Source organism: Phaenicophaeus curvirostris, chromosome 33, assembly GCF_032191515.1.
Source record: "Phaenicophaeus curvirostris isolate KB17595 chromosome 33, BPBGC_Pcur_1.0, whole genome shotgun sequence".
NCBI classification, from domain to species: Eukaryota; Metazoa; Chordata; class Aves; order Cuculiformes; family Cuculidae; genus Phaenicophaeus; species Phaenicophaeus curvirostris.
Window position 1 is genome coordinate 2,728,266 of NC_091424.1, and position 67,299 is coordinate 2,795,564.

The window sequence follows — 67,299 nt, forward strand, 5'->3', positions numbered from 1 at the left end:
CTGGGGGTACTAGAAGAGTCCTAGAAGGCCCTAAGTGAGTCCTAGGGGGCTCTAGAAGGCTCCTGGTGGTCCTAGAAGGGTCCTAGAAGGCCCTAAAGTGGTCCTGGGGGCTCTAGACGGACCCTGGCGGCCCTAGAATTGTCCTAGAAGGCCCTAAAGGGGTCCCAGGGGGCTCTAGAGGGTTCCTTGTGGTCCTAGAAGGGTCCTAGAAGGCCCTAAGGGGGTCCCAGCGGGCTCTAGAGGGTTCCTGGGGCTCCTAGAAGGGTTCTAGAAGGCTCAAAGGGTAACCAGGGGGCTCTAGAAGGTCCCTGGGGGCCCTAGAAGGGTACTAGAAGGCACTAAAGAGGACCCAGGGTGCTCTGGAGGGTTCCCCAGGGTCTTACCATGGCCCTAGAAAGCCCTAAGGGGGTCCCAGGGGGCTCTTGAGGGTTCCCTGTGTCCTAGAAGGGTCCTAGAAGGCCCTAAGGGGGTCCCAGGGGGCTCTAGAGGGTCCCTGGGGGCGCTAGAATTGTCCTAGAAGGCCCTAAGGGGGTCTCAGGGGGCTCTAGAGGGTTCCTCGTGGTCCTAGAAGGGTCCTAGTAGGCCCTAAATTAGTCCCAGGGGGCTCTAGAGGGTTCCTCGTGGTACTAGAATCGTCCTAGAAGGCTCTAAGTGGTCCCACGACGCTCTAGATGGTTCCCCAGGGTCTTACAATGATCCTAGAAGGCCCTATGTGAGTCCCAAGGGGTTCTAGATGGTTTCTTGTGGTCCTAGAAGGGTCCTTGAAGTTCTTCAGGGGGTCCCAGTGGGCTCTAGAGAGTTCCTCGTGGTCCTAGAAGGGTGCTAGAAGGCCCTAAGGGGGTCCCAGAGGGATCTAGAGGGTTATTGGGGGGTCTAGAAGGGTCCTAGAAGGACCTAAGGGGGTCCCAGATGGCTCTAGAGGGTTCTTGGTGGTCCTAGAAGGGTCCTAGAAGGCGCAAAGAGGGTCCCAGAGGGCTCTAGAGGGTTCCTGGGGCTCCTAGAAGGGTTCTAGAAGGCTCTAAAGGGAACCAGGGGGCTCTAGAAAGTCCCTTGGTCCCTAGAAGTGTACTAGAAGGCCCTAAGGAGGACGCAGGGTGCTCTAGAGGGTTCCCCAGGGTCTTAAAATGAACCTAGAATGCCCTAAGTGGGTCCCAGGGGGCTCTAGATGGTTTCTCGTGGTCCTAGAAGAGTCCTAGAAGGCCTTAAGCAAGTCCCAGGGGGCTCTAGAGAGTTCCTCGTGGTCCTAGAAGGGTCCTAGAAGGCCCTAAGTGGGTCCCAGAGGGCTCTAGAGGGTTCCTGGTGACCCTAGAACGGTCCTAGAAGGACCTAAGGAGGTCCCAGGGGGCTCTAGAGGATTTCTCGTGGTCCTAGAAGGGTCCTAGTAGGCCCTAAGGAGTCCCAGGGGGCTCTAGAGTGTCCCTGGGGGCACTAGAAGGGTCCTAGAAGGCGCCAAGAGGGTCCCAGAGGGCTATAGAGGGCTCCTGGTGGTCCTAGAAGGGTCTTAGAAAGCCCTAAGGGGGTCCCAGGGGGCTCTAGAGGGTCCCTGGGGGCCCTAGAAGGGTCCTAGAATGCCCTAAGTGGGTCCCAGGTGGCTCTAGAGGGTTCCTCGTGGTCCTAGAAGGGTCCTAGAAGGCTCTAAAGACTCCCAGGGAGCTCTAGAGGGTCTCTGGGGGCACTAGAAGTGTCCTAGAATGTGCAAAAAGGTGTCCCAGAGGGCTATAGAGGGCTCCTGGTGGTCCTAGAAGGGTCTTAGAAGGCCCTAAGTGGGTCCCAGGGGGCTCTAGAGGGTCCCTGGGGGCCCTAGAAGGGTCCTAGAATGCCCTAAAATGGTCCCGGGGGCTCTAGAGGGTTCCTCGTGGTCCTAGAAGGGTCCTAGAAAGCCCTAGAAGGGTCCCAGGGGACTCTGGAGGGTTCCTGGTGATTCTAAAAGGGTCCAAGAAAGCCCTAGAAGGGTCCCAGAGGGCTCTAGAGGGTACCCGTGGGTCCTAGGAGGGTCCTAGGAGGCCCTAAAAGGGTCCCAGGTGGCTCTAGAGGGTCCCTGGGGGTACTAGAAGAGTCCTAGAAGGCCCTAAGTGGGTCCTAGGGGGCTCTAGAGGGCTCCTGGTGGTCCTAGAAGGGTCCTAGAAGGCCCTAAAGGGGTCCCAGGGGGCTCTATGTGTTTCCTGGGGCTCATAGAATGGACCTAGAAGGCTCTAAGCGGTCCCAGGGGGCTCTAGACGGTCTCTTGTGGACCAAGAAGTGTCCAAGAAGGCCCTTAAGTGGTCCCACATGTCTCTAGATGGTTACTCGTGGCCCTAGAAGACCCCTAGAAGGCCCTTAAGTCATCCCACGGGTCTCTAGATGGTTACTCGTGGTCCTAGAAGACCCCTAGATGGCCCTAAGTGGGTCCCAGGGGGCTCTAGAGGGATCCTGGTGGTCCTAGAAGGGTCCTAGAAGGCTGTATAGAGGACCCAGGGTGCTCTAGAGGGTTCCCCGGGGTCTTACCATGGTCCTAGAAGGCCCTAAGCGGGACCCAGGGGGCTCTAGATGGTTTCCTCGTGGTCCTAGAAGAGTCCTAGAAGGCCCTAAGAGTGTCACAGGGGGCTCTAGAGGGTTCCTGGTGGTCCGAGAAGGGTCCTAGAAGGCCCTAAGGGGGTCACAGGGGGCTCTAGAGGGTTCCTGGTGGTCCTAGAACGGTACTAGAAGGCCCTAAGGTGGTCCCAGGGGGTTCTAGAATATTCCTGGGGTCCTAGAAGGGTCCTAGAATGCTCTACGTTTTCCCAGGGGGCTCTAGATGGTTCCAGAGAGTCTTAAAATGGTCCTAGAAGGCCCTGAGTGGGTCCCAGGGGGCTCTAGAGGGTCCCTGCCTGCACTAGAAGGGCCCTAGAAGGCCCTAAGGGGGTCCCAGAGGGCTCTAGAGGGTTCCTCGCCGTCCTAGAAGGGTCCTAGAAGGCCCTAAGGGGGTCTCAGGAAGCTCTAGAGGGTTCCTGGGGCTCCTAGAAGGGTTCTAGAAGGCTCAAAGTGTAACCAGGGGGCTCTAGAAGGTCTCTGGGGGCCCTAGAAGGGTACTAGAAGGCACTAAAGAGGACCCAGGGTGCTCTGGAGGGTTCCCCGGGGTCTTACCATGGTCCTAGAAGGCCCTAAGGGGGTCCCAGGGGGCTCTAGAGGGTTACCCGATATCTTAAAATGGTCTTAGAAGGCCCTAAAGGGGTCCCAGGGGGCTCTACAGGGTTCCCCGGGGTCTTAAAATGGTCCTAGAAGGCCCTAAGTGGGTCCCAGGGGGCTCTGGAAGTTTTCTCGTGGTCCTAGAAGGGTCCTAGAAGGCCCTTAAGGGGTCCAAGGGATCTCTAGAGGGTTTCTGGTGACTCTAGACGTGTCCTAGAAAGCCCTAGAAGGGTCCCAGGGGGCTCTAGAGGGTACCCACAGGTCCTAGAAGGGTCCTAGAAGGCTCTAAGCGGTCCCAGGGGGCTCTAGAGGGTCCCTGGAGGACTTAGAAGTGTCCTAGAAGGCCCGAAGGGGGTCCCACGGGGCTCTAGATGGTTCCCGTGGGTCCTAGAAGGGTCCTAGATGGCCCTAAGTGTGTCCCAGGGGGCTCTAGAGGGTTCCTCATAGTCCTAGAAGGGTCCTAGTAGGCCCTAAGGCAGTCCCAGTGGGCTCTAGAGGGTCCCTGGGGTCCCTAGAAGGGTCCTAGAAGGCCCTAAAGGGGACCCAGGGGGCTCTAGAGGGTTCCCCAGGGTCTTACACTGGTCCTAGTTGGCCCTAAGGGGGTCCCAGGGGGCTCTAGATTGTTTCTCGTGGTCCTAGAAGGGTCCTAGAAGGCCCTAAGGGGGGCCAGTGGGCTCTAGAGGGTCCCTGGGGGTCCAAGAAGGGTTCTAGAAGGCCCTAAGGGGGTCCTAGGTGGCTCTAGAGGGTTCCTCGTGGTCATAGAAGGGTCCTAGAAGGTCCTAAGCGGGTCTCAGGGGGCTCTAGAGGGTTCCTCGTGGTCCTAGAAGGGTCCTAGAAGGCCCTAAGTGTGTCCCAGGGGGCTCTAGAGGGTCTCTGGTGTCCCTAGAAGCGTCCTAGAAGGCACTAAGTGGGTCCCAGGGGGCTCTAGAGGGTTCCTGGTGACTCTAAAAGTGTCCAAGAAAGCCCTAGAAGGGTCCCAGGGTGCTCTAGAGGGTTCCTGGTGATTGTAAAAGGGTCCTAGAAAGCCCTAGAAGGGTCCCAGAGGGCTCTAGAGGGTTCCCTGGGGGCTTACAATGATCCTAGAAGGCCCTACGGGAGTCCCAGGTGGCTCTAGAGGGTTTCTCGTGGTCCTAGAAGGGTCCTAGAAGGCCCTAAGTGGGTCCCAGTGGGTTCTAGAGGGTCCCTGGGGGGCCCTAGAAGGGTCCAAGAAGGCCCTAAAGAGGTCCCAGGGGGCTCTAGAGGGATTCTCGTGGTCCTAGATGGGTCCTAGAAGGCCTTAAGGGGTCCCAGGGGGCTCTAGATGGCTCCTCGTGGTCCTAGAAGGGTCTTAGAAGGCCGTAAAGGGGTCCCAGGGGGCTCTAGATATCTTTAGATTGGATCTGGGGGGCTCTAGAAGGGTCTGGGGGCTTTTAGAAGGGATGTAAGAAGCTCTAGAAGGGTTCAGGGTCTTTTTGAAGCTCTCTGGGGGGCTCTAGAAGGGTCTGGGTTCTTTTAGAATGGGCGTGAGAAGCTCTTGATGGGTCCAGGTGCCTTTAGAATGTCTCTGGGGGGCTCTAGATGGGTCTGGGGTCTTTTAAAAGGGTCATGAGAAGCTCTAGAAGGGTCCAGGGGCCTTTATAATGTCTCTGGGGGGCTCTAGAAGGGTCTGGGGTCTTTTAGAAGGGACGTGAGAAGCTCTAGAAGGGTCCAGGGGCCTTTAGAAGGTCTCTGGGGGGTCCAGAGTGATCTGGGGGCCTTTAGAATTGTCCAGATGGGCTCTAGAAGGGTCTTGGCACTTTTAGAAGGGACCCAGGGGGCTCTAGAAGGGTCCAGGGGCTTTTAGAAGGGACGTGAGAAGCTCTAGAAGTTAGGGGTTAGTGTTAGGGTTAGGGTCATTAGGGTTAGGGTTAGGATTTGGGTTAGGGTTAGGGGATATGGATAGGGGTATAGGGTTAGGGTTAGGGTTAGGTTCATTAGGGTTAGGGTTAGGGGTTAGAGTTAGGGGTTAGGGTTAGGGGTTAGGGGTTATGGTTAGGGTTAGGGTTTAGGGTTAGGGTTTAGGGTTAGGGTTAGGGTTAGGGGTTAGGGTTAGGGTTAGGGTTGGGTTAGGGTTAGTGTTAGGGTTAGGGTTAGGGTCATTAGGGTTAGGGTTAGGGGTTAGGGGTTAGAGTTAGGGGTTAGGGTTAGGGGTTAGGGGTTAGGGTTAGGGTTTGTGTTTAGGGTTAGGGTTAGGGTTAGGATTAGGGTCATTAGGGTTAGGGGTTAGGTTTAGGGTTAGGGTTAGGGGTTAGGTTTAGGGTTAGGGTCATTAGGGTTAGGGTTAGGGGTTAGGGTTAGGTTAGGATTAGATTAGGGTTAAGGTTAGGGTTACGGTCATAAGGGTTAGGGTTATGGTTAGGGGTATAGGGTTAGGGTTAGGGTCATTAGGGTTAGTGTTAGGGGTAAGAGTTAGGGGTTAGTGTTAGGGGTTAGGGTTTAGGGTTAGGGGTTAGGGTTAGGGTTGGGTTAGGGTTAGTGTTAGGGTCATTAGGGTTAGGGTTTAGGGGTTAGGTTTAGGGTTAGGGTCATTAGGGTTAGGGTTAGGGTCATTAGGGTTAGGGTTAGGTTTAGGGTTAGGTTTAGGGTTAGGGGTAAGGGTTAGGGTTAGGGTTTAGGGTTAGGGTTTAGGCTTAGGGTTAGGGGTTAGGGTTAGGCTTAGGGGTTACGGTTAGTGTTAGATTAGGGTTAAGGTTAGGGTTAGGGTCATAAGGGTTAGGGTTATGGTTAGGGTTATGGTTATGGTTAGGGGTTAGGGTGAGGGTTAGAGTTTAGGGTCATTAGGGTTAGGGTTAGGGGTTAAGGTTTATGGTTAGGGTTAGGGTCAGGGTTGGGTTAGGGTTAGGGTTAGGGTTAGGGTGTTAGGGATTAGGGTTAGGGGGATAGGGATTAGGGTTATGGTTATCCGGTTAGGGTCAGGGTTGGGGATAGGGGGTTAGGGTTAAGTGTTAGGGTTAGGGGATTAGTCCTTCTAGAGCCCCTCTAGACAAATCTAAAGGCCTCTAGACCCTTCTAGAGGCCCCCAGAGTCCTTCTAAAGGCCCCCAGACCTCTCTAAAGACCGCCAGAGCCCTTCTAAAGGCCCCCAGACCCTCCTAGAGCTCCACTGGACCCTTCTAAAAGCCCCCAGACCCTTCTAGAGCACCTGACGTCCATTCTAAAAGACCCCAGACCATTCTAGCACCCACCGGGGCCCTTCTAAAAGTGCCAAGACCTTTCTAGAGCCCTTCTGGACCATTCTAAAGGCCCCTAGACCATTCTAGACTCCCCAGAGCCCTTCTAAAGGCCCCTGGACCCTTCCAGAGCTTCTCACGTCCCTTCTAAAAGCCCCCAGACCCTTTGAGTGCCCCCCAGAGACCTTCTAAAGGACCCTGGACCCTTCTAGAGCTTCTCACGTCGCTTCTAAAAGACCCCAGACCCTTCTAGACCCCCCAGAGACGTTCTAAAGGCATCTAGACCCTTCTAAATCCTCCCAGACCCATTCTAATGGACCCTAGACCCTTCTAGAGGGCCCCAGAGTCCTTCTAAAAGACCCCAGATCCCACTAGAGCCCCCCAGAGACGTTCTAAAGGCCCCTGGACCCTTCTAGAGATTCTCACGTCCTTTCTAAAGGCCCCCAGACCCTTCTAGAGCCCCCCAGAGACGTTCTAAAGGCCCCTGGACCCTTCTAGAGCTTCTCACATCCCTTCTAGAAGCCTCCAGACCCTTCTAGAGCCGCCAGAGACCTTCTAAAGGACCCTGGACCCTTCTAGAGCATCTCACGTCCCTTCTAGAGGACCCCAGACCCTTCTAGAGGCCCTCAGCGACATTCTAAAGGCCCCTGGACCCATCTAGATCTTCTCACGTCCATTTGAAAAGACCCCAGACCCTTCTAGAGCACCCCAGACCCATTCTAAAGGACCCTAGACCCTTCTAGAGCCAATCTGGACAATTCTAAAAGCCCCCAGACCCTTCTAGAGCCCCCCAGGGAGATTCAAAAAGACCCTGAACCCTTCTAGAGCTTCTCACATCCATTCTAAAAGCGCCCAGACCCTTCTAGAGCCCCCCAGATCCATACTAAAGACCTCTAGAGCACCCTGGGACCCCTTTATGGCCTTCTAAGACCCTTCTAGGACCACGAGGAACCCTCTAGAGCCCTCTGAGAACCACTTAGGGCCTTCTAGAATCCTTCTAGGACCACCAGGAACCCTCTAGAGCCCCCTGGGATGCACTTACGGCCTTCTAGGACGCTTCTAGGACCTCGAGAAACAATCTAGAGCCCCCTGGGACCCCTTTAGGGCCTTCTAGGACCCTTCTAGGACCACGAGAAACCATCTAGAGCCCCATGGGACCCACTTAGAGCCTTCTAGGATCATTGTAAGACCCCTGGGAACCTTCTAGAGACCCCTGGGACCCCTTTAGTGCCTTCTAGGACCCTTCTAGGACCACCAGGAACCCTCTAGAGCCCCCTGGGACCACTTTAGGGCCTTCTAGGACCCTTTTAGGACAACGAGAAACAACCTAGAGACCCCTGGTACTCCCTTAGGGCCTTCTAGGACGATTGTAAGACCACGGGGAACACTCTAGAGCCCCCTGGGTCCCATTTAGTGCCTTCTAGGATACTTCTAGGCCTCCAGGGACCCTCTAAAGACCCCTGGGAGCCTTCTAAAACCACCAGGAACCCTCTAGAGCCCACTGGGACCCCTTAGGGCTTTGTAGAACCCTTCTAGGACCACGAGGAACCCTCTAGAGCCCCCTGGGACCACCTTAGGGCCTTCTAAGACCCTTCTAGGACCCACAGGCACCATCTAGAGCCCCCTGGGACCCCTTTAGGGCCTTCTAGGTCACTTCTAGGCCCTCTAGGTACCCTCTAGAGTCCCCTGGGACAGCTTAGAGCCTTCTAGGACCCTTCTAGGAGCACCAGGAGCCATCTAGAGCCCCCTGGGACCACTTTAGGGTCTTCTAGGACCCTTCTAGGACCACAGGGAAACCTCTAGAGCCCCCTGGGACCCTTCTAGGGCTTTCTAGGACACTTCTAGATTCACCAGGAACCCTCTAAAGCTCCCTTGGACCCCTTTAGGACTTTCTAGGACCCTTCTAGGACCACGAGAAACCTTCTAGAGCCCCCTGGGACCCACTTAGGGCCTTCTAGGACCATGGTAAGACCCCGGGGAACGCTCTAGAGCCCCCTGGGACCCCTTTAGGGCCTTCTAGGACTATTCTAGGGCGCCCGGAGACCCTCTAGAGCCCCCTGGAACCTCTTAGACCTTTCTAGGGCCCTTCTAGGAACCCCAGGAACCCTCTAGAGTTCACTGGGACCACTTTAGGGCCTTCTAGGTCCATTCTAAGACCACAAGAAACCATCCAGAGCCCTCTGGGAACCACTTAGGTCCTTCTAGGATCCTCCTAGGACCACGAGGAACCGTCTAGAGCTCCCTGGGCCCCATTTAGGGCCTCCTAGGACCCTTCTAGGACAACGAGAAACCCTCTAGAGCCCTCTGGGAACCACTTAGGGCCTTCTAGAATCCTTCTAGGACCACCAGGAACCCTCTAGAGCCCCCTGGGACCTCCTTAGGGCCTTCTAGGACCATTCTAGGGCCCCCAGGGACCTTCTAGAGCCCCCTGGGACACCCTTAGGGCCTTCTCGGACGCTTCTAAGACCACGAAGGACCCTCTAGAGCCCCCTGGGTCCCCTTTAGGGCCTTCTAGGACCCTTTTAGAACCACGAGGAACCCTCTAGAGCCCCCTGGGACCCATTTAGGGCCTTCTAAGACCCTTTTAGGACCACGAGGAACCATCTAGACCCCCTTGGGACCCCTTTAGGGCCTTCTAGGACCCTTCTAGGACCCACGGGAACCCTCTAGAGCCCTCTGGGACCATTCTAGGTCTTTCTAGGACCCTTCTAGTGTCACCAGGAACCCTCTAGAGCCTTCTGGGACCCTTCTAGAGCTTTATAGGAGACTTCTAGAGTCACCAGGAGCCCTCTAGAGCCCCCTGGGACCCACTTAGGGCCTCCTGGGACAATTCTAGGACATGAGGAACCCCCTAGAGCACCCTGAAACCAACTTAGGGCCTTCTAGGACACTTCTAGTGTCCCAGGGACCCTCTAGAGCCCCCTGGGACCCCATAGGGCCTTCTAGAACCCTTCTAAGACCACGAGAAACTCTCTAGAGGCACCTGGGACCTCCTTAGGGCCTTCTAGGACATTTCTAGGGCCCCCAGGGACCTTCTAGAGCCCTCTGGGACCCACTTAGGGCCTTCTCAGACGCTTCTAAGACCACAAAGAACCCTCTAGAGCCACCTGGGACCCCCTTAGAGCCTTCTAGGTACATTCTAGCACCACGAGGAACCCTCTAGAGCTCCCTAGGACCCCCTTAGAGCCTTCTATGACCCTTCTAGGACAACGAGAAACCATCTAGAGCCACCTGGGACCTCCTTAGGGCCTTCTGGGTTATTCTAGGAACACATGGAACCCTCTAGAGCCTCCTGGGACAACTTAGGGCCATGTAGGACCATTGTAAGATGCCGGGGAACCCTCTAGAGCCCCTTGGGACCGATTTAGTGCCTTCTAGGACCCTTCTAGTGCCCCCAGGGACCTTCTAGAGCACACTGGGACCCCCTTAGAGCCTTCTAGGACCCTTCTAGGAGCCCCAGGAACCCTCTAGAGCCCCCTGGGAACCCCTTGGGGCATTCTAGGACCATTCTAGGACCACGAGGAACCCTCTAGAGCCCCATGGGACCCATTAAAGGCCTTCTAGAACACTTCTAGAACTACAAGGAACCATCTAGAACCCCCTGGGAAATTTCTAGGATTTTCTAATACCCTTGTAGAGGCACCAGGAACCCTCTAGAGTCCCCTGGGACCCCCTTAGGGCCTTCTAGGACCCTTCTAGGACCACGAGAAACCCTCTAGAGACACCTGGGACCCCCGTAGGGCCTTCTAGGATCATTGTAAGTCCCTGGGAAACCCTCTAGAGACCCCTGGGACCTCCTTAGGGCCTTCTAGGACCCTTCTAGGACCCCCAGGGACCCTCTAGAGCCCACTGGGACCCCTTAGAGCCTTCTAGGACCCTTCTAAGACCACGAGGAACCCTGTAGAGCAACCTTGGACCCATTTAGTGCCTTCTAGAGCTCTTCTAGGACCACGAAGAATCCTCTGGAGTCCTCTGGGCACACTTAGGGCCTTCTAAGACCCTTCTAGGGCCACAAGGAACCCTCTAGAGCCCCCTGGGACCCCTTTAGGGACTTCTAGGACCCTTCTAGGACCATGAGAAACAATCTACAGCCCCCTGGGACCAGTTTAGGGCCTTCTAGGACCCTTCTAGGACCACGAGAAACCCTCTAGAGCCCCCTGGGACCCACTTAGGGCCTTCTAGGACCATGGTAAGACCCCGGGGAACACTCTAAAGCCCCCTGGAACCACTTTAGGGCCTTCTAGGGCCCTTCTAGGACCATGAGAAACAACCTAGAGCCCCCTAGTACCCCCTTAGGACCTTCTAGGACCATTGTAAGTCAGCGGCGAACACTCTAGAGCCCCCTGGGTCCCCTTTAGGGCCTTCTAGGACCCTTCTAGGGCCCCCAGGGACCCTCTAGAGCCCCCTGGGACCGCATGGATCCTTATAGGACTCTTCTAGGAGTACCAGGAACCCTCTAGAACCCCCTGGGACCATTTTAGGGCCTTCTAGGACCCTTCAAGGACCACAGGGAACCCTCTAGAGCCCCATTGGACCCTTCTAGGGCTTTCTAGGACACTTCTAGAGTAACCAGGAACCCTCTAGAACTCCCTCGGACCACTTTAGGACCGTCTAGGACCCTTCAAGGACCACGAGAAACCCTCTAGAGCCCCCTGGGACCCACTTAGACCCTTCTAGGTGCCTTCTAGGACCACGAGAAACCATGTAGAACCCCCTGGGACCCCCTTAGTGTCTTCTAGGACCATTCTAGGACCACGAGAAACCCTCTAGAGACCCCTGGGACCCCCTTAGGGCCTTATAGGACCCTTTTAGAAACACGAGGAACCCTCTAGAGCCCCCTGGGACCCATTTAGGGCCTTCTAAGACCCTTTTAAGACCACGAGGAACCATCTAGAGCCCCCTGGGACCCCTTTAGGGCCTTCTAGGACGCTTCTAGGACCCAAGGGAACCCTCTAGAGCCCTCTGGGACCATTCTAGGTCTTTCTAGGACCCGTCTAGTGTCACCATGTACCTTCTAGAGCCCCCTGGGACCCTTCTAGAGCTTTATAGAAGACTTCTAGAGTCACCAGGAGCCCTCTAGAGCCCCCTGGGACCCACTTAGGGCCTCCTAGGACACTTCTAGGACAACGAGGAACCCCCTAGAGCACCCTGAGACCCACTTAGGGCCTTCTAGGACACTTCTAGTGTCCCAGGGACCCTCTAGAGCCCCCTGGGACCACATAGGGCCTTCTAGAACCCTCCTAAGACCACGAGGAACTCTCTAGAGGCACCTGGGACCTTCTTAGGGCCTTCTAGGACCTTTCTAAGGCCCCCAGGGACCTTCTAGAGCCCCCTGGAACCCCCTTAGGGCCTTCTCAGATGCTTCTAAGACCTCGAAGAACCCTCTAGAGCTCTTTGGGACCCCCTTAGATCCTTCTAGGTACATTCTAGCACCACGAGGAACCCTCTAGAGCTCCCTAGGACCCCCTTAGTGCTTTCTATGACCCTTCTAGGACCACGAGAAACCATCTAGAGCCACCTGGGACCTCCTTAGGGCCTTCTGGGTTATTCTAGGAACACATGAAACCCTCTAGAGCCCCCTGGGACCCACTTAGGGCCTCCTAGGACCCTTCTAGGACAACGAGGAAACCCCTAGAGCCACCTGAGACCCACTTAAGGCCTTCTAGGACCCTTCTAGTGCCCCAAGGACCCTCTAGAGCCCCCTGGGACCCCTTAGGGCCTTCTCGGATGCATCTAAGACCACGAGGAACCCTCTAGAGCAACCTTGGACCCATTTAGTGCCTTCTAGAGCTCTTCTAGGACCACGAAGAATCCTCTGGAGTCCTCTGGGCACCCTTAGGGCCTTCTAGAACCCTTCTAGGACCCACGAGAACCCTCTAGAGCCCCCTGGGTCCCTTCTAGGGCTTTCTGGGACTCTTCTAGGGTCTCCAGGAACCCTCTAGAGCCCCCTGGGACCTTTCTAGGGCTTACTGGGACCCTTCTAGAGTCACCAGGAACCCTCTAGAGCCTCCTGGGACCCGCTTAAGGCTTTCTAGGACCCTCCTAGGGCCACGAGGAACCATCTAGAGCCCCCTGAGACCCCCTTAGAACCTTATAGGAACCTTCTACGACCACGAGGATACCTCTAGAGCGCTCTGGGACCCCCTTAGGACCTTCTAGGAACCTTCTAGGACCACCAGGAACCCTCTAGAGCCCCCTGGGACCCCCTTACGACCTTCTAGGAACCTTCTAGAACCCACAGGTACCCGCTAGATCCACCTGGGACCCACTTAGGGCTTTCAAGGACCCTTCTAGAGTCACCAGGAAGCCTCTGGAGCCCCCTGGCACCTCCTTAGGTCCTTGTAGGACTCTTCTAAGACTTCTGGAAACCCTCTGGAGCACCCTGGGACGCTGTTAGGGCCTTCTAAGACCCTTCTATGACTTTCTAGAGCCCCCGAGGACCCTTCTAAAGGCTCCCAGACCCTTCTAGAGCCCCTCAGGACCCTTCTGAATGCCCCCAGACCCTTCTAGAGCCCCTCAGAACCCTTCTAGAGCCAGTCAGGACCTTTATGAAGGTTCCAAGACCCTTCTAGAGCCCCCCAGGACCAATCTGAAGGCCCTAGACCGTTTGAGATCCAAGTTGGACCCTTCTAGAGCCCCTCAGGACCCTTCTGAAGGCCTCCAGAACCTTCTAGAGCCCACCCGGGGCCCTTCTGAAGGCCCCCAGACCCTTCTAGAGCCCACCCACGGCCCTTCTGACGGCCCCCAGACCCTTCTAGAGCCGCTCAGGACCCTTCTGAAGGTCTCCAGACCCTTCTAGTTCCCCTGGGCCATTCTGAATGCCCCCAGACGGTTCTAGAGCCACTCAGGGCCCTCCTGATGGCTTCCAGACCATTCTAGATCCCCCCAGGGCCATTCTGAAGGACCCCAGACCCTTCTAGAGCCCATCCAGACCCTTCTGAATGCCCCCAGACCATTCTAGAGCCGCTCAGGACCCTTCTGAAGGCCTCCAGACCCTTCTAGATCCCCCCAGAGCCCTTCTGAAGGCCCCCAGACCCTTCTAGAGCCACTCAGGACCCTTCTGAAGGCCTCCAGACCCTTCTAGATCCCCCCAGGGCCATTCTGAAGGCACCCAGACCTTTCTAGAGCCCATCCAGACCCTTCTGAAGGCCTCCAGACCCTTCTATAGGGGTCCCAAAGAACTCTAGAGGGTTCCTCAAGGTCCTAGAAGGGTTTTAGAAGGCCCTAAGGTGGTTCCAGGGGGCTCTAGAGGGATCCTGGTGGTCCTAGAAGGGTCCTAGAAGGTCCTAAGGGGGTCCCAGAGGGCTCTACAGGGATCCCCATGGTCTTACAATGGTCTTAGAAGGTCCTAAATTGTCCCAGGGGGTCTACATGGTTCCTAGTGGTCCTAGAAGGGACCTAGAAGGCCCTAAAATGGTCCCAGGGGGCTCTAGAGGGTTCCTCGTGGTCCTAGAAGGGTCTTAGAAGGCCCTAAATGCTTCCCAGTGAGCTCTAGAGGGATGCTGGTGGTGTTTGAAGTGTCCTAGAAGGACCTAAGTGGGTCCCATGGGGCTCTAGAGGGATTCAGGGACTCCTAGAAGGGTCCTAGAAGGCTCTAAGGAGTCCCAGGGGGCTCTGGATGGTTTCTCGTGGTCCTAGAAGGGTCCTAGAAGGTCCTAAGTGGGTCCCAGATGGCTCTAGAGGGTTCCTGGTGATCCTAGAAGGGTCCTAGAAGGCCCTAAGGGAGTCCCTGGGGGCTCTAGAGGGTTTCTCGTGGTCCTAGAAGGGTCCTAGAAGGCCTTAAGGAGTCCTAGGGGACTCTAGAGTGTTCCCTGGGGTCTTACAATGGTCCTAGTAGGCCCTAAGGGGGTCCCAGACGACTCTAGGGGGTTCCCTGGGGTCATACAATTGTCCTAGAAGGACCTAAGTGGTCTCAGGGGGTTCTAGATGGTTCCTCGTGGTCGTAGAAGACACCTAGCAGGCCCTAAGGGGGTCCCAGGGGGCTTTAGAGTGTCCCTGGTGGCCCTAGAAGGGTCCTAGAAGGACCTAAAGGGGTCCCAGGGGGCTCTAGAGGGTCCCTGGGGGCACTAGAATGGTCCTAGAAGGCCCTAAGGGGGTCCCAGAGGGCTCTAGAGTGTCCCTGGTGGTCCTAGAAGGGCCCTAGAAGGGCCTAAAGAGGTCCCAGGGAGCTCTAGAGGGTTCCCCGGGGTCTTACAATGATCCTAGAAGGCCGTAAGGGGTTCCCAGGGAGCTCTAGATGGTTTCTCGTGGTCCTAGAAGGGTCCTAGAAGGCCCTAAGGGCGTCCCAGGGGGCTGTAGAGAGTTTCTCGTGGTCCTAGAACGGTACTAGAAGGACCTAAGTGGGTCCCAGAAGGCTCTAAAGGGATCCTGGTGATCCTAGAAGGGTCCTAGAAGGCCCTAAGGGAGTCCCTGGGGGCTCTAGAGCGTTTCTTGTGGTCCTAGAAGGGTCTTAGAAGGCCATAAAGGGGTCCCAGGGGGCTCTAGAGGGTTCCTGGGAGCACTAGAAGGGTCCTAGAAGGCTTTAAGGGGGTCCCAGAGGGCTTTAGAAGGTTCCTGGTGGTCCTAGAAGGGTCCTAGAAGGGCCTAAGTGGGTCCCAGAGGGTTCTAGAAGGTTCCTGGGGCTCCTAGAAGTGTCCTAGAATGCTCTAAGGGGTCCCACGGGGCTCTAGAGTGTCCCTGGGGGCCCTAGAATTGTCCTAGAAGGCCCTAAATGGGTCACAGGGGGGCCTAGAGGGTCCCTGGGGGCACTAAAAGTCTCCTAGAAGGCACAAAATGTGTCACAGAGGGCTCTAGAGGGTTCCTTGTGGTCCTAGAAGGGTCCTAGAAGGCCCTAAGGGGACCCCAGGGAGATCCAGAGGGTTCCTCGTGGTCCTAGGAGGGTCCTAGAAAGCCCTAGAAGGGTCCCAGGGGACTCTGGAGGGTTCCTGGTGATTCTAAAAGGGTCCTAGAAAGCCCTAGAAGGGTCCCAGGGGACTCTGGAGGGTTCCTGGTGATTCTAAAACGGTCCAAGAAAGGCCTAGAAGGGTCCCAGAGGGCTCTAGAGGGTACCCGTGTGTCCTAGGAGGGTCCTAGAAGGCCCTAAAAGGGTCCCAGCGGGCTCTAGAGGGTCCCTGGGGGTACTAGAAGAGTCCTAGAAGGCCCTAAGTGGGTCCTAGGGGGCTCTAGAGGGCTCCTGGTGGTCCTAGAAGGCCCTAAAGGGGTCCCAGGGGGCTCTAGATGGACCCTGGCAGCCCTAGAATTGTCCTAGAAGGCCCTAAAGGGGTCCCAGGGGGCTCTAGAGGGTTCCTTGTGGTCCTAGAAGGGTCCTAGAAGGCCCTAAGGGGGTCCCAGCGGGCTCTAGAGGGTTCCTGGGGCTCCTAGAAGGGTTCTAGAAGGCTCAAAGGGTAACCAGGGGGCTCTAGAAGGTCCCTGGGGGCCCTAGAAGGGTACTAGAAGGCACTAAAGAGGACCCAGGGTGCTCTGCATGGTTCCCCAGGGTCTTACCATGGCCCTAGAAAGCCCTAAGGGGGTCCCAGGGGGCTCTTGAGGGTTCCCTGTGTCCTAGAAGGGTCCTAGAAGGCCCTAAGTGTGTCCCAGGGGGCTCTAGAGGGTCCCTGGGGGCGCTAGAATTGTCCTAGAAGGCCCTAAGGGGGTCCCAGGGGGCTCTAGAGGGTTCCTTCTGGTCCTAGAAGGGTCCTATAAGGCTCTAAGTGGTACTATGAGGCTCTAGAGGGTTCCCCAGGGTCTTAAAATGAACCTAGAATGCCCTAAGTGGGTCCCAGGGGGCTCTAGATGGTTTCTCGTGGTCCTAGAAGAGTCCTAGAAAGCCTTAAGCAAGTCCCAGGGGGCTCTAGAGAGTTCCTCGTGGTCCTAGAAGGGTCCTAGAAGGCCCTAAGTGGGTCCCAGAGGGCTCTAGAGGGTTCCTGGTGACCCTAGAACGGTCCTAGAAGGACCTAAGGAGGTCCCAGGGGGCTCTAGAGGGTTTCTCGTGGTCCTAGAAGGGTCCTAGTAGGCTCTAAGGAGTCCCAGGGGGCTCTAGAGTGTCCCTGGGGGCACTAGAAGGGTCCTAGAAGGCGCAAAGAGGGTCCCAGAGGGTTATAGAGGGCTCCTGGTGGTCCTAGAAGGGTCTTAGAAAGCCCTAAGTGGGTCCCAGGGGGCTCTAGAGGGTCCCTGGGGGCACTAGAAGGGTCCTAGAATGCCCTAAGGGGGTCCCAGGGGGCTCTAGAGGGTTCCTCGTGGTCCTAGAAGGGTCCTAGAAGGCCCTAAGTGGGTCCCAGAGGGCTCTAGAGGGTTCCTGGTGATCCTAGAAGGGTCCTAGTAGGCCCTAAAGACTCCCAGGGAGCTCTAGAGGGTCTCTGGGGGCACTAGAAGTGTCCTAGAATGTGCAAAAAGGTGTCCCAGAGGGCTCTAGAGGGCTCCTGGTGGTCCTAGAAGGGTCTTAGAAGGCCCTAAGTGGGTCCCAGGGGGCTCTAGAGGGTCCCTGGGGGCCCTAGAAGGGTCCTAGAATGCCCTAAGGGGGTCCCAGGGGGCTCTAGAGGGTTCCTCGTGGTCCTAGAAGGGTCCTCGAAGGCTCTAAGGCATCCCAGGGGGCTCTAGACGGTCTCTGGGGACCCTAGAAGAGTCCTAGAACGCCCTAAAGGGGTCCCAGAGAGCTATAGATGGTTTCTCGTGGTCCTAGAAGGGTCCTAGAAGGCCCTAAAATGGTCCCGGGGGCTCTAGAGGGTTCCTCGTGGTCCTAGAAAGGTCCTAGAAAGCCCTAGAAGGGTCCCAGGGGACTCTGGAGGGTTCCTGGTGATTCTAAAAGGGTCCAAGAAAGGCCTAGAAGGGTTCCAGAGGGCTCTAGAGGGTACCCGTGGGTCCTAGGAGGGTCCTAGAAGGCCCTAAAAGGGTCCCAGCGGGCTCTAGAGGGTCCCTGGGGGTACTAGAAGAGTCCTAGAAGGCCCTAAGTGGGTCCTAGGGGGCTCTAGAGGGCTCCTGATGGTCCTAGAAGGGTCCTAGAAGGCCCTAAAGGGGTCCCAGGGGGCTCTAGACGGACCCTGGCGGCCCTAGAATTGTCCTAGAAGGCCCTAAAGGGGTCCCAGGGGGCTCTAGAGGGTTCCTTGTGGCCCTAGAAGGGTCCTAGAAGGCCCTAAGCGGGTCCCAGCGGGCTCTAGAGGGTTCCTGGGGCTCCTAGAAGGGTTCTAGAAGGCTCAAAGGGTAACCAGGGGGCTCTAGAAGGTCCCTGGGGGCCCTAGAAGGGTACTAGAAGGCACTAAAGAGGACCCAGGGTGCTCTGGAGGGTTCCCCAGGGTCTTACCATGGCCCTAGAAAGCCCTAAGGGGGTCCCAGGGGGCTCTTGAGGGTTCCCTGTGTCCTAGAAGGGTCCTAGAAGGCCCTAAGTGTGTCCCAGGGGGCTCTAGAAGGTCCCTGGGGGCACTAGAATTGTCCTAGAAGGCACTAAGGGGGTCCCAGAGGGCTCTAGAGGGTTCCTTCTGGTCCTAGAAGGGTCCTACAAGGCTCTAAGTGGTACCACGAGGCTCTAGAGGGTTCCCCAGGGTCTTAAAATGAACCTAGAATGCCCTAAGTGGGTCCCAGGGGGCTCTAGATGGTTTCTCGTGGTCCTAGAAGAGTCCTAGAAGGCCTTAAGCAAGTCTCAGGGGGCTCTAGAGAGTTCCTCGTGGTCCTAGAAGGGTCCTAGAAGGCCCTAAGTGGGTCCCAGAGGGCTCTAGAGGGTTCCTGATGACTCTAGAACGGTCCTAGAAGGACCTAAGGAGGTCCCAGAGGGCTCTAGAGGGTTTCTCGTGGTCCTAGAAGGGTCCTAGTAGGCCCTAAGTAGTCCCAGGGGGCTCTAGAGTGTCCCTGGGGGCACTAGAAGGGTCCTAGAGGGCGCAAAGAGGATCCCAGAGGGCTATAGAGGGCTCCTGGTGGTCCTAGAAGGGTCTTAGAAAGCCCTAAGTGGGTCCCAGGGGGCTCTAGAGGGTTCCTGGTGATTCTAGAAGGGTCCTAGTAGGCCCTAAAGACTCCCAGGGAGCTCTAGAGGGTCTCTGGGGGCACTAGAAGTGTCCTAGAATGTGCAAAAAGGTGTCCCAGAGGGCTCTAGAGGGCTCCTGGTGGTCCTAGAAGGGTCTTAGAAGGCCCTAAGTGGGTCCCAGGGGGCTCTAGAGGGTCCCTGGGGGCCCTAGAAGGGTCCTAGAATGCCCTAAGGGGGTCCCAGGGGGCTCTAGAGGGTTCCTCGTGGTCCTAGAAGGGTCCTCGAAGGCTCTAAGGCATCCCAGGTGGCTCTAGACGGCCCCTGGGGACCCTAGAAGAGTCCTAGAACGCCCTAAAGGGGTCCCAGAGAGCTATAGATGGTTTCTCGTGGTCCTAGAAGGGTCCCAGAAGGCCCTAAAATGGTCCTGGGGGCTCTAGAGGGTTCCTCGTGGTCCTAGAAGGGTCCTAGAAAGCCCTAGAAGGGTCCCAGGGGACTCTGGAGGGTTCCTGGTGATTCTAAAAGGGTCCAAGAAAGCCCTAGAAGGGTCCCAGAGGGCTCTAGAGGGTACCCGTGGGTCCTAGGAGGGTCCTAGAAGGCCCTAAGTGGGTCCCAGGGGGCTCTAGAGGGTCCCTGGGGGTACTAGAAGAGTCCTAGAAGGCCCTAAGTGAGTCCTAGGGGGCTCTAGAAGGCTCCTGGTGGTCCTAGAAGGGTCCTAGAAGGCCCTAAAGGGGTCCTGGGGGCTCTAGACGGACCCTGGCGGCCCTAGAATTGTCCTAGAAGGCCCTAAAGGGGTCCCAGGGGGCTCTAGAGGGTTCCTTGTGGTCCTAGAAGGGTCCTAGAAGGCCCTAAGCGGGTCCCAGCGGGCTCTAGAGGGTTCCTGGGGCTCCTAGAAGGGTTCTAGAAGGCTCAAAGGGTAACCAGGGGGCTCTAGAAGGTCCCTGGGGGCCCTTGAAGGGTACTAGAAGGCACTAAAGAGGACCCAGGGTGCTCTGGAGGGTTCCCCAGGGTCTTACCATGGCCCTAGAAAGCCCTAAGGGGGTCCCAGGGGGCTCTTGAGGGTTCCCTGTGTCCTAGAAGGGTCCTAGAAGGCCCTAAGGGGGTCCCAGGGGGCTCTAGAGGGTCCCTGGGGGCGCTAGAATTGTCCTAGAAGGCCCTAAGGGGGTCTCAGGGGGCTCTAGAGGGTTCCTCGTGGTCCTAGAAGGGTCCTAGTAGGCCCTAAATTAGTCCCAGGGGGCTCTAGAGGGTTCCTCGTGGTACTAGAATCGTCCTAGAAGGCTCTAAGTGGTCCCACGACGCTCTAGATGGTTCCCCAGGGTCTTACAATGATCCTAGAAGGCCCTATGTGAGTCCCAAGGGGTTCTAGATGGTTTCTTGTGGTCCTAGAAGGGTCCTTGAAGTTCTTCAGGGGGTCCCAGTGGGCTCTAGAGAGTTCCTTGTGGTCCTAGAAGGGTGCTAGAAGGCCCTAAGGGGGTCCCAGAGGGATCTAGAGGGTTATTGGGGGGTCTAGAAGGGTCCTAGAAGGACCTAAGGGGGTCCCAGATGGCTCTAGAGGGTTCTTGGTGGTCCTAGAAGGGTCCTAGAAGGCGCAAAGAGGGTCCCAGAGGGCTCTAGAGGGTTCCTGGGGCTCCTAGAAGGGTTCTAGAAGGCTCTAAAGGGAACCAGGGGGCTCTAGAAAGTCCCTTGGTCCCTAGAAGTGTACTAGAAGGCCCTAAGGAGGACGCAGGGTGCTCTAGAGGGTTTCCCGGGGTCTTACCATGGTCCTAGAAGGCCCTAAGTTGGTCCCAGGGGGCTCTATCTGGTTTCCTCGTGGTCCTAGAAGAGTCCTAGAAGGCCTTAAGCAAGTCCCAGGGGGCTCTAGAGGGTTCCTGGTGGTCCGAGAAGGGTCCTAGACGGCCCTAAGGGGGTCCCAGGTGGTTCTAGAAGGTTCCTCGTGGTCATAGAAGTGTCCTAGAGTGTTCTAAGGGGTCTCAGGTGCCTCTAGATGGTTCCCCGGAGACTTAAAATGGTCCTAGAAGGCCCTAAGGGGTTCTCAGAGGGCTCTAGATGGTTCCTCCTGGTCCTAGAATGGTCCTAAAAGGCCCTAAGTGGACCCAGGGGGCTCTAGAAGGTCCCTGGGGGCCCTAGAAGTGTACTAGAAGGCCTTAAATAGGACCCAGGGTGCTCTAGAGGGTTCCCCGGGGTTTTACCATGGACCTAGAAGGCCCTAAGGGGGTCCCAGGGGGCTCTAGAGGGTTCCTCGTGGCCCTAGAAGGGTTCTAGAAGGACTTAAGCAAGTTCCAGGGGGGTCTAGAGGGTCACTGGGGGCGCTAGAAGAGCCCTAGAAGGCCCTAAGGTGTCCCAGGGGGCTCTAGAGGGATCCTCGTGGTCCTAGAAGGGTCCTAGAAGGCTCTAAGGGGTCCCACGAGGCTCTTGAGGGTTCCCCAGGGTCTTACAATAACCCTAGAAGGCCCTAAGGGAGTCCCAGGGGGCTCTAGAGTGTTTCTCCTGGTCCTAGAAGGGTTCTAGAAGGCCTTAAGCAAGTCCCAGGGGGCTCTAGAGGGTTCCTCGTGGTCCTAGAAGGGTCCTAGAAGGCCCTAAGTGGGTCCCAGAGGGCTCTAGAGGGTTCCTGGTGATCCTAGAAGGGTCCTAGTAGGCCCTAAAGACTCCCAGGGAGCTCTAGAGGGTCTCTGGGGGCACTAGAAGTGTCCTAGAATGTGCAAAAAGGTGTCCCAGAGGGCTCTAGAGGGCTCCTGGTGGTCCTAGAAGGGTCTTAGAAGGCCCTAAGTGGGTCCCAGGGGGCTCTAGAGGGTCCCTGGGGGCCCTAGAAGGGTCCTAGAATGCCCTAAGGGGGTCCCAGGGGGCTCTAGAGGGTTCCTCGTGGTCCTAGAAGGGTCCTCGAAGGCTCTAAGGCATCCCAGGGGGCTCTAGACGGTCTCTGGGGACCCTAGAAGAGTCCTAGAACGCCCTAAAGGGGTCCCAGAGAGCTATAGATGGTTTCTCGTGGTCCTAGAAGGGTCCCAGAAGGCCCTAAAATGGTCCTGGGGGCTCTAGAGGGTTCCTCGTGGTCCTAGAAGGGTCCTCGAAAGCCCTAGAAGGGTCCCAGGGGACTCTGGAGGGTTCCTGGTGATTCTAAAAGGGTCCAAGAAAGCCCTAGAAGGGTCCCAGAGGGCTCTAGAGGGTACCCGTGGGTCCTAGGAGGGTCCTAGAAGGCCCTAAAAGGGTCCCAGCGGGCTCTAGAGGGTCCCTGGGGGTACTAGAAGAGTCCTAGAAGGCCCTAAGTGGGTCCTAGGGGGCTCTAGAGGGCTCCTGGTGGTCCTAGAAGGGTTCTAGAAGGCTCAAAGGGTAACCAGGGGGCTCTAGAAGGTCCCTGGGGGCCCTAGAATTGTCCTAGAAGGCACTAAAGAGGACCCAGGGTGCTCTGGAGGGTTCCCCAGGGTCTTACCATGGCCCTAGAAAGCCCTAAGGGGGTCCCAGGGGGCTCTTGAGGGTTCCCTGTGTCCTAGAAGGGTCCTAGAAGGCCCTAAGGGGGTCCCAGGGGGCTCTAGAGGGTCCCTGGGGGCGCTAGAATTGTCCTAGAAGGCCCTAAGGGGGTCCCAGGGGGCTCTAGAGGGTTCCTCGTGGTCCTAGAAGGGTCATAGAAGGCCCTAAATGGGTCCCAGGGGGCTCTAGAGGATTCCTTGTGGTACTAGAATCGTCCTAGAAGGCTCTAAGTGGTCCCACGACGCTCTAGATGGTTCCCCAGGGTCTTACAATGATCCTAGAAGGCCCTATGTGAGTCCCAAGGGGTTCTAGATGGTTTCTTGTGGTCCTAGAAGGGTCCTTGAAGTTCTTCAGGGGGTCCCAGTGGGCTCTAGAGAGTTCCTCGTGGTCCTAGAAGGGTGCTAGAAGGCCCTAAGGGGGTGCCAGAGGGATCTAGAGGGTTATTGGGGGGTCTAGAAGGGTCCTAGAAGGACCTAAGGGGGTCCCAGAGGGCTCTAGAGGGTTCCTCGTGGTCCTAGAAGGGTCCTAGAAGGCGCAAAGAGGGTCCCAGAGGGCTCTAGAGGGTTCCTGGGGCTCCTAGAAGGGTTCTAGAAGGCTCTAAAGGGAACCAGGGGGCTCTAGAAAGTCCCTTGGTCCCTAGAAGTGTACTAGAAGGCCCTAAGGAGGACGCAGGGTGCTCTAGAGGGTTTCCCGGGGTCTTACCATGGTCCTAGAAGGCCCTAAGTTGGTCCCAGGGGGCTCTATCTGGTTTCCTCGTGGTCCTAGAAGAGTCCTAGAAGGCCTTAAGCAAGTCCCAGGGGGCTCTAGAGGGTTCCTGGTGGTCCGAGAAGGGTCCTAGACGGCCCTAAGGGGGTCCCAGGTGGTTCTAGAAGGTTCCTCGTGGTCATAGAAGGGTCCTAGAATGTTCTAAGGGGTCTCAGGGGCCTCTAGATGGTTCCCCGGAGACTTAAAATGGTCCTAGAAGGCCCTAAGGGGTTCTCAGAGGGCTCTAGATGGTTCCTCCTGGTCCTAGAATGGTCCTAAAAGGCCCTAAGTGGACCCAGGGGGCTCTAGAAGGTCCCTGGGGGCCCTAGAAGTGTACTAGAAGGCCTTAAATAGGACCCAGGGTGCTCTAGAGGGTTCCCCGGGGTTTTACCATGGACCTAGAAGGCCCTAAGGGGGTCCCAGGGGGCTCTAGAGGGTTCCTCGTGGCCCTAGAAGGGTTTTCGAAGGACTTAAGCAAGTTCCAGGGGGGTCTAGAGGGTCACTGGGGGCGCTAGAAGAGCCCTAGAAGGCCCTAAGGTGTCCCAGGGGGCTCTAGAGGGATCCTCGTGGTCCTAGAAGGGTCCTAGAAGGCTCTAAGGGGTCCCACGAGGCTCTTGAGGGTTCCCCAGGGTCTTACAATAACACTAGAAGGCCCTAAGGGAGTCCCAGGGGGCTCTAGAGTGTTTCTCCTGGTCCTAGAAGGGTTCTAGAAGGCCTTAAGCAAGTCCCAGGGGGCTCTAGAGGGTTCCTGGTGATCCTAGAAGGGTCCTAGAAGGCCCTAAGTGGGTCCCAGAGGGCTCTAGAGGGTTCCTGGTGATCCTAGAAGGGTCCTAGTAGGCCCTAAAGACTCCCAGGGAGCTCTAGAGGGTCTCTGGGGGCACTAGAAGTGTCCTAGAATGTGCAAAAAGGTGTCCCAGAGGGCTCTAGAGGGCTCCTGGTGGTCCTAGAAGGGTCTTAGAAGGCCCTAAGTGGGTCCCAGGGGGCTCTAGAGGGTCCCTGGGGGCCCTAGAAGGGTCCTAGAATGCCCTAAGGGGGTCCCAGGGGGCTCTAGAGGGTTCCTCGTGGTCCTAGAAGGGTCCTCGAAGGCTCTAAGGCATCCCAGGGGGCTCTAGACGGTCTCTGGGGACCCTAGAAGAGTCCTAGAACGCCCTAAGGGGGTCCCAGAGAGCTATAGATGGTTTCTCGTGGTCCTAGAAGGGTCCCAGAAGGCCCTAAAATGGTCCTGGGGGCTCTAGAGGGTTCCTCGTGGTCCTAGAAGGGTCCTAGAAAGCCCTAGAAGGGTCCCAGGGGACTCTGGAGGGTTCCTGGTGATTCTAAAAGGGTCCAAGAATGCCCTAGAAGGGTCCCAGAGGGCTCTAGAGGGTACCCGTGGGTCCTAGGCGGGTCCTAGAAGGCCCTAAAAGGGTCCCAGCGGGCTCTAGAGGGTCCCTGGGGGTACTAGAAGAGTCCTAGAAGGCCCTAAGTGAGTCCTAGGGGGCTCTAGAGGGATCCTGGTGGTCCTAGAAGGGCTCTAGAAGGCTCAAAGGGTAACCAGGGGGCTCTAGAAGGTCCCTGGGGGCCCTAGAAGGGTACTAGAAGGCACTAAAGAGGACCCAGGGTGCTCTGGAGGGTTCCCCAGGGTCTTACCATGGCCCTAGAAAGCCCTAAGGGGGTCCCAGGGGGCTCTTGAGGGTTCCCTGTGTCCTAGAAGGGTCCTAGAAGGCCCTAAGGGGGTCCCAGGGGGCTCTAGAGGGTCCCTGGGGGCGCTAGAATTGTCCTAGAAGGCCCTAAGGGGGTCCCAGAGGGCTCTAGAGGGTTCCTCGTGGTCCTAGAAGGGTCATAGAAGGCCCTAAATGGGTCCCAGGGGGCTCTAGAGGGTTCCTCGTGGTACTAGAATCATCCTAGAAGGCTCTAAGTGGTCCCACGACGCTCTAGATGGTTCCCCAGGGTCTTACAATGATCCTAGAAGGCCCTATGTGAGTCCCAAGGGGTTCTAGATGGTTTCTTGTGGTCCTAGAAGGGTCCTTGAAGTTCTTCAGGGGGTCCCAGTGGGCTCTAGAGAGTTCCTCGTGGTCCTAGAAGGGTGCTAGAAGGCCCTAAGGGGGTGCCAGAGGGATCTAGAGGGTTATTGGGGGGTCTAGAAGGGTCCTAGAAGGACCTAAGGGGGTCCCAGAGGGCTCTAGAGGGTTCCTCGTGGTCCTAGAAGGGTCCTAGAAGGCGCAAAGAGGGTCCCAGAGGGCTCTAGAGGGTTCCTGGGGCTCCTAGAAGGGTTCTAGAAGGCTCTAAAGGGAACCAGGGTGCTCTAGAAAGTCCCTGGGTCCCTAGAAGTGTACTAGAAGGCCCTAAAGAGGACGCAGGGTGCTCTAGAGGGTTCCCCGGGGTCTTACCATGGTCCTAGAAGGCCCTAAGTGGGTCCCAGGGGGCTCTATCTGGTTTCCTCGTGGTCCTAGAAGAGTCCTAGAAGGCCTTAAGCAAGTCCCAGGGGGCTCTAGAGGGTTCCTGGTGGTCCGAGAAGGGTCCTAGACGGCCCTAAGGGGGTCCCAGGTGGTTCTAGAAGGTTCCTCGTGGTCATAGAAGGGTCCTAGAGTGTTCTAAGGGGTCTCAGGGGCCTCTAGATGGTTCCCCGGAGACTTAAAATGGTCCTAGAAGGCCCTAAGGGGTTCTCAGAGGGCTCTAGATGGTTCCTCCTGGTCCTAGAATGGTCCTAAAAGGCCCTAAGTGGACCCAGGGGGCTCTAGAAGGTCCCTGGGGGCCCTAGAAGTGTACTAGAAGGCCTTAAATAGGACCCAGGGTGCTCTAGAGGGTTCCCCGGGGTTTTACCATGGACCTAGAAGGCCCTAACGGGGTCCCAGGGGGCTCTAGAGGGTTCCTCGTGGCCCTAGAAGGGTTCTAGAAGGACTTAAGCAAGTTCCAGGGGGGTCTAGAGGGTCACTGGGGGCGCTAGAAGAGCCCTAGAAGGCCCTAAGGTGTCCCAGGGGGCTCTAGAGGGATCCTTGTGGTCCTAGAAGGGTCCTAGAAGGCTCTAAGGGGTCCCACGAGGCTCTTGAGGCTTCCCCAGGGTCTTATAATGACCCTAGAAGGCCCTAAGGGAGTCCCAGGGGGCTGTAGAGTGTTTCTCCTGGTCCTAGAAGGGTTCTAGAAGGCCTTAAGCAAGTCCCAGGGGGCTCTAGAGGGTTCCTCGTGGTCATAGAAGGGTCCTAGAAGGTCCTAAGCGGGTCTCAGGGGGCTCTAGAGGGTTCCTGGTGATCCTAGAAGGGTCCTAGTAGGCCCTAAAGACTCCCAGGGAGCTCTAGAGGGTCTCTGGGGGCACTAGAAGTGTCCTAGAATGTGCAAAAAGGTGTCCCAGAGGGCTATAGAGGGCTCCTGGTGGTCCTAGAAGGGTCTTAGAAGGCACTAAGTGGGTCCCAGGAGGCTCTAGAGGGTCCCTGGGGGCCCTAGAAGGGTCCTAGAATGCCCTAAGGGGGTCCCAGGGGGCTCTAGAGGGTTCCTCGTGGTTCTAGAAGGGTCCTCGAAGGCTCTAAGGCATCCCAGGGGGCTCTAGACGGTCTCTGGGGACCCTAGAAGAGTCCTAGAACGCCCTAAAGGGGTCCCAGAGAGCTATAGATGGTTTCTCGTGGTCCTAGAAGGGTCCTAGAAGGCCCTAAAATGGTCCCGGGGGCTCTAGAGGGTTCCTCGTGGTCCTAGAAGGGTCCTAGAAAGCCCTAGAAGGGTCCCAGGGGACTCTGGAGGGTTCCTGGTGATTCTAAAAGGGTCCAAGAAAGGCCTAGAAGGGTCCCAGAGGGCTCTAGAGGGTACCCGTGGGTCCTAGGAGGGTCCTAGAAGGTCCTAAAAGGGTCCCAGGGGGCTCTAGACGGTCCCTGGGGGTACTAGAAGAGTCCTAGAAGGCCCTAAGTGGGTCCTAGTGGGCTCTAGAGGGCTCCTGGTGGTACTAGAAGGGTCCTAGAAGGCCCTAAAGGGGTCCCAGGGGGCTCTAGAGGGTTCCTGGTGATTCTAGAAGGGTCCTAGTAGGCCCTAAAGACTCCCAGGGAGCTCTAGAGGGTCTCTGGGGGCACTAGAAGAGTCCTAGAAGGCCCTAAGTGGGTCCTAGGGGGCTCTAGAGGGCTCCTGGTCGTCCTAGAATTGTCCTAGAAGGCCCTAAAGGGGTCCCAGGGGGCTCTAGAGGGTTTCCCGGGGTCTTACCATGGTCCTAGAAGGCCCTAAGTTGGTCCCAGGGGGCTCTATCTGGTTTCCTCGTGGTCCTAGAAGAGTCCTAGAAGGCCTTAAGCAAGTCCCAGGGGGCTCTAGAGGGTTCCTGGTGGTCCTAGAAGGGTCCTAGACGGCCCTAAGGGGGTCCCAGGTGGTTCTAGAAGGTTCCTCGTGGTCATAGAAGGGTCCTAGAGTGTTCTAAGGGGTCTCAGGGGCCTCTAGATGGTTCCCCGGAGACTTAAAATGGTCCTAGAAGGCCCTAAGGGGTTCTCAGAGGGCTCTAGATGGTTCCTCCTGGTCCTAGAATGGTCCTAAAAGGCCCTAAGTGGACCCAGGGGGCTCTAGAAGGTCCCTGGGGGCCCTAGAAGTGTACTAGAAGGCCTTAAATAGGACCCAGGGTGCTCTAGAGGGTTCCCCGGGGTTTTACCATGGACCTAGAAGGCCCTAAGGGGGTCCCAGGGGGCTCTAGAGGGTTCCTCGTGGCCCTAGAAGGGTTCTAGAAGGACTTAAGCAAGTTCCAGGGGGGTCTAGAGGGTCACTGGGGGCGCTAGAAGAGCCCTAGAAGGCCCTAAGGTGTCCCAGAGGGCTCTAGAGGGATCCTCGTGGTCCTAGAAGGGTCCTAGAAGGCTCTAAGGGGTCCCACGAGGCTCTTGAGGGTTCCCCAGGGTCTTATAATGATCCTAGAAGGCCCTAAGGGAGTCCAAGGGGGCTGTAGAGTGTTTCTCCTGGTCCTAGAAGGGTTCTAGAAGGCCTCAAGCAAGTCCCAGGGGGCTCTAGAGGGTTCCTTGTGGTCCTAGAAGGGTCCTAGAAGGCCCTAAGTGGGTCCCAGAGGGCTCTAGAGGGTTCCTGGTGATCCTAGAAGGGTCCTAGTAGGCCCTAAAGACTCCCAGGGAGCTCTAGAGGGTCTCTGGGGGCACTAGAAGTGTCCTAGAATGTGCAAAAAGGTGTCCCAGAGGGCTATAGAGGGCTCCTGGTGATCCTAGAAGGGTCTTAGAAGGCCCTAATTGGGTCCCAGGGGGCTCTAGAGGGTCCCTGGGGGCCCTAGAAGGGTCCTAGAATGCCCTAAGGGGGTCCCAGGGGGCTCTAGAGGGTTCCTCGTGGTCCTAGAAGGGTCCTCGAAGGCTCTAAGGCATCCCAGGGGGCTCTAGACGGTCTCTGGGGACCCTAGAAGAGTCCTAGAACGCCCTAAAGGGGTCCCAGAGAGCTATAGATGGTTTCTCGTGGTCCTAGAAGGGTCCTAGAAGGCCCTAAAATGGTCCCGGGGGCTCTAGAGGGTTCCTCGTGGTCCTAGAAGGGTCCTAGAAAGCCCTAGAAGGGTCCCAGGGGACTCTGGAGGGTTCTTGGTGATTCTAAAAGGGTCCAAGAAAGGCCTAGAAGGGTCCCAGAGGGCTCTAGAGGGTACCCGTGGGTCCTAGGAGGGTCCTAGAAGGCCCTAAAAGGATCCCAGGGGGCTCTAGAGGGTCCCTGGGGGTACTAGAAGAGTCCTAGAAGGCCCTAAGTGGGTCCTAGGGGGCTCTAGAGGGCTCCTGGTGGTCCTAGAAGGGTCCTAGAAGGCCCTAAAGGGGTCCCAGGGGGCTCTAGAGGGACCCTGGCGGCCCTAGAATTGTCCTAGAAGGCCCTAAGGGGGTCCCAGCGGGCTCTAGATGGTCCCTGGGGGTACTAGAAGAGTCCTAGAAGGCCCTAAGTGGGTCCTAGGGGGCTCTAGAGGGCTCCTGGTGGTCCTAGAATTGTCCTAGAAGGCCCTAAAGGGGTCCCAGGGGGCTCTAGAGGGACCCTGGCGGCCCTAGAATTGTCCTAGAAGGCCCTAAAGGGGTCCCAGTGGGCTCTAGAGGGTTCCTCTTGGTCCTAGAAGGGTCCTCGAAGGCTCTAAGTCATCCCAGGGGGCTCTAGACAGTCTCTGGGGACCCTAGAAGAGTCCTAGAACGCCCTAAAGGGGTCCCAGAGAGCTATAGATGGTTTCTCGTGGTCCTAGAAGGGTCCTAGAAGGCCCTAAAATGGTCCCAGGCGGCTCTAGAGGGTTCCTCGTGGTCCTAGAAGGGTCCTAGAAAGCCCTAGAAGGGTCCCAGGGGACTCTGGAGGGTTCCTGGTGATTCTAAAAGGGTCCAAGAAAGGCCTAGAAGGGTCCCAGAGGGCTCTAGAGGGTACCCGTGGGTCCTAGGAGGGTCCTAGAAGGCCCTAAAAGGGTCCCAGCGGGCTCTAGAGGGTCCCTGGGGGTACTAGAAGAGTCCTAGAAGGCCCTAAGTGGGTCCTAGGGGGCTCTAGAGGGCTCCTGGTGGCCCTAGAAGTGTCCTAGAAGGCCCTAAAGGGGTCCCAGGGGGCTCTAGAGGGACCCTGGCGGCCATAGAATTGTCCTAGAAGGCCCTAAAGGGGTCCCAGCGGGCTCTAGAGGGTCCCTGGGGGTACTAGAAGAGTCCTAGAAGGCCCTAAGTGGGTCCTAGGGAGCTCTAGAGGGCTCCTGGTGGTCCTAGAAGGGTTCTAGAAGGCCCTAAAGGGGTCCCAGGGGGCTCTAGACGGACCCTGGCGGCCCTAGAATTGTCCTAGAAGGCCCTAAAGGGGTCCCAGGGGGCTCTAGAGGGTTCCTTGTGGTCCTAGAAGGGTCCTAGAAGGCCCTAAGGGGGTCCCAGCGGGCTCTAGAGGGTTCCTGGGGCTCCTAGAAGGGTTCTAGAAGGCTCAAAGTGTAACCAGGGGGCTCTAGAAGGTCCCTGGGGGCCCTAGAAGGGTACTAGAAGGCACTAAAGAGGACCCAGGGTGCTCTGGAGGGTTCCCCAGGGTCTTACCATGGCCCTAGAAAGCCCTAAGGCGGTCCCAGGGGGCTCTTGAGGGTTCCCTGTGTCCTAGAAGGGTCCTAGAAGGCCCTAAGTGTGTCCCAGGGGGCTCTAGAGGGTCCCTGGGGGCGCTAGAATTGTCCTAGAAGGCTTTAAGGGGGTCCCAGGGGGCTCTAGAGGGTTCCTTCTGGTCCTAGAAGGGTCCTACAAGGCTCTAAGTGGTACCACGAGGCTCTAGAGGGTTTCCCAGGGTCTTAAAATGAACCTAGAATGCCCTAAGTGGGTCCCAGGGGGCTCTAGATGGTTTCTCGTGGTCCTAGAAGAGTCCTAGAAGGCCCTAAGTGGGTCCCAGAGGGCTCTAGAGGGTTCCTGGTGACCCTAGAACGGTCCTAGAAGGACCTAAGGAGGTCCCAGGGGGCTCTAGAGGATTTCTCGTGGTCCTAGAAGGGTCCTACTAGGACCTAAAGAGTCCCAGGGGGCTCTAGAGTGTCCCTGGGGGCACTAGAAGGGTCCTAGAAGGCGCAAAGAGGGTCCCAGAGGGCTCTAGAGGGCTCCTGGTGGTCCTAGAAGGGTCTTAGAAAGCCCTAAGGGGGTCCCAGGGGGCTCTAGAGGGTCCCTGGGGGCCCTAGAAGGGTCCTAGAATGCCCTAAGGGGGTCCCAGGTGGCTCTAGAGGGTTCCTCGTGGTCCTAGAAGGGTCCTAGAAGGCCCTAAGTGGGTCCCAGAGGGCTCTAGAGGGTTCCTGGTGATCCTAGAAGGGCCCTAGTAGGCCCTAAAGACTCCCAGGGAGCTCTAGAGGGTCTCTGGTGGCACTAGAAGTGTCCTAGAATGTGCAAAAATGTGTCCCAGAGGGCTATAGAGGGCTCCTGGTGGTCCAAGAAGGGTCTTAGAAGGCCCTAAGTGGGTCCCAGGGGGCTCTAGAGGGTCCCTGGGGGCCCTAGAAGGGTCCTAGAATGCCCTAAAATGGTCCCAGAGGCTCTAGAGGGTTCCTCGTGGTCCTAGAAGGGTCCTAGAAAGCCCTAGAAGGGACCCAGGGGACTCTGGAGGGTTCCTGGTGATTCTAAAAGGGTCCAAGAAAGCCCTAGAAGGGTCCCAGAGGGCTCTAGAGGGTACCCGTGGGTCCTAGGAGGGTCCTAGAAGGCCCTAAAAGGGTCCCAGGGGGCTCTAGAGGGTCCCTGGGGGTACTAGAAGAGTCCTAGAAGGCCCTAAGTGGGTCCTAGGGGGCTCTAGAGGGCTCCTGGTGGTCCTAGAAGGGTCCTAGAAGGCCCTAAAGGGGTCCCAGGGGGCTCTATGGGGTTCCTGGGGCTCATAGAATGGACCTAGAAGACTGTAAGCGGTCCCAGGGGGCTCTAGAGGGTCTCTTGTGGACCAAGAAGTGTCCAAGAAGGCCCTTAAGTGGTCCCACATGTCTCTAGATGGTTACTCGTGGCCCTAGAAGACCCCTAGATGGCCCTAAGTGGGTCCCAGGGGGCTCTAGAGGGATCCTGGTGGTCCTAGAAGGGTCCTAGAAGGCTGTATAGAGGACCCAGGTTGCTCTAGAGGGTTCCCCGGGATCTTACCATGGTCCTAGAAGGCCCTAAGCGGGACCCAGGGGGCTCTAGATGGTTTCCTCGTGGTCCTAGAAGAGTCCTAGAAGGCCCTAAGAGTGTCACAGGGGGCTCTAGAGGGTTCCTGGTGGTCCGAGAAGGGTCGTAGAAGGCCCTAAGGGGGTCACAGGGGGCTCTAGAGGGTTCCTGGTGGTCCTAGAACGGTACTAGAAGGCCCTAAGGTGGTCCCAGGGGGTTCTAGAATATTCCTGGGGTCCTAGAAGGGTCCTAGAATGCTCTAAGTTTTCCCAGGGGGCTCTAGATGGTTCCAGAGAGTCTTAAAATGGTCCTAGAAGGCCCTGAGTGGGTCCCAGGGGGCTCTAGAGGGTCCCTGCCTGCACTAGAAGGGCCCTAGAAGGCCCTAAGTGGGTCCCAGAGGGCTCTAGAGGGTTCCTCGCCGTCCTAGAAGGGTCCTAGAAGGCCCTAAGGGGGTCTCAGGAAGCTCTAGAGGGTTCCTGGGGCTCCTAGAAGGGTTCTAGAAGGCTCAAAGTGTAACCAGGGGGCTCTAGAAGGTCTCTGGGGGCCCTAGAAGGGTACTAGAAGGCACTAAAGAGGACCCAGGGTGCTCTGGAGGGTTCCCCGGGGTCTTACCATGGTCCTAGAAGGCCCTAAGGGGGTCCCAGGGGGCTCTAGAGGGTTACCCGATATCTTAAAATAGTCTTAGAAGGCCCTAAAGGGGTCCCAGGGGGCTCTACAGGGTTCCCCGGGGTCTTAAAATGATCCTAGAAGGCCCTAAGTGGGTCCCAGGGGGCTCTGGAAGTTTTCTCATGGTCCTAGAAGGGTCCTAGAAGGCACTTAATGAGTCCAAGGGATCTCTAGAGGGTTTCTGGTGACTCTAGACATGTCCTAGAAAGCCCTAGAAGGGTCCCAGGGGGCTCTAGAGGGTACCCACAGGTCCTAGAAGGGTCCTAGAAGGCTCTAAGCGGTCCCAGGGGGCTCTAGAGGGTCCCTGGAGGACTTAGAAGTGTCCTAGAAGGCCCGAAGGGGGTCCCACGGGGCTCTAGATGGTTCCCGTGGGTCCTAGAAGGGTCCTAGATGGCCCTAAGTGTGTCCCAGGGGGCTCTAGAGGGTTCCTCATAGTCCTAGAAGGGTCCTAGTAGGCCCTAAGGCAGTCCCAGTGGGCTCTAGAGGGTCCCTGGGGTCCCTAGAAGGGTCCTAGAAGGCCCTAAAGGGGACCCAGGGGGCTCTAGAGGGTTCCCCAGGGTCTTACACTGGTCCTAGTTGGCCCTAAGGGGGTCCCAGGGGGCTCTAGATTGTTTCTCGTGGTCCTAGAAGGGTCCTAGAAGGCCCTAAGGGGGTCCAGTGGGCTCTAGAGGGTCCCTGGGGGTCCAAGAAGGGTTCTAGAAGGCCCTAAGGGGGTCCTAGGTTGCTCTAGAGGGTTCCTCGTGGTCCTAGAAGGGTCCTAGAAGGCCCTAAGTGTGTCCCAGGGGGCTCTAGAGGGTCTCTGGTGTCCCTAGAAGCGTCCTAGAAGGCACTAAGTGGGTCCCAGGGAGCTCTAGAGGGTTTCTCGTGGTCCTAGAGGGGTCCCAGGGGGCTCTAGAGGGTTCCTGGTGACTCTAAAAGTGTCCAAGAAAGCCCTAGAAGGGTCCCAGGGTGCTCTAGAGGGTTCCTGGTGATTCTAAAAGGGTCCTAGAAAGCCCTAGAAGGGTCCCAGAGGGCTCTAGAGGGTTCCCTGGGGGCTTACAATGATCCTAGAAGGCCCTACGGGAGTCCCAGGTGGCTCTAGAGGGTTTCTCGTGGTCCTAGAAGGGTCCTAGAAGGCCCTAAGTGGGTCCCAGTGGGTTCTAGAGGGTCCCTGGGGGGCCCTAGAAGGGTCCAAGAAGGCCCTAAAGAGGTCCCAGGGGGCTCTAGAGGGATTCTCGTGGTCCTAGAAGGGTCCTAGAAGGCCGTAAAGGGGTCCCAGGGGGCTCTAGATATCTTTAGATTGGATCTGGGGGGCTCTAGAAGGGTCTGGGGGCTTTTAGAAGGGATGTAAGAAGCTCTTGAAGGGTCCAGGGTCTTTTTGAAGCTCTCTGGGGGGCTCTAGAAGGGTCTGGGTTCTTTTAGAATGGGCGTGAGAAGCTCTTGAAGGGTCCAGGTGCCTTTAGAATGTCTCTGGGGGGCTCTAGATGGGTCTGGGGGCTTTTAAAAGGGTAATGAGAAGCTCTAGAAGGGTCCAGGGTCCTTTATAATGTCTCTGGGGGGCTCTAGAAGGGTCTGGGGGCTTTTAGAAGGGACGTGAGAAGCTCTAGAAGGGTCCAGGGGCCTTTAGAAGGTCTCTGGGGGGTCCAGAGGGGTCTGGGGGCCTTTAGAATTGTCCAGATGGGCTCTAGAAGGGTCGTGGCACTTTTAGAATGGACCCAGGGGGCTCTAGAAGGGTCCAGGGGCTTTTAGTAGGGACGTGAGAAGCTCTAGAAGTTAGGGGTTAGTGTTAGGGTTAGGGTCATTAGGGTTAGGGTTAGGATTTGGGTTAGGGTTAGGGGATATGGATAGGGGTATAGGGTTAGGGTTAGGGTTAGGGTCATTAGGGTTAGGGTTAGGGGTTAGAGTTAGGGGTTAGGGTTAGGGGTTAGGGGTTATGGTTAGGGTTAGGGTTTAGGGTTAGGGTTTAGGGTTAGGGTTAGGGTTAGGGTGAGGGGTTAGGGTTAGGGTTGGGTTAGGGTTAGTGTTAGGGTTAGGGTTAGGGTCATTAGGGTTAGGGTTAGGGGTTAGGGGTTAGAGTTAGGGGTTAGGGGTTAGGGGTTAGGTTTAGGGTTAGGTTTAGGGTTAGGGTCATTAGGGTTAGGGTTAGGGGTTAGGGTTAGGGGTTAGGTTAGGGTTAGATTAGGGTTAAGATTAGGGTTACGGTCATAAGGGTTAGGGTTATGGTTAGGGGTATAGGGTTAGGGTTAGGGTCATTAGGGTTAGTGTTAGGGGTTAGAGTTAGGGGTTAGTGTTAGGGGTTAGGGTTTAGGGTTAGGGGTTAGGGTTAGGGTTAGGGTTGGGTTAGGGTTAGTGTTAGGGTCATTAGGGTTAGGGTCATTAGGGTTAGGGTTAGGTTTAGGGTTAGGTTTAGGGTTAGGGGTAAGGGTTAGGGTTAGGGTTTAGGGTTAGGGTTTAGGCTTAGGGTTAGGGGTTAGGGTTAGGCTTAGGGGTTAGGGTTAGGGTTAGATTAGGGTTAAGGTTAGGGTTAGGGTCATAAGGGTTAGGGTTATGGTTAGGGTTATGGTTATGGTTAGGGGTTAGGGTGAGGGTTAGAGTTTAGGGTCATTAGGGTTAGGGTTAGGGGTTAGGGTTTATGGTTAGGGTTAGGGTCAGGGTTGGGTTAGGGTTAGGGTTAGGGTTAGGGTTTCATGTTATTTGCTTAGGGTTACGGGGTTAGGGTTAGGGTGTAAGGGATTAGGGTTAGGGTTAGGGTGTTAGGGATTAGGGTTAGGGTGTTAGGGATTAGGGTTATGGTTATCCGGTTAGGGTCAGGGTTAGGGATAGGGGGTTAGGGTTAAGTGTTAGGGTTAGGGGATTAGTCCTTCTAGAGCCCCTCTAGACAAATCTAAAGGCCTCTAGACCCTTCTAGAGGCCCCCAGAGTCCTTCTAAAGGCCCCCAGATGTCTCTAAAGACCGCCAGAGCCCTTCTAAAGGCCCCCAGACCCTCCTAGAGCTCCACTGGACCCTTCTAAAAGCCCCCAGACCCTTCTAGAGCACCTGACGTCCATTCTAAAAGACCCCAGACCATTCTAGCACCCACCGGGGCCCTTCTAAAAGTGCCAAGACCATTCTAGAGCACTTCTGGACCATTCTAAAGGCCCCCAGACCATTCCAGACTCCCCAGAGCCCTTCTAAAGGCCCCTGGACCCTTCCAGAGCTTCTCACGTCCCTTCTAAAAGCCCCCAGACCCTTTGAGTGCCCCCCAGAGACCTTCTAAAGGCCCCTGGACCCTTCTAGAGCTTCTCACGTCCCTTCTAAAAGACCCCAGACCCTGCGAGAGCCCCCCAGAGACCTTCTAAAAGCGACCAGGCCATTCTAGAGCCCATCTGGACCATTCTAACAGCCTCCAGACTCCTCTAGAGCCCCCAGAACTATTTTAAAGGTCCTTGGACCCTTCTAGAGCTTCTCACGTCCCTTCTAAAAGAACCCAGACCTTTCTAGAGCCCCCCAGAGACCTTCTAAAGGCGCCCAGACCCTTCTACAGCCACTCACATCCCTTCTAAATGCCCACAGACCCTTCTAGAGCCCCCCAGAGACCTTCTAAAGGACCCTGGACCCTTCTAGAGCTTCTCACGTCGCTTCTAAAAGACCCCAGACCCTTCTAGACCCCCCAGAGATGTTCTAAAGGCATCTAGACCCTTCTAAATCCTCCCAGACCCATTCTAATGGACCCTAGACCCTTCTAGAGGGCCCCAGAGTCCTTCTAAAAGACCCCAGATCCCACTAGAGCCCCCCAGAGACGTTCTAAAGGCCCCTGGACCCTTCTAGAGATTCTCACATCCTTTCTAAAGGCCCCCAGACCCTTCTAGAGCCCCCCAGAGACGTTCTAAAGGCCCCTGGACCCTTCTAGAGCTTCTCACATCCCTTCTAGAAGCCTCCAGACCCTTCTAGAGCCGCCAGAGACCTTCTAAAGGACCCTGGACCCTTCTAGAGCATCTCACGTCCCTTCTAGAGGACCCCAGACCCTTCTAGAGGCCCTCAGCGACATTCTAAAGGCCCCTGGACCCATCTAGATCTTCTCACGTCCATTTTAAAAGACCCCAGACCCTTCTAGAGCACCCCAGACCCATTCTAAAGGACCCTAGACCCTTCTAGAGCCCATCTGGACAATTCTAAAAGCCCCCAGACCCTTCTAGAGCCCCCCAGGGAGATTCAAAAAGACCCTGAACCCTTCTAGAGCTTCTCACATCCATTCTAAAAGCGCCCAGACCCTTCTAGAGCCCCCCAGATCCATACTAAAGACCTCTAGAGCACCCTGGGACCCCTTTATGGCCTTCTAAGACCCTTCTAGGACCACGAGGAACCCTCTAGAGCCCTCTGAGAACCACTTAGGGCCTTCTAGAATCCTTCTAGGACCACCAGGAACCCTCTAGAGCCCCCTGGGACGCACTTACGGCCTTCTAGGACGCTTCTAGGACCTCGAGAAACAATCTAGAGCCCCCTGGGACCCCTTTAGGGCCTTCTAGGACCCTTCTAGGACCACGAGAAACCACCTAGAGCCCCATGGGACCCACTTAGAGCCTTCTAGGATCATTGTAAGACCCCTGGGAACCTTCTAGAGACCCCTGGGACCCCTTTAGTGCCTTCTAGGACCCTTCTAGGACCAACAGGAACCCTCTAGAGCCCCCTGGGACCACTTTAGGGCCTTCTAGGACCCTTTTAGGACCACGAGAAACAACCTAGAGACCCCTGGTACCCCCTTAGGGCCTTCTAGGACGATTGTAAGACCACGGGGAACACTCTAGAGCCCCCTGGGTCCCCTTTAGTGCCTTCTAGGATACTTCTAGGGCCTCCAGGGACCCTCTAAAGACCCCTGGGACCCTTCTAAAACCACCAGGAACCCTCTAGAGCCCACTGGGACCCCTTAGGGCTTTGTAGAACCCTTCTAGGACCACGAGGAACCCTCTAGAGCCCCCTGGGACCACCTTAGGGCCTTCTAAGACCCTTCTAGGACCCACAGGCACCATCTAGAGCCCCCTGGGACCCCTTTAGGGCCTTCTAGGTCACTTCTAGGCCCTCTAGGTACCCTCTAGAGTCCCCTGGGACAGCTTAGAGCCTTCTAGGACCCTTCTAGGAGCACCAGGAGCCATCTAGAGCCCCCTGGGACCACTTTAGGGTCTTCTAGGACCCTTCTAGGACCACAGGGAAACCTCTAGAGCCCCCTGGGACCCTTCTAGGGCTTTCTAGGACACTTCTAGATTCACCAGGAACCCTCTAAAGCTCCCTTGGACCCCTTTAGGACTTTCTAGGACCCTTCTAGGACCACGAGAAACCTTCTAGAGCCCCCTGGGACCCACTTAGGGCCTTCTAGGACCATGGTAAGACCCCGGGGAACGCTCTAGAGCCCCCTGGGACCCCTTTAGGGCCTTCTAGGACTATTCTAGGGTGCCCGGAGACTCTCTAGAGCCCCCTGGAACCTCTTAGACCTTTCTAGGGCCCTTCTAGGAACCCCAGGAACCCTCTAGAGTTCACTGGGACCATTTTAGGGCCTTCTAGGTCCATTCTAAGACCACAAGAAACCATCCAGAGCCCTCTGGGAACCACTTAGGTCCTTCTAGGATCCTCCTAGGACCACGAGGAACCGTCTAGAGCTCCCTGGGCCCCATTTAGGGCCTCCTAGGACCCTTCTAGGACAACGAGAAACCCTCTAGAGCCCTCTGGGAACCACTTAGGGCCTTCTAGAATCCTTCTAGGACCACCAGGAACCCTCTAGAGCCCCCTGGGACCTCCTTAGGGCCTTCTAGGACCATTCTAGGGCCCCCAGGGACCTTCTAGAGCCCCCTGGGACACCCTTAGGGCCTTCTCGGATGCTTCTAAGACCACGAAGGACCCTCTAGAGCCCCCTGGGTCCCCTTTAGGGCCTTCTAGGACCCTTTTAGAACCACGAGGAACCCTCTAGAGACCCCTGGGACCCATTTAGGGCCTTCTAAGACCCTTTTAGGACCACGAGGAACCATCTAGACCCCCTTGGGACCCCTTTAGGGCCTTCTAGGACCCTTCTAGGACCCACGGGAACCCTCTAGAGCCTTCTGGGACCATTCTAGGTCTTTCTAGGACCCTTCTAGTGTCACCAGGAACCCTCTAGAGCCTTCTGGGACCCTTCAAGAGCTTTATAGGAGACTTCTAGAGTCACCAGGAGCCCTCTAGAGCCCCCTGGGACCCACTTAGGGCCTCCTAGGACAATTCTAGGACATGAGGAACCCCCTAGAGCCCTCTGGGACCCACTTAGGGCCTTCTAGGACACTTCTAGTGTCCCAGGGACCCTCTAGAGCCCCCTGGGACCCCATAGGGCCTTCTAGAACCCTTCTAAGACCACGAGAAACTCTCTAGAGGCACCTGGGACCTCCTTAGGGCCTTCTAGGACATTTCTAGGGCCCCCAGGGACCTTCTAGAGCCCTCTGGGACCCACTTAGGGCCTTCTCGGACGCTTCTAAGACCACAAAGAACCCTCTAGAGCCACCTGGGACCCCCTTAGAGCCTTCTAGGTACATTCTAGCACCACGAGGAACCCTCTAGAGCTCCCTAGGACCCCCTTAGAGCCTTCTATGACCCTTCTAGGACAACGAGAAACCATCTAGAGCCACCTGGGACCTCCTTAGTGCCTTCTGGGTTATTCTAGGAACACATGGAACCCTCTAGAGCCTCCTGGGACAACTTAGGGCCATGTAGGACCATTGTAAGATGCCGGGGAACCCTCTAGAGCCCGTTGGGACCAATTTAGTGCCTTCTAGGACCCTTCTAGTGCCCCCAGGGACCTTCTAGAGCACACTGGGACCCCCTTAGAGCCTTCTAGGACCCTTCTAGGAGCCCCAGGAACCCTCTAGAGCCCCCTGGGAACCCCTTGGGGCATTCTAGGACCATTCTAGGACCACGAGGAACCCTCTAGAGCCCCATGGGACCCATTAAAGGCCTTCTAGAACACTTCTAGAACTACAAGGAACCATCTAGAACCCCCTGGGAAATTTCTAGGATTTTCTAAGACCCTTGTAGAGGCACCAGGAACCCTCTAGAGTCCCCTGGGACCCCCTTAGGGCCTTCTAGGACCCTTCTAGGACCACGAGAAACCCTCTAGAGACACCTGGGACCCCCGTAGGGCCTTCTAGGATCATTGTAAGTCCCTGGGAAACCCTCTAGAGACCCCTGGGACCTCCTTAGGGCCTTCTAGGACCCTTCTAGGACCCCCAGGGACCCTCTAGAGCCCACTGGGACCCCTTAGAGCCTTCTAGGACCCTTCTAAGACCACGAGGAACCCTGTAGAGCAACCTTGGACCCATTTAGTGCCTTCTAGAGCTCTTCTAGGACCACGAAGAATCCTCTGGAGTCCTCTGGGCACACTTAGGGCCTTCTAAGACCCTTCTAGGGCCACAAGGAACCCTCTAGAGCCCCCTGGGACCCCTTTAGGGACTTCTAGGACCCTTCTAGGACCATGAGAAACAATCTACAGCCCCCTGGGACCAGTTTAGGGCCTTCTAGGACCCTTCTAGGACCACGAGAAACCCTCTAGAGCCCCCTGGGACCCACTTAGGGCCTTCTAGGACCATGGTAAGACCCCGGGGAACACTCTAAAGCCCCCTGGAACCACTTTAGGGCCTTCTAGGGCCCTTCTAGGACCATGAGAAACAACCTAGAGCCCCCTAGTACCCCCTTAGGGCCTTCTAGGACCATTGTAAGTCACCGGCGAACACTCTAGAGCCCCCTGGGTCCCCTTTAGGGCCTTCTAGGACCCTTCTAGGGCCCCCAGGGACCCTCTAGAGCCCCCTGGGACCGCATGGATCCTTATAGGACTCTTCTAGGAGTACCAGGAACCCTCTAGAACCCCCTGGGACATTTTTAGGGCCTTCTAGGACCCTTCAAGGACCACAGGGAACCCTCTAGAGCCCCATTGGACCCTTCTAGGGCTTTCTAGGACACTTCTAGAGCAACCAGGAACCCTCTAGAACTCCCTCGGACCACTTTAGGACCGTCTAGGACCCTTCAAGGACCACGAGAAACCCTCTAGAGCCCCCTGGGACCCACTTAGACCCTTCTAGGTGCCTTCTAGGACCACGAGAAACCATGTAGAACCCCCTGGGACCCCCTTAGTGTCTTCTAGGACCATTCTAGGACCACGAGAAACCCTCTAGAGACCCCTGGGACCCCCTTAGGGCCTTATAGGACCCTTTTAGAAACACGAGGAACCCTCTAGAGCCCCCTGGGACCCATTTAGGGCCTTCTAAGACCCTTTTAAGACCACGAGGAACCATCTAGAGCCCCCTGGGACCCCTTTAGGGCCTTCTAGGACGCTTCTAGGACCCAAGGGAACCCTCTAGAGCCCTCTGGGACCATTCTAGGTCTTTCTAGGACCCGTCTAGTGTCACCATGTACCTTCTAGAGCCCCCTGGGACCCTTCTAGAGCTTTATAGGAGACTTCTAGAGTCACCAGGAGCCCTCTAGAGCCCCCTGGGACCCACTTAGGGCCTCCTAGGACACTTCTAGGACAACGAGGAACCCCCTAGAACACCCTGAGACCCACTTAGGGCCTTCTAGGACACTTCTAGTGTCCCAGGGACCCTCTAGAGCCCCCTGGGACCACATAGGGCCTTCTAGAACCCTCCTAAGACCACGAGGAACTCTCTAGAGGCACCTGGGACCTTCTTAGGGCCTTCTAGGACCTTTCTAGGGCCCCCAGGGACCTTCTAGAGCCCCCTGGAACCCCCTTAGGGCCTTCTCAGATGCTTCTAAGACCTCGAAGAACCCTCTAGAGCTCTTTGGGACCCCCTTAGAGCCTTCTAGGTACATTCTAGCACCACGAGGAACCCTCTAGAGCTCCCTAGGACCCCCTTAGTGCTTTCTATGACCCTTCTAGGACCACGAGAAACCATCTAGAGCCACCTGGGACCTCCTTAGGGCCTTCTGGGTTATTCTAGGAACACATGAAACCCTCTAGAGCCCCCTGGGACCCACTTAGGGCCTCCTAGGACCCTTCTAGGACAACAAGGAAACCCCTAGAGCCACCTGAGACCCACTTAAGGCCTTCTAGGACCCTTCTAGTGCCCCAAGGACCCTCTAGAGCCCCCTGGGACCCCTTAGGGCCTTCTCGGACGCATCTAAGACCACGAGGAACCCTCTAGAGCAACCTTGGACCTATTTAGTGCCTTCTAGAGCTCTTCTAGGACCACGAAGAATCCTCTGGAGTCTTCTGGGCACCCTTAGGGCCTTCTAGAACCCTTCTAGGACCCACGAGAACCCTCTAGAGCCCCGTGGGACCCTTCTAGGGCTTTCTAGGACTCTTCTAGGGTCTCCAGGAACCCTCTGGAGCCCCCTGGGACCTTTCTAGGGCTTACTGGGACCCTTCTAGAGTCACCAGGAACCCTCTAGAGCCTCCTGGGACCCGCTTAGGGCCTTCTAGGACCCTCCTAGGACCACGAGGAACCATCTAGAGCCCCCTGAGACCCCCTTAGAACCTTATAGGAACCTTCTACGACCACGAGGATACCTCTAGAGCGCTCTGGGACCCCCTTAGGACCTTCTAGGAACCTTCTAGGACCACCAGGAACCCTCTAGAGCCCCCTGGGACCCCCTTACGACCTTCTAGGAACCTTCTAGAACCCACAGGTACCCGCTAGATCCACCTGGGACCCACTTAGGGCTTTCAAGGACCCTTCTAGAGTCACCAGGAAGCCTCTGGAGCCCCCTGGGACCTCCTTAGGTCCTTGTAGGACTCTTCTAAGACTTCTGGAAACCCTCTGGAGCACCCTGGGACGCTGTTAGGGCCTTCTAAGACCCTTCTATGACTTTCTAGAGCCCCCGAGGACCCTTCTAAAGGCTCCCAGACCCTTCTAGAGCCCCTCAGGACCCTTCTGAATGCCACCAGACCCTTCTAGAGCCCCTCAGAACCCTTCTAGAGCCAGTCAGGACCTTTATGAAGGTTCCAAGACCCTTCTAGAGCCCCCCAGGACCAATCTGAAGGCCCTAGACCGTTTGAGATCCAAGTTGGACCCTTCTAGAGCCCCTCAGGACCCTTCTGAAGGCCTCCAGACCCTTCTAGAGCCCACCCAGGGCCCTTCTGAAGGCCCCCAGACCCTTCTAGAGCCCACCCACGGCCCTTCTGACGGCCCCCAGACCCTTCTAGAGCCGCTCAGGACCCTTCTGAAGGTCTCCAGACCCTTCTAGTTCCCCTGGGCCATTCTGAATGCCCCCAGACGGTTCTAGAGCCACTCAGGGCCCTTCTGATGGCTTCCAGACCATTCTAGATCCCCCCAGGGCCATTCTGAAGGACCCCAGACCCTTCTAGAGCCCATCCAGACCCTTCTGAATGCCCCCAGACCATTCTAGAGCCGCTCAGGACCCTTCTGAAGGCCTCCAGACCCTTCTAGATCCCCCCAGGGCCCTTCTGAAGGCCCCCAGACCCTTCTAGAGCCACTCAGGACCCTTCTGAAGGCCTCCAGACCCTTCTAGATCCCCCCAGGGCCATTCTGAAGGCCCCCAGACCTTTCTAGAGCCCATCCAGACCCTTCTGAAGGCCTCCAGACCCTTCTATAGGGGTCCCAAAGAGCTCTAGAGGGTTCCTCAAGGTCCTAGAAGGGTTTTAGAAGGCCCTAAGGTGGTTCCAGGGGGCTCTAGAGGGATCCTGGTGGTCCTAGAAGGGTCCTAGAAGGTCCTAAGGGGGTCCCAGAGGGCTCTACAGGGATCCCCATGGTCTTACAATGGTCCTAGAAGGTCCTAAATTGTCCCAGGGGGTCTACATGGTTCCTAGTGGTCCTAGAAGGGACCTAGAAGGCCCTAAAATGGTCCCAGGGGGCTCTAGAGGGTTCCTCGTGGTCCTAGAAGGGTCTTAGAAGGCCCTAAATGCTTCCCAGTGAGCTCTAGAGGGATGCTGGTGGTGTTTGAAGTGTCCTAGAAGGACCTAAGTGGGTCCCATGGGGCTCTAGAGGGATTCAGGGACTCCTAGAAGGGTCCTAGAAGGCTCTAAGGAGTCCCAGGGGGCTCTAGATGGTTTCTCGTGGTCCTAGAAGGGTCCTAGAAGGTCCTAAGTGGGTCCCAGATGGCTCTAGAGAGTTCCTGGTGATCCTAGAAGGGTCCTAGAAGGCCCTAAGGGAGTCCCTGGGGGCTCTAGAGGGTTTCTCATGGTCCTAGAAGGGTCCTAGAAGGCCTTAAGGAGTCCTAGGGGACTCTAGAGTGTTCCCTGGGGTCTTACAATGGTCCTAGTAGGCCCTAAGGGGGTCCCAGACGACTCTAGGGGGGTCCCTGGGGTCATACAATTGTCCTAGAAGGTCCTAAGTGGTCTCAGGGGGTTCTAGATGGTTCCTCGTGGTCGTAGAAGACACCTAGCAGGCCCTAAGGGGGTCCCAGGGGGCTTTAGAGTGTCCCTGGTGGCCCTAGAAGGGTCCAAGAAGGACCTAAAGGGGTCCCAGGGGGCTCTAGAGGGTCCCTGGGGGCACTAGAATGGTCCTAGAAGGCCCTAAGGGGGTCCCAGAGGGCTCTAGATTGTCCCTGGTGGTCCTAGAAGGGCCCTAGAAGGGCCTAAAGAGGTCCCAGGGAGCTCTAGAGGGTTCCCCGGGGTCTTACAATGATCCTAGAAGGCCGTAAGGGGTTCCCAGGGAGCTCTAGATGGTTTCTCGTGGTCCTAGAAGGGTCCTAGAAGGCCCTAAGGGCGTCCCAGGGGGCTGTAGAGAGTTTCTCGTGGTCCTAGAACGGTACTAGAAGGACCTAAGTGGGTCCCAGAAGGCTCTAAAGGGATCCTGGTGATCCTAGAAGGGTCCTAGAAGGCCCTAAGGGAGTCCCTGGGGGCTCTAGAGCGTTTCTTGTGGTCCTAGAAGGGTCTTAGAAGGCCATAAAGGGGTCCCAGGGGCTCTAGAGGGTTCCTGGGAGCACTAGAAGGGTCCTAGAAGGCTTTAAGGGGGTCCCAGAGGGCTTTAGAAGGTTCCTGGTGGTCCTAGAAGGGTCCTAGAAGGGCCTAAGTGAGTCCTAGAGGGTTCTAGAAGGTTCCTGGGGCTCCTAGAAGTGTCCTAGAATGCTCTAAGGGGTCCCACGGGGCTCTAGAGTGTCCCTGGGGGCCCTAGAATTGTCCTAGAAGGCCCTAAATGGGTCACAGCAGGGCCTAGAGGGTCCCTGGGGGCACTAAAAGTCTCCTAGAAGGCACAAAATGTGTCACAGAGGGCTCTAGAGGGTTCCTTGTGGTCCTAGAAGGGTCCTAGAATGCCCTAAGGGGACCCCAGGGAGATCCAGAGGGTTCCTCGTGGACCTAGAAGGGTCCTAGAAAGCCCTAGAAGGGTCCCAGGGGACTCTGGAGGGTTCCTGGTGATTCTAAAAGGGTCCTAGAAAGCCCTAGAAGGGTCCCAGGGGACTCTGGAGGGTTCCTGGTGATTCTAAAAGGGTCCAAGAAAGGCCTAGAAGGGTCCCAGAGGGCTCTAGAGGGTACCCGTGGGTCCTAGGAGGGTCCTAGAAGGCCCTAAAAGGGTCCCAGCGGGCTCTAGAGGGTCCCTGGGGGTACTAGAAGAGTCCTAGAAGGCCCCAAAGTGGGTCCTAGGGTGCTCTAGAGGGCTCCTGGTGGTCCTAGAAGGCCCTAAAGGGGTCCCAGGGGGCTCTAGACGGACCCTGGCGGCCCTAGAATTGTCCTAGAAGGCTCTAAAGGGGTCCCAGGGGGCTCTAGAGGGTTCCTTGTGGTCCTAGAAGGGTCCTAGAAGGCCCTAAGGGGGTCCCAGCGGGCTCTAGAGGGTTCCTGGGGCTCCTAGAAGGGTTCTAGAAGGCTCAAAGGGTAACCAGGGGGCTCTAGAAGGTCCCTGGGGGCCCTAGAAGGGTACTAGAAGGCACTAAAGAGGACCCAGGGTGCTCTGGAGGGTTCCCCAGGGTCTTACCATGGCCCTAGAAAGCCCTAAGGGGGTCCCAGGGGGCTCTTGAGGGTTCCCTATGTCCTAGAAGGGTCCTAGAAGGCCCTAAGTGTGTCCCAGGGGGCTCTAGAGGGTCCCTGGGGGCGCTAGAATTGTCCTAGAAGGCCCTAAGGGGGTCCCAGAGGGCTCTAGAGGGTTCCTTCTCTTCCTAGAAGAGTCCTACAAGGCTCTAAGTGGTACCACGAGGCTCTAGAGGGTTCCCCAGGGTCTTAAAATGAACCTAGAATGCCCTAAGTGGGTCCCAGGGGGCTCTAGATGGTTTCTCGTGGTCCTAGAAGAGTCTTAGAAGGCCTTAAGCAAGTCCCAGGGGGCTCTAGAGAGTTCCTCGTGGTCCTAGAAGGGTCCTAGAAGGCCCTAAGTGGGTCCCAGAGGGCTCTAGAGGGCTCCTGGTGACCCTAGAACGGTCCTAGAAGGACCTAAGGAGGTCCCAGGGGGCTCTAGAGGGTTTCTGGTGGTCCTAGAAGGGTCCTAGTAGGCCCTAAGGAGTCCCAGGGGGCTCTAGAGGGTCCCTGGGGGCACTAGAATGGTCCTAGAAGGCCCTAAGTGGGTCCCAGAGGGCTCTAGTTTGTCCCTGGTGGTCCTAGAAGGGCCCTAGAAGGGCCTAAAGAGGTCCCAGGGAGCTCTAGAGGGTTCCCCGGGGTCTTACAATGATCCTAGAAGGCCGTAAGGGGTTCCCAGGGAGCTCTAGATGGTTTCTCGTGGTCCTAGAAGGGTCCTAGAAGGCCCTATGGGCGTCCCAGGGGGCTGTAGAGAGTTTCTCGTGGTCCTAGAACGGTACTAGAAGGACCTAAGTGGGTCCCAGAAGGCTCTAAAGGGATCCTGGTGATCCTAGAAAGGTCCTAGAAGGCCCTAAGGGAGTCCCTGGGGGCTCTAGAGCGTTTCTTGTGGTCCTAGAAGGGTCTTAGAAGGCCATAAAGGGGTCCCAGGGGCTCTAGAGGGTTCCTGGGAGCACTAGAAGGGTCCTAGAAGGCTTTAAGGGGGTCCCAGAGGGCTTTAGAAGGTTCCTGGTGGTCCTAGAAGGGTCCTAGAAGGCTCTAAAGGGGTCCCAGGGGGCTCTAGAGGGTTCCTTGTGGTCCTAGAAGGGTCCTAGAAGGCCCTAAGGGGGTCCCAGCGGGCTCTAGAGGGTTCCTGGGGCTCCTAGAAGGGTTCTAGAAGGCTCAAAGGGTAACCAGGGGGCTCTAGAAGGTCCCTGGGGGCCCTAGAAGGGTACTAGAAAGCCCTAAGGGGGTCCCAGGGGGCTCTTGATGGTTCCCTGTGTCCTAGAAGGGTCCTAGAAGGCCCTAAGTGTGTCCCAGGGGGCTCTAGAGGGTCCCTGGGGGCGCTAGAATTGTCCTAGAAGGCCCTAAGGGGGTCCCAGGGGGCTCTAGAGGGTTCCTTCTGTTCCTAGAAGAGTCCTACAAGGCTCTAAGTGGTACCACGAGGCTCTAGAGGGTTCCCCAGGGTCTTAAAATGAACCTAGAATGCCCTAAGTGGGTCCCAGGGGGCTCTAGATGGTTTCTCGTGGTCCTAGAAGAGTCTTAGAAGGCCTTAAGCAAGTCCCAGGGGGCTCTAGAGAGTTCCTCGTGGTCCTAGAAGGGTCCTAGAAGGCCCTAAGTGGGTCCCAGAGGGCTCTAGAGGGTTCCTGGTGACCCTAGAACGGTCCTAGAAGGACCTAAGGAGGTCCCAGGGGGCTCTAGAGGGTTTCTCGTGGTCCTAGAAGGGTCCTAGTAGGCCCTAAGGAGTCCCAGGGGGCTCTAGAGTGTCCCTGGGGGCACTAGAAGGGTCCTAGAAGGCGCAAAGAGGGTCCCAGAGGGCTATAGAGGGCTCCTGGTGGTCCTAGAAGGGTCTTAGAAAGCCCTAAGGGGGTCCCAGGGGGCTCTAGAGGGTCCCTGGGGGCCCTAGAAGGGTCCTAGAATGCCCTAAGGGGGTCCCAGGGGGCTCTAGAGGGTTCCTCGTGGTCCTAGAAGGGTCCTAGAAGGCCCTAAGTGGGTCCCAGAGGGCTCTAGAGAGTTCCTGGTGATCCTAGAAGGGTCCTAGTAGGACCTAAAGACTCCCAGGGAGCTCTAGAGGGTCTCTGGGGGCACTAGAAGTGTCCTAGAATGTGCAAAAAGGTGTCCCAGAGGGCTATAGAGGGCTCCTGGTGGTCCTAGAAGGGTCTTAGAAGGCCCTAAGTGGGTCCCAGGGGGCTCTAGAGGGTCCCTGGGGGCCCTAGAAGGGTCCTAGAATGCCCTAAGGGGGTCCCAGGGGGCTCTAGAGGGTTCCTCGTGGTCCTAGAAGGGTCCTCGAAGGCTCTAAGTCATCCCAGGGGGCTCTAGACGGTCTCTGGGGACCCTAGAAGAGTCCTAGAACGCCCTAAAGGGGTCCCAGAGAGCTATAGATGGTTTCTCGTGGTCCTAGAAGGGTCCTAGAAGGCCCTAAAATGGTCCCGGGGGCTCTAGAGGGTTCCTCGTGGTCCTAGAAGGGTCCTAGAAAGCCCTAGAAGGGTCCCAGGGGACTCTGGAGGGTTCCTGGTGATTCTAAAAGGGTCCAAGAAAGGCCTAGAAGGGTCCCAGAGGGCTCTAGAGGGTACCCGTGGGTCCTAGGAGGGTCCTAGAAGGCCCTAAAAGGGTCCCAGGTGGCTCTAGAGGGTCCCTGGGGGTACTAGAAGAGTCCTAGAAGGCCCTAAGTGGGTCCTAGGGGGCTCTAGAGGGCTCCTGGTGGTCCTAGAAGGGAACTAGAAGGCCCTAAAGGGGTCCCAGGGGGCTCTAGAGGGACCCTGGCGGCCCTAGAATTGTCCTAGAAGGCCCTAAAGGGGTCCCAGGGGGCTCTAGAGGGTTCCTTGTGGTCCTAGAAGGGTCCTAGAAGGCTCTAAGGGGGTCCCAGCGGGCTCTAGAGGGTTCCTGGGGCTCCTAGAAGGGTTCTAGAAGGCTCAAAGGGTAACCAGGGGGCTCTAGAAGGTCCCTGGGGGCCCTAGAAGGGTACTAGAAGGCACTAAAGAGGACCCAGGGTGCTCTGGAGGGTTCCCCAGGGTCTTACCATGGCCCTAGAAAGCCCTAAGGGGGTCCCAGGGGGCTCTTGAGGGTTCCCTGTGTCCTAGAAGGGTCCTAGAAGGCCCTAAGTGTGTCCCAGGGGGCTCTAGAGGGTCCCTGGAGGCGCTAGAATTGTCCTAGAAGGCCCTAAGGGGGTCCCAGAGGGCTCTAGAGGGTTCCTTCTGGTCCTAGAAGGGTCCTACAAGGCTCTAAGTGGTACCACGAGGCTCTAGAGGGTTCCCCAGGGTCTTAAAATGAACCTAGAATGCCGTAAGTGGGTCCCAGGGGGCTCTAGATGGTTTCTCGTGGTCCTAGAAGAGTCCTAGAAGGCCTTAAGCAAGTCTCAGGGGGCTCTAGAGAGTTCCTCGTGGTCCTAGAAGGGTCCTAGAAGGCCCTAAGTGGGTCCCAGAGGGCTCTAGAGGGTTCCTGGTGACCCTAGAACGGTCCTCGAAGGACCTAAGGAGGTCCCAGGGGGCTCTAGAGGGTTTCTCGTGGTCCTAGAAGGGTCCTAGTAGGCTCTAAGAAGTCCCAGGGGGCTCTAGAGTGTCCCTGGGGGCACTGGAAGGGTCCTAGAAGGCGCAAAGAGGGTCCCAGAGGGCTATAGAGGGCTCCTGGTGGTCCTAGAAGGGTCTTAGAAAGCCCTAAGGGGGTCCCAGGGGGCTCTAGAGGGTCCCTGGGGGCCCTAGAAGGGTCCTAGAATGCCCTAAGGGGGTCCCAGGGGGCTCTAGAGGGTTCCTCGTGGTCCTAGAAGGGTCCTAGAAGGCCCTAAGTGGGTCCCAGAGGGCTCTAGAGGGTTCCTGGTGATCCTAGAAGGGTCCTAGTAGGCCCTAAAGACTCCCAGGGAGCTCTAGAGGGTCTCTGGGGGCACTAGAAGTGTCCTAGAATGTGCAAAAAGGTGTCCCAGAGGGCTATAGAGGGCTCCTGGTGGTCCTAGAAGGGTCTTAGAAGGCCCTAAGTGGGTCCCAGGGGGCTCTAGAGGGTCCCTGGGGGCCCTAGAAGGGTCCTAGAATGCCCTAAGGGGGTCCCAGGGGGCTCTAGAGGGTTCCTCGTGGTCCTAGAAGGGTCCTCGAAGGCTCTAAGGCATCCCAGGGGGCTCTAGACGGTCTCTGGGGACCCTAGAAGAGTCCTAGAACGCCCTAAAGGGGTCCCAGAGAGCTATAGATGGTTTCTCGTGGTCCTAGAAGGGTCCTAGAAGGCCCTAAAATGGTCCCAGGCGGCTCTAGAGGGTTCCTCGTGGTCCTAGAAGGGTCCTAGAAAGCCCTAGAAGGGTCCCAGGGGACTCTGGAGGGTTCCTGGTGATTCTAAAAGGGTCCAAGAAAGGCCTAGAAGGGTCCCAGAGGGCTCTAGAGGGTACCCGTGGGTCCTAGGAGGGTCCTAGAAGGCCCTAAAAGGGTCCCAGGGGGCTCTAGAGGGTCCCTGGGGGTACTAGAAGAGTCCTAGAAGGCCCTAAGTGAGTCCTAAGGGGCTCTAGAGGGCTCCTGGTGGTCCTAGAAGGGTCCTAGAAGGCCCTAAAGGGGTCCCAGGGGCTCTAGACGGACCCTGGCGGCCCTAGAATTGTCCTAGAAGGCCCTAAAGGGGTCCCAGGGGTCTCTAGAGGGTTCCTTGTGGTCCTAGAAGGGTCCTAGAAGGCCCTAAGGGGGTCCCAGCGGGCTCTAGAGGGTTCCTGGTGCTCCTAGAAGGGTTCTAGAAGGCTCAAAGGGTAACCAGGGGGCTCTAGAAGGTCCCTGGGGGCCCTAGAAGGGTACTAGAAGGCACTAAAGAGGACCCAGGGTGCTCTGGAGGGTTCCCCAGGGTCTTACCATGGCCCTAGAAAGCCCTAAGGGGGTCCCAGGGGGCTCTTGAGGGTTCCCTGTGTACTAAAAGGGTCCTAGAAGGCCCTAAGTGTGTCCCAGGGGGCTCTAGAGGGTCCCTGGGGGCGCTAGAATTGTCCTAGAAGGCCCTAAGGGGGTCCCAGGGGGCTCTAGAGGGTTCCTTCTGGTCCTAGAAGGGTCCTATAAGGCTCTAAGTGGTACCATGAGGCTCTAGAGGGTTCCCCAGGGTCTTAAAATGAACCTAGAATGCCCTAAGTGGGTCCCAGGGGGCTCTAGATGGTTTCTCGTGGTCCTAGAAGAGTCCTAGAAAGCCTTAAGCAAGTCCCAGGGGGCTCTAGAGAGTTCCTCGTGGTCCTAGAAGGGTCCTAGAAGGCCCTAAGTGGGTCCCAGAGGGCTCTAGAGGGTTCCTGGTGACCCTAGAACGGTCCTCGAAGGACCTAAGGAGGTCCCAGGGGGCTCTAGAGGGTTTCTCGTGGTCCTAGAAGGGTCCTAGTAGGCTCTAAAGAGTCCCAGGGGGCTCTAGAGTGTCCCTGGGGGCACTAGAAGGGTCCTAGAAGGCGCAAAGAGGGTCCCAGAGGGCTATAGAGGGCTCCTGGTGGTCCTAGAAGGGTCTTAGAAAGCCCTAAGGGGGTCCCAGGGGGCTCTAGAGGGTCCCTGGGGGCCCTAGAAGGGTCCTAGAATGCCCTAAGGGGGTCCCAGGGGGCTCTAGAGGGTTCCTCGTGGTCCTAGAAGGGTCCTAGAAGGCCCTAAGTGGGTCCCAGAGGGCTCTAGAGGGTTCCTGGTGATCCTAGAAGGGTCCTAGTAGGCCCTAAAGACTCCCAGGGAGCTCTAGAGGGTCTCTGGGGGCACTAGAAGTGTCCTAGAATGTGCAAAAAGGTGTCCCAGAGGGCTATAGAGGGCTCCTGGTGGTCCTAGAAGGGTCTTAGAAGGCCCTAAGTGGGTCCCAGGGGGCTCTAGAGGGTCCCTGGGGGCCCTAGAAGGGTCCTAGAATGCCCTAAGGGGGTCCCAGGGTGCTCTAGAGGGTTCCTCGTGGTCCTAGAAGGGTCCTCGAAGGCTCTAAGGCATCCCAGGGGGCTCTAGACGGTCTCTGGGGACCCTAGAAGAGTCCTAGAACGCCCTAAAGGGGTCCCAGAGAGCTATAGATGGTTTCTCGTGGTCCTAGAAGGGTCCTAGAAGGCCCTAAAATGGTCCCGGGGGCTCTAGAGGGTTCCTCGTGGTCCTAGAAGGGTCCTAGAAAGCCCTAGAAGGGTCCCAGGGGACTCTGGAGGGTTCCTGGTGATTCTAAAGTGGTCCAAGAAAGGCCTAGAAGGGTCCCAGAGGGCTCTAGAGGGTACCCGTGGGTCCTAGGAGGGTCCTAGAAGGCCCTAAAAGGGTCCCAGCGGGCTCTAGAGGGTCCCTGGGGGTACTAGAAGAGTCCTAGAAGGCCCTAAGTGGGTCCTAGGGGGCTCTAGAGGGCTCCTGGTGGTCCTAGAAGGGTCCTAGAAGGCCCTAAAGGGGTCCCAGGGGGCTCTAGACGGACTCTGGCGGCCCTAGAATTGTCCTAGAAGGCACTAAAGAGGACCCAGGGTGCTCTGGAGGGTTCCCCAGGGTCTTACCAGGGCCCTAGAAAGCCCTAAGGGCGTCCCAGGGGGCTCTTGAGGGTTCCCTGTGTCCTAGAAGGGTCCTAGAAGGCCCTAAGTGGGTCCCAGGGGGCTCTAGAGGGTCCCTGGGGGCGCTAGAATTGTCCTAGAAGGCCCTAAGGGGGTCCCAGGGGGCTCTAGAGGGTTCCTCGTGGTCCTAGAAGGGTCCTCGAAGGCTCTAAGGCATCCCAGGGGGCTCTAGACGGTCTCTGGGGACCCTAGAAGAGTCCTAGAATGCCCTAAAGGGGTCCCAGAGAGCTATAGATGGCTTCTCGTGGTCCTAGAAGGGTCCTAGAAGGTCCTAAGTAGGTCCCATATGGCTCTAGAGGGTTCCTGGTGATCCTAGAAGGGTCCTAGAAGGCCCTAAGGGAATCCCTGGGGGCTCTAGAGGGTTTCTCGTGGTCCTAGAAGGGTCCTAGAAGGCCTTAAGGAGTCCTAGGGGACTCTAGAGTGTTCCCTGGTGTCTTACAATGGTCCTAGTAGGCCCTAAGGGGGTCCCAGACGACTCTAGGGGGTTCCCTGGGGTCATACAATTGTCCTAGAAGGTCCTAAGTGGTCTCAGGGGGTTCTAGATGGTTCCTCGTGGTCGTAGAAGACACCTAGCAGGCCCTAAGGGGGTCCCAGGGGGCTTTAGAGTGTCCCTGGTGGCCCTAGAAGGGTCCAAGAAGGACCTAAAGGGGTCCCAGGGGGCTCTAGAGGGTCCCTGGGGGCACTAGAATGGTCCTAGAAGGCCCTAAGTGGGTCCCAGAGGGCTCTAGTTTGTCCCTGGTGGTCCTAGAAGGGCCCTAGAAGGGCCTAAAGAGGTCCCAGGGAGCTCTAGAGGGTTCCCCGGGGTCTTACAATGATCCTAGAAGGCCGTAAGGGGTTCCCAGGGAGCTCTAGATGGTTTCTCGTGGTCCTAGAAGGGTCCTAGAAGGCCCTAAGGGCGTCCCAGGGGGCTGTAGAGAGTTTCTCGTGGTCCTAGAACGGTACTAGAAGGACCTAAGTGGGTCCCAGAAGGCTCTAAAGGGATCCTGGTGATCCTAGAAAGGTCCTAGAAGGCCCTAAGGGAGTCCCTGGGGGCTCTAGAGCGTTTCTTGTGGTCCTAGAAGGGTCTTAGAAGGCCATAAAGGGGTCCCAGGGGCTCTAGAGGGTTCCTGGGAGCACTAGAAGGGTCCTAGAAGGCTTTAAGGGGGTCCCAGAGGGCTTTAGAAGGTTCCTGGTGGTCCTAGAAGGGTCCTAGAAGGGCCTAAGTGGGTCCCAGAGGGTTCTAGAAGGTTCCTGGGGCTCCTAGAAGTGTCCTAGAATGCTCTAAGGGGTCCCACGGGGCTCTAGAGTGTCCCTGGGGGCCCTAGAATTGTCCTAGAAGGCCCTAAATGGGTCACAGGGGGGCCTAGAGGGTCCCTGGGGGCACTAAAATCTCCTAGAAGGCACAAAATGTGTCACAGAGGGCTCTAGAGGGTTCCTTGTGGTCCTAGAAGGGTCCTAGAAGGCCCTAAGTGGGTCCCAGAGGGCTCTAGAGGGTTCCTGGTGATCCTAGAAGGGTCCTAGTAGGCCCTAAAGACTCCCAGGGAGCTCTAGAGGGTCTCTGGGGGCACTAGAAGTGTCCTAGAATGTGCAAAAAGGTGTCCCAGAGGGCTATAGAGGGCTCCTGGTGGTCCTAGAAGGGTCTTAGAAGGCCCTAAGTGGGTCCCAGGGGGCTCTAGAGGGTCCCTGGGGGCCCTAGAAGGGTCCTAGAATGCCCTAAGGGGGTCCCAGGGGGCTCTAGAGGGTTCCTCGTGGTCCTAGAAGGGTCCTCGAAGGCTCTAAGGCATCCCAGAGGGCTCTAGACGGTCTCTGGGGACCCTAGAAGAGTCCTAGAACGCCCTAAAGGGGTCCCAGAGAGCTATAGATGGTTTCTCGTGGTCCTAGAAGGGTCCTAGAAGGCCCTAAAATGGTCCCAGGGGGCTCTAGAGGGTTCCTCGTGGTCCTAGAAGGGTCCTAGAAAGCCCTAGAAGGGTCCCAGGGGACTCTGGAGTGTTCCTGGTGATTCTAAAAGGGTCCAAGAAAGGCCTAGAAGGGTCCCAGAGGGCTCTAGAGGGTACCCGTGGGTCCTAGGAGGGTCCTAGAAGGCCCTAAAAGGGTCCCAGGGGGCTCTAGAGGGTCCCTGGGGGTACTAGAAGAGTCCTAGAAGGCCCTAAGTGAGTCCTAGGGGGCTCTAGAGGGCTCCTGGTGGTCCTAGAAGGGTCCTAGAAGGCCCTAAAGGGGTCCCAGGGGCTCTAGACGGACCCTGGCGGCCCTAGAATTGTCCTAGAAGGCCCTAAAGGGGTCCCAGGGGTCTCTAGAGGGTTCCTTGTGGTCCTAGAAGGGTCCTAGAAGGCCCTAAGGGGGTCCCAGCGGGCTCTAGAGGGTTCCTGGGGCTCCTAGAAGGGTTCTAGAAGGCTCAAAGGGTAACCAGGGGGCTCTAGAAGGTCCCTGGGGGCCCTAGAAGGGTACTAGAAGGCACTAAAGAGGACCCAGGGTGCTCTGGAGGGTTCCCCAGGGTCTTACCATGGCCCTAGAAAGCCCTAAGGGGGTCCCAGGGGGCTCTTGAGGGTTCCCTGTGTACTAAAAGGGTCCTAGAAGGCCCTAAGTGTGTCCCAGGGGGCTCTAGAGGGTCCCTGGGGGCGCTAGAATTGTCCTAGAAGGCCCTAAGGGGGTCCCAGGGGGCTCTAGAGGGTTCCTTCTGGTCCTAGAAGGGTCCTATAAGGCTCTAAGTGGTACCATGAGGCTCTAGAGGGTTCCCCAGGGTCTTAAAATGAACCTAGAATGCCCTAAGTGGGTCCCAGGGGGCTCTAGATGGTTTCTCGTGGTCCTAGAAGAGTTCTAGAAAGCCTTAAGCAAGTCCCAGGGGGCTCTAGAGAGTTCCTCGTGGTCCTAGAAGGGTCCTAGAAGGCCCTAAGTGGGTCCCAGAGGGCTCTAGAGGGTTCCTGGTGACCCTAGAACGGTCCTCGAAGGACCTAAGGAGGTCCCAGGGGGCTCTAGAGGGTTCTCGTGGTCCTAGAAGGGTCCTAGTAGGCTCTAAAGAGTCCCAGGGGGCTCTAGAGTGTCCCTGGGGGCACTAGAAGGGTCCTAGAAGGCGCAAAGAGGGTCCCAGAGGGCTATAGAGGGCTCCTGGTGGTCCTAGAAGGGTCTTAGAAAGCCCTAAGGGGGTCCCAGGGGGCTCTAGAGGGTCCCTGGGGGCCCTAGAAGGGTCCTAGAATGCCCTAAGGGGGTCCCAGGGGGCTCTAGAGGGTTCCTCGTGGTCCTAGAAGGGTCCTAGAAGGCCCTAAGTGGGTCCCAGAGGGCTCTAGAGGGTTCCTGGTGATCCTAGAAGGGTCCTAGTAGGCCCTAAAGACTCCCAGGGAGCTCTAGAGGGTCTCTGGGGGCACTAGAAGTGTCCTAGAATGTGCAAAAAGGTGTCCCAGAGGGCTATAGAGGGCTCCTGGTGGTCCTAGAAGGGTCTTAGAAGGCCCTAAGTGGGTCCCAGGGGGCTCTAGAGGGTCCCTGGGGGCCCTAGAAGGGTCCTAGAATGCCCTAAGGGGGTCCCAGGGTGCTCTAGAGGGTTCCTCGTGGTCCTAGAAGGGTCCTCGAAGGCTCTAAGGCATCCCAGGGGGCTCTAGACGGTCTCTGGGGACCCTAGAAGAGTCCTAGAACGCCCTAAAGGGGTCCCAGAGAGCTATAGATGGTTTCTCGTGGTCCTAGAAGGGTCCTAGAAGGCCCTAAAATGGTCCCGGGGGCTCTAGAGGGTTCCTCGTGGTCCTAGAAGGGTCCTAGAAAGCCCTAGAAGGGTCCCAGGGGACTCTGGAGGGTTCCTGGTGATTCTAAAGGAGTCCAAGAAAGGCCTAGAAGGGTCCCAGAGGGCTCTAGAGGGTACCCGTGGGTCCTAGGAGGGTCCTAGAAGGCCCTAAAAGGGTCCCAGCGGACTCTAGAGGGTCCCTGGGGGTACTAGAAGAGTCCTAGAAGGCCCTAAGTGGGTCCTAGGGGGCTCTAGAGGGCTCCTGGTGGTCCTAGAAGGGTCCTAGAAGGCCCTAAAGGGGTCCCAGGGGGCTCTAGACGGACTCTGGCGGCCCTAGAATTGTCCTAGAAGGCACTAAAGAGGACCCAGGGTGCTCTGGAGGGTTCCCCAGGGTCTTACCAGGGCCCTAGAAAGCCCTAAGGGCGTCCCAGGGGGCTCTTGAGGGTTCCCTGTGTCCTAGAAGGGTCCTAGAAGGCCCTAAGTGGGTCCCAGGGGGCTCTAGAGGGTCCCTGGGGGCGCTAGAATTGTCCTAGAAGGCCCTAAGGGGGTCCCAGGGGGCTCTAGAGGGTTCCTCGTGGTCCTAGAAGGGTCCTCGAAGGCTCTAAGGCATCCCAGGGGGCTCTAGACGGTCTCTGGGGACCCTAGAAGAGTCCTAGAATGCCCTAAAGGGGTCCCAGAGAGCTATAGATGGCTTCTCGTGGTCCTAGAAGGGTCCTAGAAGGTCCTAAGTAGGTCCCATATGGCTCTAGAGGGTTCCTGGTGATCCTAGAAGGGTCCTAGAAGGCCCTAAGGGAATCCCTGGGGGCTCTAGAGGGTTTCTCGTGGTCCTAGAAGGGTCCTAGAAGGCCTTAAGGAGTCCTAGGGGACTCTAGAGTGTTCCCTGGGGTCTTACAATGGTCCTAGTAGGCCCTAAGAGGGTCCCAGACGACTCTAGGGGGTTCCCTGGGGTCATACAATTGTCCTAGAAGGTCCTAAGTGGTCTCAGGGGGTACTAGATGGTTCCTCGTGGTCGTAGAAGACACCTAGCAGGCCCTAAGGGGGTCCCAGGGGGCTTTAGAGTGTCCCTGGTGGCCCTAGAAGGGTCCAAGAAGGACCTAAAGGGGTCCCAGGGGGCTCTAGAGGGTCCCTGGGGGCACTAGAATGGTCCTAGAAGGCCCTAAGTGGGTCCCAGAGGGCTCTAGTTTGTCCCTGGTGGTCCTAGAAGGGCCCTAGAAGGGCCTAAAGAGGTCCCAGGGAGCTCTAGAGGGTTCCCCGGGGTCTTACAATGATCCTAGAAGGCCGTAAGGGGTTCCCAGGGAGCTCTAGATGGTTTCTCGTGGTCCTAGAAGGGTCCTAGAAGGCCCTAAGGGCGTCCCAGGGGGCTGTAGAGAGTTTCTCGTGGTCCTAGAACGGTACTAGAAGGACCTAAGTGGGTCCCAGAAGGCTCTAAAGGGATCCTGGTGATCCTAGAAAGGTCCTAGAAGGCCCTAAGGGAGTCCCTGGGGGCTCTAGAGCATTTCTTGTGGTCCTAGAAGGGTCTTAGAAGGCCATAAAGGGGTCCCAGGGGCTCTAGAGGGTTCCTGGGAGCACTAGAAGGGTCCTAGAAGGCTTTAAGGGGGTCCCAGAGGGCTTTAGAAGGTTCCTGGTGGTCCTAGAAGGGTCCTAGAAGGGCCTAAGTGGGTCCCAGAGGGTTCTAGAAGGTTCCTGGGGCTCCTAGAAGTGTCCTAGAATGCTCTAAGGGGTCCCACGGGGCTCTAGAGTGTCCCTGGGGGCCCTAGAATTGTCCTAGAAGGCCCTAAATGGGTCACAGGGGGGCCTAGAGGGTCCCTGGGGGCACTAAAATCTCCTAGAAGGCACAAAATGTGTCACAGAGGGCTCTAGAGGGTTCCTTGTGGTCCTAGAAGGGTCCTAGAAGGCCCTAAGGGGACCCCAGGGAGATCCAGAGGGTTCCTCGTGGTCCTAGAAGGGTCCTAGAAAGCCCTAGAAGGGTCCCAGGGGACTCTGGAGGGTTCCTGGTGATTCTAAAAGGGTCCAAGAAAGGCCTAGAAGGGTCCCAGAGGGCTCTAGAGGGTACCCGTGGGTCCTAGGAGGGTTCTAGAAGGCCCTAAAAGGGTCCCAGGGGGCTCTAGAGGGTCCCTGGGGGTACTAGAAGAGTCCTAGAAGGCCCTAAGTGGGTCCTAGGGGGCTCTAGAGGGCTCCTGGTGGTCCTAGAAGGGTCCTAGAAGGCTCTAAGGAGTCCCGGGGGCTCTAGAGTGTCCCTGGGGGCACTAGAAGGGTCCTAGAAGGCGCAAAGAGGGTCCCAGAGGGCTATAGAGGGCTCCTGGTGGTCCTAGAAGGGTCTTAGAAAGCCCTAAGGGGGTCCCAGGGGGCTCTAGAGGGTCCCTGGGGGCCCTAGAAGGGTCCTAGAATGCCCTAAGGGGGTCCCAGGGGGCTCTAGAGGGTTCCTCGTGGTCCTAGAAGGGTCCTAGAAGGCCCTAAGTGGGTCCCAGAGGGCTCTAGAGGGTTCCTGGTGATCCTAGAAGGGTCCTAGTAGGCCCTAAACACTCCCAGGGAGCTCTAGAGGGTCTCTGGGGGCACTAGAAGTGTCCTAGAATGTGCAAAAAGGTGTCCCAGAGGGCTATAGAGGGCTCCTGGTGGTCCTAGAAGGGTCTTAGAAGGCCCTAAGTGGGTCCCAGGGGGCTCTAGAGGGTCCCTGGGGGCCCTAGAAGGGTCCTAGAATGCCCTAAGGGGGTCCCTGGGGGCTCTAGAGGGTTCCTCGTGGTCCTAGAAGGGTCCTCGAAGGCTCTAAGGCATCCCAGGGGGCTCTAGACGGTCTCTGGGGACACTAGAAGAGTCCTAGAACGCCCTAAAGGGGTCCCAGAGAGCTATAGATGGTTTCTCGTGGTCCTAGAAGGGTCCTAGAAGGCCCTAAAATGGTCCCGGGGGCTCTAGAGGGTTCCTCGTGGTCCTAGAAGGGTCCTAGAAAGCCCTAGAAGGGTCCCAGGGGACTCTGGAGGGTTCCTGGTGATTCTAAAAGGGTCCAAGAAAGGCCTAGAAGGGTCCCAGAGGGCTCTAGAGGGTACCCGTGGGTCCTAGGAGGGTCCTAGAAGGCCCTAAAAGGGTCCCAGGGGGCTCTAGAGGGTCCCTGGGGGTACTAGAAGAGTCCTAGAAGGCCCTAAGTGGGTCCTAGGGGGCTCTAGAGGGCTCCTGGTGGTCCTAGAAGGGTCCTAGAAGGCCCTAAAGGGGTCCCAGGGGACTCTAGACGGACCCTGGCGGCCCTAGAATTGTCCTAGAAGGCCCTAAAGGGGTCCCAGGGGGCTCTAGAGGGTTCCTTGTGGTCCTAGAAGGGTCCTAGAAGGCCCTAAGTGGGTCCCAGTGGGCTCTAGAGGGTTCCTGGGGCTCCTAGAAGGGTTCTAGAAGGCTCAAAGGGTAACCAGGGGGCTCTAGAAGGTCCCTGGGGGCCCTAGAAGGGTACTAGAAGGCACTAAAGAGGACCCAGGGTGCTCTGGAGGGTTCCCCAGGGTCTTACCATGGCCCTAGAAAGCCCTAAGGGGGTCCCAGGGGGCTCTTGAGGGTTCCCTGTGTCCTAGAAGGGTCCTAGAAGGCCCTACGTGTGTCCCAGGGGGCTCTAGAGGGTTCCTGGGGCTCCTAGAAGGGTTCTAGAAGGCTCTAAAGGGAACCAGGGGGCTCTAGAAAGTCCCTTGGTCCCTAGAAGTGTACTAGAAGGCCCTAAAGAGGATGCAGGGTGCTCTAGAGGGTTTCCCGGGGTCTTACCATGGTCCTAGAAGGCCCTAAGTTGGTCCCAGGGGGCTCTATCTGGTTTCCTCGTGGTCCTAGAAGAGTCCTAGAAGGCCTTAAGCAAGTCCCAGGGGGCTCTAGAGGGTTCCTGGTGGTCCGAGAAGGGTCCTAGACGGCCCTAAGGGGGTCCCAGGTGGTTCTAGAAGGTTCCTCGTGGTCATAGAAGGGTCCTAGAATGTTCTAAGGGGTCTCAGGGGCCTCTAGATGGTTCCCCGGAGACTTTAAATGGTCTTAGAAGGCCCTAAGGGGTTCTCAGAGGGCTCTAGATGGTTCCTCCTGGTCCTAGAATGGTCCTAAAAGGCCCTAAGTGGACCCAGGGGGCTCTAGAAGGTCCCTGGGGGCCCTAGAAGTGTACTAGAAGGCCTTAAATAGGACCCAGGGTGCTCTAGAGGGTTCCCCGGGGTTTTACCATGGACCTAGAAGGCCCTAAGGGGGTCCCAGGGGGCTCTAGAGGGTTCCTCGTGGCCCTAGAAGGGTTCTAGAAGGACTTAAGCAAGTTCCAGGGGGGTCTAGAGGGTCACTGGGGGCGCTAGAAGAGCCCTAGAAGGCCCTAAGGTGTCCCAGGGGGCTCTAGAGGGATCCTCGTGGTCCTAGAAGGGTCCTAGAAGGCTCTAAGGGGTCCCACGAGGCTCTTGAACAGGCTGCCCAGGGAGGTGGTTGAGTCACCTTCCCTGGAGGTGTTTAAGGCACGGGTGGACGAGGTGCTGAGGGATATGTTTTAGTGTTTGGTAGGAACGGTTGGACTCGGTGATCCGGTGGGTCTCTTCCAACCTGGTTATTCTGTGATTCTGTGATTCTTGAGGGTTCCCCAGGGTCTTACAATGATCCTAGAAGGCCCTAAGGGAGTCCCAGGGGGCTCTAGAGTGTTTCTCCTGGTCCAAGAAGGGTTCTAGAAGGCCTTAAGCAAGTCCCAGGGGGCTCTAGAGGGTTCCTCGTGGTCCTAGAAGGGTCCTAGAAGGCCCTAAGTGGGTCCCAGAGGGCTCTAGAGGGTTCCTGGTGATCCTAGAAGGGTCCTAGTAGGCCCTAAAGACTCCCAGAGAGCTCTAGAGGGTCTCTGGGGGCACTAAAAGTGTCCTAGAATGTGCAAAAAGGTGTCCCAGAGGGCTCTAGAGGGCTCCTGGTGGTCCTAGAAGGGACTTAGAAGGCCCTAAGGGGGTCCCAGGGGGCTCTAGATGGACCCTGGCGGCCCTAGAATTGTCCTAGAAGGCCCTAAAGGGGTCCCAGGGGGCTCTAGAGGGTTCCTTGTGGTCCTAGAAGGGTCCTAGAAGGCCCTAAGGGGGTCCCAGCGGGCTCTAGAGGGTTCCTGGGGCTCCCAGAAGGGTTCTAGAAGGCTCAAAGGGTAACCAGGGGGCTCTAGAAGGTCCCTGGGGGCCCTAGAAAGGTACTAGAAGGCACTAAAGAGGACCCAGGGTGCTCTGGAGGGTTCCCCAGGGTCTTACCATGGCCCTAGAAAGCCCTAAGGGGGTCCCAGGGGGCTCTTGAGGGTTCCCTGTGTCCTAGAAGGGTCCTAGAAGGCCCTAAGGGGGTCCCAGGGGGCTCTAGAGGGTACCTGGGGGCGCTAGAATTGTCCTAGAAGGCCCTAAGTGGGTCCCGGGGGCTCTAGAGGGTTCCTCGTGGTCCTAGAAGGGTCCTAGAAGGCCCTAAATGGGTCCCAGGGGGCTCTAGAGGGTTCCTTGTGGTACTAGAATCGTCCTAGAAGGCTCTAAGTGGTCCCACGACGCTCTAGATGGTTCCCCAGGGTCTTACAATGATCCTAGAAGGCCCTATGTGAGTCCCAAGGGGTTCTAGATGGTTTCTTGTGGTCCTAGAAAGGTCCTTGAAGTTCTTAGGGGGTCCCAGTGGGCTCTAGAGAGATCCTTGTGGTCCTAGAAGGGTGCTAGAAGGCCCTAAGGGGGTCCCAGAGGGATCTAGAGGGTTATTGGGGGGTCTAGAAGGGTCCTAGAAGGCCCTAAGGGGGTCCCAGCGGGCTCTAGAGGGTCCCTGGGGCTCCTAGAATGGTTCTAGAAGGCTCTAAAGGGAATCAGGGGGCTCTAGAAAGTCCCTGGGTCCCTAGAAGTGTACTAGAAGGCCCTAAAGAGGACGCAGGGTGCTCTAGAGGGTTCCCCGGGGTCTTACCATGGTCCTAGAAGGCCCTAAGTGGGTCCCAGGGGGCTCTATCTGGTTTCCTCGTGGTCCTAGAAGGGTCCTCGAAGGCTCTAAGGCATCCCAGGGGGCTCTAGACGGTCTCTGGGGACCCTAGAAGAGTCCTAGAATGCCCTAAAGGGGTCCCAGAGAGCTATAGATGGTTTCTCGTGGTCCTAGAAGGGTCCTAGAAGGCCCTAAAATGGTCCCAGGGGGCTCTAGAGGGTTCCTCGTGGTCCTAGAAGGGTCCTAGAAAGCCCTAGAAGGGTCCCGGGGACTCTGGAGGGTTCCTGGTGATTCTAAAAGGGTCCAAGAAAGCCCTAGAAGGGTCCCAGAGGGCTCTAGAGGGTACCCGTGGGTCCTAGGAGGGTCCTAGAAGGCCCTAAAAGGGTCCCAGGGGGCTCTAGAGGGTCCCTGGGGGTACTAGAAGAGTCCTAGAAGGCCCTAAGTGGGTCCTAGGGGGCTCTAGAGGGCTCCTGGTGGTCCTAGAAGGGTCCTAGAAGGCCCTAAAGGGGTCCCAGGGGGCTCTAGAGGGACTCTGGCGGCCCTAGAATTGTCCTAGAAGGCCCTAAGGGGGTCCCAGCGGGCTCTAGAGGGTCCCTGGGGGTACTAGAAGAGTCCTAGAAGGCCCTAAGTGGGTCCTAGGGGGCTCTAGAGGACTCCTGGTTGTCCTAGAAGGGTTCTAGAAGGCCCTAAAGGGGTCCCAGGGGGCTCTAGAGGGACCCTGGCGGCCCTAGAATTGTCCTAGAAGGCCCTAAAGGGGTCCCAGTGGGCTCTAGAGGGTTCCTCGTGGTCCTAGAAGGGTCCTCGAAGGCTCTAAGTCATCCCAGGGGGCTCTAGACGGTCTCTGGGGAGACTAGAAGAGTCCTAGAATGCCCTAAAGGGGTCCCAGAGAGCTATAGATGGTTTCTCGTGGTCCTAGAAGGGTCCTAGAAGGCCCTAAAATGGTCCCAGGGGGCTCTAGAGGGTTCCTCGTGGTCCTAGAAGGGTCCTAGAAAGCCCTAGAAGGGTCCCAGGGGACTCTGGAGGGTTCCTGGTGATTCTAAAAGGGTCCAAGAAAGGCCTAGAAGGGTCCCAAAGGGCTCTAGAGGGTACCCGTGGGTCCTAGGAGGGTCCTAGAAGGCCCTAAAAGGGTCCCAGGGGGCTCTAGAGGGTCCCTGGGGGTACTAGAAGAGTCCTAGAAGGCCCTAAGTGGGTCCTAGGGGGCTCTAGAGGGCTCCTGGTGGTCCTAGAAGGGTCCTAGAAGGCCCTAAAATGGTCCCAGGGGGCTCTAGAGGGACCCTGGCGGCCATAGAATTGTCCTAGAAGGCCCTAAAGGGGTCCCAGCGGGCTCTAGAGGGTCCCTGGGGGTACTAGAAGAGTCCTAGAAGGCCCTAAGTGGGTCCTAGGGGGCTCTAGAGGGCTCCTGGTGGTCCTAGAAAGGTCCTAGAAGGCCCTAAAGGGGTCCCAGGGGGCTCTAGACGGACCCTGGCGGCCCTAGATTTGTCCTAGAAGGCCTTAAAGGGGTCCCAGGGGGCTCTAGAGGGTTCCTTGTGGTCCTAGAAGGGTCCTAGAAGGCCCTAAGGGGGTCCCAGCGGGCTCTAGAGGGTTCCTGGGGCTCCTAGAAGGGTTCTAAAAGGCTCAAAGGGTAACCAGGGGGCTCTAGAAGGTCCCTGGGGGCCCTAGAAGGGTACTAGAAGGCACTAAAGAGGACCCAGGGTGCTCTGGAGGGTTCCCCAGGGTCTTACCATGGCCCTAGAAAGCCCTAAGGGGGTCCCAGGGGGCTCTTGAGGGTTCCCTGTGTCCTAGAAGGGTCCTAGAAGGCCCTAAGTGTGTCCCAGGGGTCTCTAGAGGGTCCCTGGGGGCGCTAGAATTGTCCTAGAAGGCCCTAAGGGGGTCCCAGGGGGCTCTAGAGGGTTCCTTCTGATCCTAGAAGGGTCCTACAAGGCTCTAAGTGGTATCACGAGGCTCTAGAGGGTTTCCCAGGGTCTTAAAATGAACCTAGAATGCCCTAAGTGGGCCCAGGGGGCTCTAGATGGTTTCTCGTGGTCCTAGAAGAGTCCTAGAAAGCCTTAAGCAAGTCCCAGGGGGCTCTAGAGAGTTCCTCGTGGTCCTAGAAGGGTCCTAGAAGGCCCTAAGTGGGTCCCAGAGGGCTCTAGAGGGTTCCTGGTGACCCTAGAACGGTCCTAGAAGGACCTAAGGAGGTCCCATGGGGCTCTAGAGGATTTCTCGTGGTCCTAGAAGGGTCCTACTAGGACCTAAGGAGTCCCAGGGGGCTCTAGAGTGTCCCTGGGGGCACTAGAAGGGTCCTAGAAGGCGCAAAGAGGGTCCCAGAGGGCTATAGAGGGCTCCTGGTGGTCCTAGAAGGGTCTTAGAAAGCCCTAAGGGGGTCCCAGGGGGCTCTAGAGGGTCCCTGGGGGCCCTAGAAGGGTCCTAGAATGCCCTAAGTGGGTCCCAGGGGGCTCTAGAGGGTTCCTCGTGGTCCTAGAAGGGTCCTAGAAGGCTCTAAAGACTCCCAGGGAGCTCTAGAGGGTCTCTGGGGGCACTAGAAGTGTCCTAGAATGTGCAAAAAGATGTCCCAGAGGGCTATAGAGGGCTCCTGGTGGTCCTAGAATGGTCTTAGAAGGCCCTAAGTGGGTCCCAGGGGGCTCTAGAGGGTCCCTGGGGGCCCTAGAAGGGTCCTAGAATGCCCTAAGGGGGTCCCAGGGGGCTCTAGAGGGTTCCTCGTGGTCCTAGAAGGGTCCGAGAAAGCCCTAGAAGGGTCCCAGGGGACTCTGGAGGGTTCCTGGTGATTCTAAAAGGGTCCAAGAAAGCCCTAGAAGGGTCCCAGAGGGCTCTAGAGGGTACCCGTGGGTCCTAGGAGGGTCCTAGAAGGCCCTAAAAGGGTCCCAGGGGGCTCTAGAGGGTCCCTGGGGGTACTAGAAGAGTCCTAGAAGGCCCTAAGTGGGTCCTAGGGGGCTCTAGAGGGCTCCTGGTGGTCCTAGAAGGGTCCTAGAAGGCCCTAAAGGGGTCCCAGGGGGTCTATGTGTTTCCTGGGGCTCATAGAATGGACCTAGAAGGCTCTAAGTGGTCCCAGGGGGCTCTAGAGGGTCTCTTGTGGACCAAGAAGTGTCCAAGAAGGCCCTTAAGTGGTCCCACATGTCTCTAGATGGTTACTCGTGGCCCTAGAAGACCCCTAGAAGGCCCTTAAGTCATCCCACGGGTCTCTAGATGGTTACTCATGGTCCTAGAAGACCCCTAGATGGCCCTAAGTGGGTCCCAGGGGGCTCTAGAGGGATCCTGGTGGTCCTAGAAGGGTCCTAGAAGGCTGTATAGAGGACCCAGGGTGCTCTAGAGGGTTCCCCGGGGTCTTACCATGGTCCTAGAAGGCCCTAAGTGGGACCCAGGGGGCTCTAGATGGTTTCCTCGTGGTCCTAGAAGAGTCCTAGAAGGCCCTAAGAGTGTCACAGGGGGCTCTAGAGGGTTCCTGGTGGTCCGAGAAGGGTCCTAGAAGGCCCTAAGGGGGTCACAGGGGGCTCTAGAGGGTTCCTGGTGGTCCTAGAACGGTACTAGAAGGCCCTAAGGTGGTCCCAGGGGGTTCTAGAATATTCCTGGGGTCCTAGAAGGGTCCTAGAATGCTCTAAGTTTTCCCAGGGGGCTCTAGATGGTTCCAGAGAGTCTTAAAATGGTCCTAGAAGGCCCTGAGTGGGTCCCAGGGGGCTCTAGAGGGTCCCTGCCTGCACTAGAAGGGCCCTAGAAGGCCCTAAGGGGGTCCCAGAGGGCTCTAGAGGGTTCCTCGCCGTCCTAGAAGGGTCCTAGAAGGCCCTAAGGGGGTCTCAGGAAGCTCTAGAGGGTTCCTGGGGCTCCTAGAAGGGTTCTAGAAGGCTCAAAGTGTAACCAGGGGGCTCTAGAAGGTCTCTGGGGGCCCTAGAAGGGTACTAGAAGGCACTAAAGAGGACCCAGGGTGCTCTGGAGGGTTCCCCGGGGTCTTACCATGGTCCTAGAAGGCCCTAAGGGGGTCCCAGGGGGCTCTAGAGGGTTACCCGATATCTTAAAATGGTCTTAGAAGGCCCTAAAGGGGTCCCAGGGGGCTCTACAGGGTTCCCCGGGGTCTTAAAATGGTCCTAGAAGGCCCTAAGTGGGTCCCAGGGGGCTCTGGAAGTTTTCTCGTGGTCCTAGAAGGGTCCTAGAAGGCCCTTAAGGGGTCCAAGGGATCTCTAGAGGGTTTCTGGTGACTCTAGACGTGTCCTAGAAAGCCCTAGAAGGGTCCCAGGGGGCTCTAGAGGGTACCCACAGGTCCTAGAAGGGTCCTAGAAGGCTCTAAGCGGTCCCAGGGGGCTCTAGAGGGTCCCTGGAGGACTTAGAAGTGTCCTAGAAGGCCCGAAGGGGGTCCCACGGGGCTCTAGATGGTTCCCGTGGGTCCTAGAAGGGTCCTAGATGGCCCTAAGTGTGTCCCAGGGGGCTCTAGAGGGTTCCTCATAGTCCTAGAAGGGTCCTAGTAGACCCTAAGGCAGTCCCAGTGGGCTCTAGAGGGTCCCTGGGGTCCCTAGAATGGTCCTAGAAGGCCCTAAAGGGGACCCAGGGGGCTCTAGAGGGTTCCCCAGGGTCTTACACTGGTCCTAGTTGGCCCTAAGGGGGTCCCAGGGGGCTCTAGATTGTTTCTCGTGGTCCTAGAAGGGTCCTAGAAGGCCCTAAGGGGGTCCAGTGGGCTCTAGAGGGTCCCTGGGGGTCCAAGAAGGGTTCTAGAAGGCCCTAAGGGGGTCCTAGGTGGCTCTAGAGGGTTCCTCGTGGTCATAGAAGGGTCCTAGAAGGTCCTAAGCGGGTCTCAGGGGGCTCTAGAGGGTTCCTCGTGGTCCTAGAAGGGTCCTAGAAGGCCCTAAGTGTGTCCCAGGGGGCTCTAGAGGGTCTCTGGTGTCCCTAGAAGCGTCCTAGAAGGCACTAAGTGGGTCCCAGGGAGCTCTAGAGGGTTTCTCGTGGTCCTAGAGGGGTCCCAGGGGGCTCTAGAGGGTTCCTGGTGACTCTAAAAGTGTCCAAGAAAGCCCTAGAAGGGTCCCAGGGTGCTCTAGAGGGTTCCTGGATATTCTAAAAGGGTCCTAGAGAGCCCTAGAAGGGTCCCAGAGGGCTCTAGAGGGTTCCCTGGGGGCTTACAATGATCCTAGAAGGCCCTACGGGAGTCCCAGGTGGCTCTAGAGGGTTTCTCGTGGTCCTAGAAGGGTCCTAGAAGGCCCTAAGTGGGTCCCAGTGGGTTCTAGAGGGTCCCTGGGGGGCCCTAGAAGGGTCCAAGAAGGCCCTAAAGAGGTCCCAGGGGGCTCTAGAGGGATTCTCGTGGTCCTAGATGGGTCCTAGAAGGCCTTAAGGGGTCCCAGGGGGCTCTAGATGGCTCCTCGTGGTCCTAGAAGGGTCTTAGAAGGCCGTAAAGGGGTCCCAGGGGGCTCTAGATATCTTTAGATTGGATCTGGGGGGCTCTAGAAGGGTCTGGGGGCTTTTAGAAGGGATGTAAGAAGCTCTAGAAGGGTTCAGGGTCTTTTTGAAGCTCTCTGGGGGGCTCTAGAAGGGTCTGGGGTCTTTTAGAATGGGCGTGAGAAGCTCTTGAAGGGTCCAGGTGCCTTTAGAATGTCTCTGGGGGGCTCTAGATGGGTCTGGGGGCTTTTAAAAGGGTCATGAGAAGCTCTAGAAGGGTCCAGGGGCCTTTAGAATGTCTCTGGGGGGCTCTAGAAGGGTCTGGGGGCTTTTAGAAGGGACGTGAGAAGCTCTAGAAGGGTCCAGGGGCCTTTAGAAGGTCTCTGGGGGGTCCAGAGGGATCTGGGGGCCTTTAGAATTGTCCAGATGGGCTCTAGAAGGGTCTTGGCACTTTTAGAAGGGACCCAGGGGGCTCTAGAAGGGTCCAGGGGCTTTTAGAAGGGACGTGAGAAGCTCTAGAAGTTAGGGGTTAGTGTTAGGATTAGGGTCATTAGGGTTAGGGTAAGGGGTTAGGGGTTATGGTTAGAGTTAGGGTTTAGGGTTAGGGGTTAGGGTTAGGGGTTAGGGTTAGGGTTAGGGGTTAGGGTTAGGGGTTAGGGTTAGGGGTTGGGGTTAGGGTTAGTGTTAGGGTTAGGGTTTATGGTTAGGGTTAGGGTTAGGGTCATTAGGGTTAGGGTTAGGGGTTAGGGGTTAGAGTTAGGGGTTAGGGTTAGGGGTTAGGGGTTAGGGTTAGGGTTTAGGGTTAGGGTTAGGGTTGGGTTAGGGTTAGTGTTAGGGTCATTAGTGTTAGGGGTTAGGGGTTACGTTTAGGGTTAGGGTTAGGGTTAGGGGTTAGGTTTAGGGTTAGGGTTAGGGTCATTAGGGTTAGGGTTAGGGTTAGGGTCATTAGGGTTAGGGTTAGGGTTAGGGTTAGGTTTAGGGTTAGGGTTAGGGTTTAGGGTTAGGGTTTAGGCTTAGGGTTAGGGGTTAGGGTTAGGCTTAGTGGTTAGGGTTAGGGTTAGGTTAGGGTTAGATTAGGGTTAAGGTTAGGGTTAGGGTCATAAGGGTTAGGGTTATGGCTAGGGTTATGGTTATGGTTAGGGGTTAGGGTGAGGGTTAGAGTTTAGGGTCATTAGGGTTAGGGTTAGTGTTAGAGTTAGGGTTAGGGGTTTGGGTTTGTGGTTAGGGTTAGGGTCAGGGTTGGGTTAGGGTTAGGGTTATGGTTAGGGTTTAGGGTGAGGGTTAGGGTTAGGGGTTAAGGTTAGGGTTAGGGTTAGGGTTTAGTGTTATGTGCTTAGGGTTACGGGGTTAGGGTTAGGGTGTAAGGGATTAGGGTTAGGGTTAGGGTGTTAGGGATTAGGGTTAGGGGGATAGGGATTAGGGTT